Source organism: Bombina bombina, chromosome 6 (assembly GCF_027579735.1).
Source record: "Bombina bombina isolate aBomBom1 chromosome 6, aBomBom1.pri, whole genome shotgun sequence".
Lineage (NCBI taxonomy): Eukaryota > Metazoa > Chordata > Amphibia > Anura > Bombinatoridae > Bombina > Bombina bombina.
In genome coordinates, this window is record NC_069504.1 from 296,011,604 (window position 1) to 296,083,692 (window position 72,089).

A 72,089-nucleotide genomic window follows, 5' to 3' on the forward strand; every position below is an offset into this window, starting at 1 on the left:
AACAGTAAATCAGAGGAAAATCTCATAAAGCCCTTTTCCATTATAGCGGCTTTACACTGCCCTCATAAGTGACTTCCTGGAAAAATTAAAATATTGACTAGTATATATAACGTTGTTAAAGCTTGGCAGCAACTCTGTCTTCGACTTAAGATTAATTTTCATTTATCCACCTTTCTCCCAATTAGAGGTAACCCGGAGTTCCAGCCGGGACTTCAAAATGCAATATTCAGTGGGTGGGCCAGCAAGGGCCTAACTCTGATAGCACAGCTACAAGATGATGGCCTTGGGGTGCGCACCTTCGAGAGTATAGCCACGCAGTACAATCTCTCGAACAAATCCTTTTATGCCTATCTCCAGATATGTCACTTTATACAGGAAAAGTTACAATTGGGGCCCTGGCATGGGAAATATGATAGAGTTGGCGATTATATTAACCTATACAGTCAGGGGAATCATTCAATCATGCTACTTTATAAAATTTTGCTTGCAAAACAGGGCCAGTAACTCTGGATCTATGTTTAGTATATTGGATCAAATACTTTGATGGGATGGATGTTGAAACAATTAGTAGAAGTATTAAGTGGGTGAACAATGCTCTCCTTCCCTCCTCCTGGAAAGAATCTCACTTAAAACTTCTTAATAATGCGTATATTTCACCTAAAAGGCTTATATGCTGGTCTCCAGAAACGCAAGGCCAGTATTATAAATGCCATTTTCCTGCAGCAGACTTACTCCACTGTTTTTGGTATTGTCCGAAAATAAATCAATTATGGTGTAAGGTAAATCATTGGTTAAATAAAAATACAAAGGAGAATCTAGTGCTTGACCCAAGGATCATAGTGTTTTTAGTATCGGATGTAGCATCTCATAATTTAGCTAACACTGTTATTCTTATAGTTCGGAACTTAATACTGAAGAACTGGAAAAACAATAAACCCCCTCTCTTTAGTATATTTTTAAATGCGGTTAAAACTCAGATTATGTTTGAGCAATACAATATATGCAGTACATGTGATAAACAAATACAAAGCTTCTTTAACAAATGGCTAAAAATCATAAAGTCTTATCCTCTCTCCACACAATATATACTCACTAAATCATTCCATAAATCTACACACTTCGAAGGTTTAATCTTACGTGACATTTTTCCAGTAGCATGGTATTAATAAGGGGAGGGAGTGGAAGGAGATGGAGGAGTGGAGGGGACATCTTTATTTCCCCCCTTTCCTTGTTTCCCTTTTCCTTTTTTTATTTTTCCTTTTTTTTTTTTTTTTTCCTCCTTTAATTAGGATTTTGATAGAGAAATGATGTTAGTAATGTTTCTAAAAATCGAAAGATCTGTTCAGGCCCATTACTTCAGTTATTGTTAAGATATAACCAAGCATGCCTCAGTAATTTCACACATTGCTTGGAAACATACATCCTGTTTTCTTCATTTTTTTTTCGACCTTAAAGTAAGAGGTTTTATAATTTTGTTTAGTATTAGGGGTTAGTCTAGTTTGGAAATAGCTAAAATAAGAGAGTTTGGGTATTAATCAAGCGAGAAAAGACTTGATGTCTGAGTGGGTTAAGCATAGTCTGTAACTAATTGTACTACCATGGATTTCATTGATTGACAACTTAATACCTGCTGTGAAGATATTCCGTATCACTATATTGAATTCTGAATTATATGTATGTAACTGTTAATATGTTGTAAACCTGAACTCTCTGTAATAAAAATATATATAAAAAAAAAAAAAAAAAACTATTAAACAGTAAAGTTTTACTCCCAGAGTATTACAATCAAATAGAACCCTGTCCTGGTTCCTTGGTAATGGTCCAACCTGTCTAGCCCTGTTACCTGTTTCTTGTCAAGTTTCCATGATCAAGTGTTGTGCTTAAAGGGACAGTCTACACCAGAATTTTTATTGTTTAAAAATATAGATAATCCCATTCCCCAGTTTTGCATAACCAACACAGTTATATTAATATATGTTTTACCTCTGTTATTACCTTGTATCTAAGCCTCTGACAGACTGCCCCCTTATCTCAGTGCTTTTGACAGACTTGCAGTTTAGACAATCAGTGCTGACTCATAAATAACTCCACGGGAGTGAGCACGATGTTATCTATATGGGACACATGAACTAACACTGTCTAACTGTGAAAAACTTTCAAAATGCTCTGAGCTAAGAGGCGGTTTTCAACTGTTTAGAAATCAGTTTAAGACTACCCAGGTTTAGCTTTTTTTAAATACCACCAAGGGAACAAAGCAGATTTAATGATAAAAGTCAATTGGAAAGTTGTTTAAAATGTAATGCCCTATCTGAATCATGAAAGTTTAATTTTGACTAGACTGTCCCTTTAAAGGTATAACAAACCCAACATTTTTTTTTAATGATTTCTTTCTAGAATCTGCTAGAGCAGCAATTTAATCTACTAAATTATTTGATACTCAATTTTTCTTTGTTCTATTATTATGTTTATTTTACAAACCAATAATGTTAGCCTGGTCCCCGGATATTTTTTTTGTTTCAAAACCATGCATAGCTGCATAGCGCTTGCTTACATTCTTGATTTATAAAATAACAATAAGAAGACAACCAAACAAATGTTATGATAGGACTATAAATTTATAAAGCTGCTTTACATTTCATGCTTTTTCTAAATAGTGAAAGTCAAATATTTGGTTTATTATCCCTTGCATCACGATTTTCATCTAATGACTTTCAGCAGCATGATAATGATTCTGCCATCCATCCACTTGTTGAGACTATCAGCTAACCATTCTCAGCCAAATGTATGGCCCACTATTAACCTTTTCAATAAATTACATATATATGTATATATATATATAATAAAGTGCCCAGTTTTTAAAAATTTGATTAAAAACAGGGGCACTTTAATTCATCAAAATTTACATTTCACTCGTGTTGTGAAAAAATACTTACCTTTTAAACTTGACAGTCGCTCCAGCTTCCCCCGGTCGTCGCAAGCCTCTTCCGACCTCAGAAATGATGGATCGTCATCCTCCAATCACAGCTTCCCCCCCGGGGAATCAGTGTATGATTCAACGCCATGATTCCTCATTTTAGATCCAGGAAGAGGCTTTGCGACGGGCGGAGGAAGCTGGAGCAGCTGTCAAATTTAAAAAAATAAGTATTTTTTCACAACACGAGTGAAATTTAAATTTTGATGAATTAAAGTGCCCCTGTTTTTAATCAAAGTTTTAAAAACCGGGCACTTTATCATCAAACTTTTCATTCACTTTAAGTAAAATGATATAGTCCTTCAATCTCATAGGATGATATTTCATACGTATTCTTTTTGAGTGCTGTGTTAATCCTTGAAATAGAACTCATGTAAAAAAAAAATTGTCTAGATGAAAAATGAACCGGTATGATTGAAGGACAATATGCTTAACCTTTTTTTTTTTTACACAATTGTTTTTGCATTCAAACTAAATATTGATATCACCACACAAACTTATTATGTATAATTTAGTATACCTTGCCTTGGGCTGATTTTATACTATCTTTAACAGCAACTCGGATCCCACCAGTAGCAGCCTCTGGAAGTAGAGATTTGCCCACTACTCCTCCATGTAAGTTATGACAAACTGCAGATATAAACAAACAGGACACCCAATCATTAACTGTACATTTTATTGAAAAAAAGGCTTTACTATAGAAAACAACATCAGCTACAAATAATTTATTACGCAATATTACTAGAAAAAAATGGGAAATCAAATTTAAATTTTAATTAGATTTGACAGGCAGAACTAAAATATGCCCATCATGGATATTAAAATATATTTTAGAGAATAGTATATACCATTTTGTGGATAGTCTGTCACTGTTTTTCATAGATATAATGAAAGAAAACTTTTAGGGAGAGTCTTTCTCTGTCTGCACAACAAGTCCACAAATCCATTGGTGTGCATACAACCAAATCCGAACATTTGATTACTGTTTCATCTATTTCAGAACTACTAGACATGTCTGCAGGGATAAGCCATGACAGTGAACTTCATTCGCCAGTCATTTCTTTAGAGGGAAGTGATAATGGAGTAAATATTTATCAAACAAGCTTCTCACCATCAACAGTGGGCTTGTCCAACCATCTTGCATAGATTATGCCCCCAGTGTGGAGGAGCAGCATGGGCAGACACTGCAGAATCCACCGCCTCAACAGCAACCAGCAGACCAGCCAACAGAACAAGCAACACAAAATCGGTATAGCCGGACGGAGGAGTTACTTCTTGAAAATGTAATAGACCAAGAGGTTGACACAAGCTGTGGAAAATATGAGAAATTATTTACATAGACACATAGACAGTGCATTAGCCCGAGTCAACCAAGAACAACACCAGGCGATGGATCATATGCGTCAATCCATTTTGGAAGCTATTTATCGACAACGTCAACACAATGCTCCATCGCATGACACATAGATTGAACTTTAATATTAATAGTAATTTTATGTCTCCCTCCCACCCTCTATGTATCTCATGTTTGGAGAACAGTGCTATGAAAATTTGAAAATGCACTTACATTGTTTTTTGTGTTAAATGTTTGTCAGTTATTATATAATATATATATATATATATATATATATATAAAATTAATTTTTATATATATATATATATATATATATATACAGTATCTCACAAAAGTGAGTACACCCCTCACATTTTTGTAAATATTTTATTATAGCTTTTCATGTGATAACATTGAAGAAATTACACTTTGCTACAATGTAGTGAGTGTACAGCCTGTAAATTTGCTGTCCCTTCAAAATAACTCAACACACAGCCATTAATGTCTAAACTGTTACAAGGACTCAGGTGTGAATGGGGAGCAGGTGTGTTAAATTTGGTGTTATCGCTCTCAGACTCTCTCATACTGGTCACTGGAAGTTCAACATGGCACCGTATGGCAAAGAACTCTCTGAGGATCTTGAAAAAAAATTGTTGCTTTATTTAAAGATGGCCTAGGCTATAAGAAGATTGCCAAGACCTGAAACTGAGCTGCAGCATGGTGGGCAAGACCATATAGCAGTTTCGCAGGACAGGTTCCACTCAGAACAGGCCTTGCCACGGTTGACCAAAGAATTTGAGTGCACATGCTCAGCATCATATCCAGAGGTGAAATAGACATATGAGTGCTGCCAGCATTGCTGCAGAGGTTAAAGGGTTGGGGGGTCAGCCTGTCAGTGCTCAGACCATACGCTGCATACTGCATCAAATTGGTCTGCATGGCTGTCATCCCAGAAGTAATCCTCTTCTAAAGATGATGCACAAGAAAGCCTGCAAACAGTTTGCTGAAGACAAACAGACTAAGGACATGGATTACTGAAACCATGTCCTATGGTCCAATGAGACCAAGATAAACTCATTTGGTTCAGATGGTGTCAAACGTGTGTGGAGGCAACCAGGGAGGAGTACAAAGGCAAGTATGTCTTGCCTACAGACAAGCATGGTGATTGGAGTGTTATGGTCTGGGCCTGCATGTGTGCTGCCGGCAATGGGGAGCTACAGTTCATTGAGGGAACCATGAATGCCAACATGTACTGTAACATACTGAAGCAGAGCATTATCCCCTCCCTTTTCGTATTCCAACATGATAAAGATCCCAAACACACCTCCAAGACGACCACTGCCTTGCTAAAGAAGCTGAGGGTAAAGGTGATGGACTGGCAAAAAATGTCTCCAGACCCCTTTTTTGAGCATCTGTGGGGCATCCTCAAATGGAAGGTGCGGGAGCACAAGGTCTCTAACATCCACCAGCTCCATGATGTCATCATGGAGGAGTGGAAGAGGACTTCTGTGGCCACCTGTGAAGTTCTGGTGAACTCCATTCCCAAGTGGCTTAAGGCAGAGCTGGAAAATAATGGTGGCCACACAAAATATTGACACTTTGTGCCCAATTTGGACATTTCCACTTAGGGGTGTACTCACTTTTGTTGCCAATGATTTAGACATTAATGGCTGTGTGTTGAGTTATTCTGAGGGGACAGCAAATTTACACTGTTTTACAAGCTGTACACTCACTAGTTTACATTGTAGTAAAGTGTCATTTCTTCAGTGTTGTCACATGAAAAAATATAATAAAATATTTACAAAAATGTGAGGGGTGTACTTACTTTTGTGAGATACTGTATATACAATATACATAAATGTTATTTGGATTTGGCAGCCCTCTTTCTAATAGTTGTAATAAAACTGTACAATTTCTTGATACATGTGTCTAATTTAATTTTCACAATTTAAATGGCCACTTCAAATTCACTGCTATTTTTTATAGGGTACCAACCAGGAGTCTCCAACCGTCACAACATATGGGTGCATGCATAGCATACTACATGCTCTTTAGGGAACCTATGACTAAGGGCAATTGTAGCATATCATAATAGCAATTAGCATGAACAATAAAAGTACCTGTAACCATTCTGCCACATGAGGTTTACATATGGACTTACATATATATCTACACCTTTATTGGAAACCGTTGCTCAGTTAATAAGTTTTCAAGAGAGTTACTGACTGTCCACTCAGCCTACCTACTCCAAAGTTTAAATTCTGAATCTTCAAAATGTTTAAAACCTACTTAATTCTAATTGCTAATGATAACCCTTATACACATGGATCTACCATATGTATTATTGTGAATCTTCAGTTTATAATGAATTTGTAATTATCTAATGACGGTGAAATTACTACTACTTATTATTTTACTAAGGTTTCAATTTAAAGTTTAGACACATATGAGCTGTACCCCATGAGCTTTTGCTTTTTACAAATTACGTGTAAGTACACATGTATTGATACTACTTACCCGAGAACTCTTTGTAACATCCTCTTTTTGATGGTCTGTCTCCTTCTTCCTCAACATACAGTCTCCAGTGTTTCTTTAGTAATCTTTTTAAAAATAGAGAAATAAACAGAGAGAGAGAGTAATATATTAAGAAATGGAAATAAATGATGGAATGTGGATTAAGTGGTCAATTTACAAGGCACTCACTTGTTTCTGCTTCTAGGCAAATCATTTATATTCTTTTCTTTATTTCTTCTTTTAGGAGCAGACTTCCAGAATGACAACACTGTGTCCTAGAGATTAACTGTATGGTTTTGCGTATGGTAGCAACAGGCTGCTTGTTAAATCTATATTTGTAGCACTAATATTTTATCTCAGTGCCAAAAATTATTATTTATAATTGTAATTCTAAGATTTAGAATTAATAATTAAGACATTCAGTTTGGATAACAGTCTCTCATACTCCCACTAGCAAAACATTTTTTTAGTGTCTTACCTCTAACTGTACCTAATGTGTGACAATGCTTAACAACAGAAACTTTTCGTGTAACAGGTGTAAATATGTGTTTACAATTGTAAATTATGATTAAGGTGCACTTTTTAATTCTAAAAGATTGAAATAATAATTTGTATAACTAAATACAAATGCTTGAGCAAGCTTGTTTAGGATAAATCAACATATATAAAAAATATAAAAAAAAAATAATAATAAAGAAAGTCATTCAAAAGTGGAAATTATAATAACATAAACCATCACACCCTTGTGCCGTAAAATAGCTGTGAAATAGAAAGGACTTTTTTGGTGGTCATTCAATGACAAATCATAACATAAAATTTCAATGTTTGTTCTTAAATATTTAAGGTTGAAGGTCACATGACGTTACCTTCAAATTACAAATATAAATCAAAATAGTGGTATTTTTTAGCCTTAGATTTTATGTTTAAATTATTTCAAATTTGTTATAAATATTCGGCTACCCTGCTGTAGTAGGAATAATATATTATGTCTCAAAGAGTTACTTGATTGATGTCCTCTAGCTAACTACAAAATATCATCAAAATAAGAGATCTTTTGGTTTAGGAGCCATGACGATTTGTCATGTAATGACAATCAGCAACGCCGGATTGGCCTAACGGGATACCAGGAGATTTCTTGGTAAGCTGCAGCAGCTGGGGCTAGAAAAGCTACAATTTAAAGGGGTGATTAATGTATGTAATTGGGCTTTACAGTACATATAACAACAATCTGGAACTTTTTTTTAAAATACAAATAATATAATATAATTCTGAAACAAAATATTGGGGGAAGGAGTATCCCAGTAATCCCATTTGAGAAAAATTGAATGTGTGCATTATACTGAGTGAACAGAAAATAGGGCTGGTCTCCAAATGTTCCAGAGCTGCTTTTAATTCTCAGTCCAGTCCTGACAATCAGGCACACTGCGCAAGTGGGTGAGCAGGAGATTGTAATCTGCTCCATGAGCTGGGGGGACAACTGTGAATGATGAGGAGAAAGTGTATTTCCTGTGATTGAAAATACACGTGCACTGTGGACGGTGGTTGGGGGACAGGAAAGTAACTCCTGGGCTACCAGAGACAGGCCACAAAAACCTCTTTTCATCAAAAAATATAAAGGGATCTGTACTGGGGGGCAGGGGAGGTTGAGATAGGTAAAGCTTAACCATGTCTGCAGCATTGCTTTCTTTCATTGGGGGCTCTCTAATGTCTCCAACCAATCTGCCCAGTGCATCAGTCCAAAAGTAGCTGCTGTGGTGGGTCGAGCACGAGCAGCAGTGCTAGGGCTTTTGGTTTGAGGTGACAGAGTATCACTATCAGACTCTGGCATCCCTTCATCTGCCTCTACAGGTAAGGACATTTTTTTTTTCTATCATGCACCCTCTGGTCAAGCTATTTGTGTGGAGTGCTATGTTTCCAATTACTCTAGGATCGCAAAGTGTGGCTAGCATGAAGTGAGGGCTAATGTTGATGCACTCTTTTACGTGCCAAGTCAGTTGCTCCTTCAGCCTCTTTAGAAGGGTAGCAACATCAAAAAGTGGCCCAGTCATCCCTGCCCAGTGGTCTGTCAATGCCAATGGAATGTTTGTATGCCATTGTATAGATTGCCTTTTTACTGTTCTAATATACGCTCCAGCATATCTAATGTGGAGTTCCATCTAGTATTCACATTTTGTTTGAGACAGTGCTCTGCAAGGCCAACATTGCCCTCTTCCTGCCTAAGGAGATGGCTATCTTTTACACTATGATGGAAGTGGCCAGCTATTTTTCAGCAACACTCAAGAAGTGTTGCCAACCTTCCGGTGTCGTGATCGAGGGCAGCCTTAACAACCAGATGCAGTACATGCGCCGAACAATGTACACCCACAAACCCACCCTCCCGAAGTGCCTTTCCTTTAGCATATTGGCTGCCCCATTGGTGACCACAAAACCCATTTGTGCATTTGTCCCTGCCTGCTCTCTCAGCCACTGAGCCACCATATTATTTAGTGCATGTAGGATGTTCTGTGAGGTGTGCTGATGATCCATCACCTCAGGATGCAGGAGAAAGGAGCAGTACCCCTTGGCTATTGCACCAGCCACTGCGTCTGAGGTTTTTGCCCCTGAACTTTTTGGTGATATAACTGGTGACACATTTGGCAGTCACCAATGTGCTGTCAAAGACAGGAAGGCATGTTGGCCACTAGGAGCACTCCACAGGTCAGTGGTGAAGTGCACTGACTGTCCAACAGCCTTTCCCAGCTCCTCCTTCAAAACAACAATGCATGACCGGTAAAGTGAGGGAATTACAAATCTACTAAATTTGGTACGAGCTGGAACTTTATAATTGGGATGCGACAGCCTCCATAAGTTAGAAAATAAAAATAAAAACAAAAAGAGGGCGTCCCATAGTGTAAATCTGTATTGTAAGCTGATATCTGCTCTTATGATAAAGTGCTTACCAGATAGAGTGGCACTGTGCTGTGACCAGTGCAGATGAACAGACTAGCACTTAACAGTGGCTAGTACACTGGACCCCGATATCCTTATGGTAATCACCGTAGCCTCTAATGGATTGCGGGAGGTATTCAGTCTCTGGACAATTCACCGATACCGCTTGTTTATAGAAACAAACAATGATAAACTTCCGATCTTGTTAAAAAGTAGTACAATGCTTTATTGAATTAGAAGCATATTTAACGCTTGATAGGGTAACATGTTTCTCGACCAATTTGCTGGTCGTTTCCTAAACCCAAAATCAAAGCAAATACTAAACAATACATTTGGTAACATTATATACATAAAAAACATGTTAAAACGGAAGTTTGTCATTAATTGCATAGCCAATAGGGAACTGAGACTCCATTCAATTTACTAGGAGACTAATTAATTCAGGGAGTATAGGTGCATGGTTAAATTTTAACCCCTGATTGGCTTGTACGTTTAAAAATACTAGAAGATTTAATTTAAACAGAACAATATGTAAATAAATAAAAACATGATGAAATATGGAAAGATGTATATCTAATAATTGACTCTCTCTAATATCAGATATTATATAAAAACAATGTTAAACAAATACATAGATTTGTACTTTCGGCAAACATTGTGGCTGTGTATAAAAATGTGTCTAAACTATTTTCCGTTATTGTGGGAAAAAACATATAAAAAAAATTTATACTCTAAATAAACCTCTAATTTCCTTATGTGAAAGAGATATCTTTCCTGTGTATAACGAGGTAAAGGTTGGACCTAAAATTCATTTCCTAATAAACATCCTAAGGCCCATAGTTATCAAGGTCCGTCGGACCTGATCCGACAGTGCGGATCAGGTCCGACAGACCTCGCTCACAAGAGCTGCTGGTCCTACGCTGCACCCTGCAGACTCGTGGCCAATGGGCCGCCAGCAGGGAGGTGTCAATCAACCCGATCATACTCGATCGGGTTGATTTCCGGCGATGTCTGTCCGCCTGCTCAGAGCAGGCGGACAGGTTATGGAGCAGCGGTCTTTGTGACCGCTGCTTCATAACTGCTGTTTCTAGCGAGTCTGAAGACTCGCCAGAAACAGGGGCCATCAATCTCCATACGGAGCTTGTTAAATAGAGCCCTAAGCCTCTATCATTACGAAGCTATGAGCAACATATAATGAGAGTGTGCAGAAAATCCTTACTGATAGAAAGCCTGTGTTCAATTTAAATAATAACAGTGAACATATAGCTTTATTTCAAATGATAACTAACGGAGTTAAAATTGGTAAATAAATATAATCTGCTATAACTTGTTGCATTCTAACAATTTAGTTATAGCGAGTGGGTTATTATGATCGTATGTACATTCTTTAAAACTGAAATGACAAGAAAAATATATAGAGAATCAAATTTTATTAGAATTTGAAAATAGTTCACTGGGAGCTAGCTGTCTTTTTATAAAAAAAAATGCGAGATTAAAAAAATGATGAAGTGTCATTGCTTTTTTAAGACAAACTTGATGAAATATAATGATACAATAGAAGCTTTAGTCTGTAAATGTAAAATTAAAGAGAGACATCTCATTTAATTTTAAATTAATATGATGGAAAATAACAGACTTTCATCTTTTGATATGATATGATAAATTTGAAATGGTTAACTGGGAGCTAACTGTCTTTTTGTCTACAAGTGCAAGATCAGAAAATAAATAAAGTGTCATTGCTTTTTTTAAAAGGCAACCTTGATAAAATTTAGAATGATTCAATGAAAGCTAGCAGTACTCAGTCTGTGGTTATGTTTGTGATGTGATATGGTGTATGTTCCTAATTCTCCATATAATGTATATGATATTGTGACTGTCCTAAAAAATATATATTGAAAATATGTATGTGTATATAGTGTGTCTGAAATACCATAAATAAAATATGAGAATATTAAACTCAATATAATAAAGATTCATTGTTAATATATGATAGATATGTGGAGTATGTGCAATACAGAAAGAAGAAATATATGTAGGGTATCTTGTTGGAGACACATTGGATTGCATCAGTTGAAGGCCGCCAGATCCAAATTGGCATTAAGTCCAAAAGGATGTAGGGTCCTCAAACAATAAATCCAATATGTCTCTCATTGTCTCAGTCTGATAAGTCTATTGTAATCAGAGGACTTGGGAATAAAGTCAATAGGTGTGTATTTAAAAATATAAGGATTTCCATTATGTTTTAATAAACAGTGATTTGGTATGCTGTGTTTAATCTTGTTTTTCTTACAATTTTTGCAATTGCGGTAATGTTCCCCCCACCTAGTTCTGAGTTTTCTAGAGGTGCCGCCTATATATTGTAGGCCACACACACATTCTATGAGGTAGACCACAAATGATGACTCGCAGTTAAAGAAAGCCGGGATATGATGGCATTCTCTTGTGTAGATTTGAAATTTTTCTGACCTGATTTGATAATTTTACAATTGACACATCCTGTTTTCCCACATTTATAAATGCCATATAGGCCAAAGATACCCTTGTTCTTAATTGATGTAACTTTGTTGTGGTTGTTTTGTTGTATGTTTTTAACCTTCTTACTGGGAGCTAGCTGATTTCTTAAAAAGGGGGCTCTTCTGTAAACAATTTGGGGCTTGTCTTTGACCATATTTCTTAAAACGGGGTCTCTTTGTATTATGTACCAATGTTTGTATAATATTTTTTGTATTTTTAGAAAATCAGAATTATATTGTGTAACAAATAAAACATTTCTCATGTCTGAATTTAGATCGGAATCTTCGGTTTTCTTTTTTATGTTTTTTTGTAGAATATCGATTCTATTTAGATTTTTTGCTCTATTTAGAGATTTGTCTAGCAATGTTATGGGATAATCTTTTTCTAGGAATCTATTTTAAAGGATCTGACTTTGTTCCAAGAATATGTCATAATCAGTACAATTGCGTCTGATTCTCCTAAATTGGCAATATTGTATGTTGTGGACCCAGCTCTTGTAGTGGTTACTATTATAGTTTAAAAAACTATTACTATCCACATCTTTAAAAAAAGTTTTGGATGTAATGTTATTAGCATCTATACTTAATAAAAGGTCAAGGTATTCTATGCTATGTGTCTGAATGTTAGCTGTGAAAGTAAGGCCCATATCATTACAGTTAAGATGGTTGATGAAACAATCTGCTGATGACCTGTCACCTTCCCAAAGAAATATCAGATCGTCTATATAACCGCCATAGAAGACCAGGCTTGCCCCAAAGTCTGCCAAAAAGATGTATCTTTCTTCAAATAAACCCATAAAAAGATTATGGTCCCCATGGCCGTACCTTTAGTTTGTAGATAATATCTGTCTTGATAAATAAAATAATTATGTTGGAGAATAAAATATATACTCTGAAGAATAAACAGTCTTTGTAAGTTGGGAAGGTATATAATATATATATAATTGTTTTTCCATTCAATCCCTTCAAATATTCCAATGACATGTGTGGTGTCCTTCAGGTCGGCCCTTGTATTTTTCAAAATATTCTGTAAAAAATAATCAATATATTTGGAAACCTTGTCTGTGATGGAACAAATCCTAGAAACAATGGGCCTACCTGGAGGACACTCAACACTCTTGTGGATCTTTGGGAGGTGGTAAATTAAAACCTGCTGAAAAAGAGAAAGCAACATCTGGTAAGAGCAATTGGTTGAGCTTAAAAGAGGGCACCTATAGGTGTGGTAAACATAACAGTGAAATGTGCAAACATGTGAAGATAGAATCCAGTTTCACAAATAGTGATCAAACTCATAATTTTCAAATTCAGAGCCGTTGTACTTGTGATTTTACACATGTGGTGTACCTGTTAACGTGTGGGTGTGACCTAATGTATGTGGGTCGTACCAAAAGGAAGATCAGGAGGAGAATTTCAGAACACCTTAACAACATCAAAAATAAAATGGATAATCATAGTGTCCCCTTGCATTTCAGAGATGTACATGGTGGAGACTCCAGAACGCTAAGGGTTCAAGTTATTGATTGGATACCCCACAAAACACAAAACAGATTACTTGCTCTCCGTAAGCGTGAGACCTACTGGATACAGAAATTAAATTGTCTGTGTCCAGGGGGTCTCAATGTGGATTTAGATCTGGCTGCCTTTATGTGATGTGATCTGGTCATGTACAATAGAAAGTGGAGATAGGGATAACGTGTATAATTTAAGTATGTGGTCTTCTAAATGTATAATTTTTGTACAATTTTTAATATATTAAACATATCGTCCAAGAATTCAATTTGGGTTCCTTTGAATCATAGATAGTAGCATGAATTTGTATATATTTATTAAATAAATTTATTTTAATGAATTTTTTATTAATTCAATTTTCAATTTATTATATATTCATAGTTTAATTGTGTAATTTTTTGGACATAGGAATGAAATGGCTGTTCCCCTGAACACATCAGCCTTATCTGTTATTTTAAGGTGTAATGGAAATAGAAAATATCTTGTTTCAATATCATTTTTAGGGTATGCATATATTTATAAATATATTTGTAACATGCATCAAGTCTCACCTTCAGGTTTATGATGAGGGTTTCTTTTAAGTAAGGGTTTTATTAAATTAAATACAAATATGTATGTATTAAAGTTATACTTTTTTTAACAAACATGTATTTTAAAGTATCTCTTAAGCCATTTATAGATTGAGGCACAATGTTCAAACAAGATTAAAGACTGACAGGCAAAATCGTACCAATGGGAAGAGACTGATTGCTATATAGCTGCACCTATTGTGGACGAGGTATACACATCACCTCTTGAGAAAGACCGCACGCTGGTGGTTGAAACGCGTTGAGGCTAATTCTGAGCCTTCTGAGGACCCGTAGTGCTTCACATCAGAGTCATCGTCATCCGCCTTTCAGCCCTGCTATTGCAATCTGAGCTCCGGGTACGGAAGCTTGTAAGGGACCAACTAATCACGTAGTGAGTACTACACTGAGAGACTCACTTGGAGGAAAAGAAGTGACTTTATTATTATATGGACGGCTTTTTATTCACATTTTATTTTGGATGATGAGGATTTTTACAACGCCTAATAAAGTATTTTACATTGTAAGTGCAATACATCAGTGTGGCGTGTTTATGTTATTCATCTACACTTGAGTCTGTTTGCGCTTTTTTTCTACAGATTTCTGGATTCTATTGTACTCCGGGAGGCACGTAGGACACCACCGGTAAAGCAGCTGCATCAGGTCTCGTAATTATCATTTCTAATTTATTACTGTTTTTATTAAATCTGTTTTTATCAAATTTGTTTTTATAACATATGTTTTATAATATCTGTTAGTGTTTTCAGCATATAAAGTGCATGTTTCGTTATTGTGGCTCAAATCAAAGTGTTTCTATTTTGACATAGTGCCCATTTAGGTTCATTTATTTATTTGGGCTATAAGACTATAAGTGTATATATATATATATATATATATATATATATATATATATATATATATATTTATATTTATTCAATAGTAGGACTGTAGTTTAGCAAACAACAGAGATTGTGATGAACTCTTGCCCTGTTTGGAAGTTAGCGCTGTTTAATAAGTGTTAGTAAACTCACAGTGGGGTGCAGGATAGTTAAGTAATAAAATTATAATTTTCCATTGTTCTCTCTATGTATTGAGCTTTAGTTTTCTAGACAAATATAAGATAAGGAAGCAAGTGTGTGTACACAAAGTGATAACATAATGATATATGATATTACCTGCACGTTCAACCCATTGTAATAGGCTGTGGTTTAAAAGCACAAAACCAGCTACTTCATATATACAAATAAACCTGAAAATGCAATTCCTCATACATATGCAGTTGGTATAAGAAGTAATTGAAAATACATTAATATTAAAACAATTTTACAGTGTACTGTCCCTTTAAGTAAAAGCTGTTTATTTTAATTTTAAATTTAACAAGAAGTTCATCTGCCATAGGGTCTAATTGCTCACTGGCTGATAAGCAGATTTTTTCACTGCTTTACTAGTCAAAAGTGATGACCTAAGAAGAATAGAAACAGACTATCAATACAGGAAGATCACCACATTCATTCTATTACATCAGTGCAAATACAAGATGTTTAATTTCCAAGCTCTTTTATAAAGGATTACATTGGATTTAGTCTACAGCACCCTTAGGAGAATTAGAAAAACATAGATTTTGATGGCAGATATGAACCAAACGGCCCTCCAAGTCTTTACAGATTTATTTCAGAAACATAAGCTTAATTCATTCTCATGACAGCCATCGTTTCTGTAAAGCAGAGCTTCTACAAATTATTCCTGTACATTCTCCTCTCTAACCCCCCTTGTTCAGGTGTTGCTCTAAGCTACTTTAAATCCCTTTTTTATATTTCTATCATCATATCCCCTCTCTCACTCCCCTCCTCTAGGTTATACCTATTATTATAGTTCTTTGCAAGTTGTTTTTATTACGTACCATGCACCATTTTGCTAACCCACTTTTTAACTTTTTCTAGCTTTAAATTCTTCTGGAGATACATTCTTGAGAGATGTAAACAATATTAGCCCTAATTAAGGGTATAAGAACTTTTTCTGCTGCAAATACTTTTTCCTATTGAACCAAGCATACTACTTGCCAAACCCACTGTATTCCTAACACCTCTTCTTCCTTTATTACTGTCAGTATTCTAACATATTGGCCCATAGTTATTAAGGTCTGGCGGACCTGATCCGACACTGTGGATCAGGTCCACCAGACCTCGCTGAATACGGCGAGCAATAGGCTCGCCGTATTAAGCATTGCACCAGCAGCTCACAAGAGCTGCTGCTGCAACGCCGCCCCCTGCAGACTCGCGGCCGATCAGCAGGGGGGTGTCAATCAACCCGATCGTAATCGATCGGGCTGATTTCCGGCGATGTCTGTCCGCCTGCTCTGAGCAGGCGGACATGTTATGGAGCAGCGGCCTTTGTGACCGCTGCTTCATAACTGCTGTTTCTGGCGAGTCTGATGACTCGCCAGAAACACGGGGCATCAAGCTCCATTCGGATCTTGATACATATGCCCCTGAGTCTTTATTTAACATTAGCGTTTCTCCATCCTAATTTTCACATAAAAGGACTTGCTACCTATATGCTGCATCACTTGAGTGATATGCTGCATCACTATGATGAACCATATATATAAAAAAACTGACTACAAAATAAAACAGGAATATCTCTGTGTAAAAAGGGAAAAGCCAAAGCAGATATTTGTCCCAGTACTAGCAAAAGAGCATGCATCTGGCATGAGCAGACACATTTACTTTGTTTTCCACCTCAATTCATGGAAATCTTGTGAGATCATTGTGAAATCTTGTGGGATTATGGCTAAATTTAACGCAAGGTGTGAACCCCACTAATGATGCCAATTTGTTGTTTGTTTATGGTTTGGGGGGTTTGTTTGCTTGTTTATTTATTTTTACTAAGCAGAGAAAAGTATGAAGTATGGTAATCTGAAGACGTGATCTTAGTTTTAACTAAAGGAGAAAAAAACCTTGGATAGGAAAGCCAATAGGCCTTGTGCAAATCTTAATTATGAATTTTTTATCATTTATCATTTCATTATCACATGTCATATCTCACGCTAAATATTTTTAATATTTGGATTTGCATTATTTTTTTAAAGAAAATAGCATGCTACATTCTCCCTGAAGTACTGAGTTGATCCTAGTTTTAAAGAAATTAAAAAAACAGTTAATCATTTTTTTTTCACAGTTGCATTAGGGATAAAGAAGAATTTATTTTGATTAACATTTCCCTATAATTGATGAGACGTTGTAACTTAAACGGACATGAAACCCTACATTTTTCTTTCATGATTCAGATAGAACATACAGTTTTAACTAACTCTCCAATTTACTTCTATTATCTAATTTGCTTCATTCTTTTGGCATTGTTTATTAAAGAGTTGCAATGCACTACTAGGAACTAACTAAAAACACACCGGAAAGCCAATGATGGTATATATGTGCAGTCATCAAACAGCAGCAAGTTCCCACCTTCAGAGCCAATCTAGGTATGCTTTTCAACAAAGGATACCAAGAGAATGAAGCACATTAGATAATAGAAGTAAATTGTAAACTTGCTTAAAATGACATGCTCTATCTGAATCATGAAGACAATGTTTTGGGTTCCAGGTCCCTTTAAGTATGTCACAGGAATTTCCATTTCGAAGCCATATTGTGTCAAGGCTGACAAAATAAGGTTTAGTTATAAAGCTGGATCTGTAACTGAAATTTCACTATACTGTACTAACTTCTCATTTGCAAACCAATACATCAAGCAATAGTGTTTTAAATTATAAAACACAATAATACATACATGCTTGACTACTGATTGTTAATAACTATAATCTTGAAATCAAATACGATAAAGCATAAAACTAATATGTTATAAAATATTAAATTTGTAACAAATATAAAATACATTATGTAGCAATGCCCAATTGCATTGACATTTCTACATTTTATAACGCAGTTTTCTTTTTCTATGTATAAGGGTTTTATTGTCATAAACTTAAGATATATTAATAGGAAAATTCTCAAGTGTAGTTCTATGCGCCTCTTGTTTTGAACCTGTTCCAATAACTGTATAGACTTTGCCTGTGATACATAAACAATTGGTTCTGCAATGAGAACTGTAAACAAAGCTGACACTAAAGTATGAATATTTCATGAAAATGTGAACCCATCAGTATAACCTGCACAGATGTCAAGTTAAAACATACCTTGGTGCATTTTTCCAGTTAAACGAAGAGTTGCTATCCAGTACTAGCCAGCTAGTCTCAGATCTCAATCTTGAAAGTACTGGTATTTCTACAGGCAGTCCATACATTTCTATCTGTAAGACATATTGCAGTTTTTTCATGTGTGTATAACTTTATGTAATTTCACTGTAGGGTCATTTTTTCTACACCCCTTATGTGGGAAAGCCAATAACCTTGTACATATTTTGTTCAATGGCAAACAATGTTATTTATTTTAGATGTATGTATATAGCTTTAATATTTAGATTATATTACTTTTCATGGGAATTACATGGTACATGCCCAAGACAAGATGTCACATATATAAAAAGACATATAATGAACTCATCAAGCTAATTTATCAATCCTTCAAACTCTAATTTGAAAATCTATTTTCTAATGAAATATGTAAATTCTTAATTATATCCTCTGTATAAGAAGTATAAAATCGACAGAACACATCTATGAAACATACTGAAAATAGGTGGGTACAGATGGTTTTATTTTCTTAATAGTTATATTAGTGTTAGTTATATTAACTGACATAAAAATGTGTTTTTGTGCTTGTGAGCAGTAAAAATATAAATAAAATTGTAATCACCACAGGAAGAACTATTTGCCTAATAGGTTATTAAATACGTGGAATGGCCGTCCTGCTGAAATGGTTAGAAAAAAAAACTTTTAAAAATATATGTCTTATACTGTACAGCTCAAAGCAATTGTGAATATCAAACATCCTTAGGCTTTTCTGCAGATAAAAAATTTTGGTCCATATGTTCTGTCAAAATCTATATTTCTGTGTCTACCAAATAAGTTAAAACTTTTTCCATTTACAGGTGAAACTCGAAAAATTAGAATATCATGCAAAAGTTCATTTATTTCACTAATGCAACTTAAAGGGACAGTCTACCATAGAATTATTATTGTTTTAAAAGATAGATAATCCCTTTATTACCCATTCCCCAGTTTTGCATAACCAACACTGTTATATTAATATACTTTTTACCTCTGTGATGACCTTGTATCTAGGAACCTTCTTCCAGCCCCCTGATCACATGACTGTGACTGTTTATTATCTATTGACTTGCATTTAGTATTGTTTTGTGCTAAATCTTAAATAACCCCCTGTGCCTGAACACAGTGTTATCTATATGGCCCACATGTACTTTCTGTCTCTTTGTGTTGAAAAGAGATTTAAAAAGCCTGTGATAAGAGGCAGCCCTCAAAGGCTTAGAAATTAGCATATGAGCCTACCTATGTTTAGTTTAAACTAAGAATACCAAGAGAAAAAAGCAAATTTGATGATAAATGTAAATTGGAAAGTTGATTAAAATTAAAAGTCCTATCTGAATAATGAAAGTATAATTTATACTAGACTGTCCCTTTAAAAGGTGAAACTAATATATGAGATAGACTCATTACATGCAAAGCAAGATAGTTCAAGCCATGATTTGTCATAATTGTAATGATTATGGTTTACAGCTCATGAAAACCCTTAATCCACAATCTCAGAAGATTAGAATATTGTGAAAAGGTTCAATATGCTAGGCTCAAAGTGACCCACTCTAATCAGCTAATTAAGCCATAATACATGGAAAGGGTTCCCGAGCCTTTAAATGGTCTCTCAGTCTGGTTCAGTAGGAATCACAATCATGGGAAAGACTGCTGACCTGACAGTTGTGCAGAAAACCATCATTGACACCCTCCATAAGGAGGGAAAGCCTCAAAAGGTAATTGCAAAAGAAGTTGGATGTTCCAAAGTGCTGTATCAAAGCACATTAATAGAAAGTTATGTGGAAGGGAAAAGTGTGGAAGAAAAAGGTGCACAAGCAGCAGGGATGACCGCAGCCTGGAGAGGATTGTCAGGAAAAGGCCATTCAAAAGTGTTGGGGACTTTCACAAGGAGTGGACTGAGGCTGGAGTCAGTGCATCAAGAGCCACCACACACAGACAGATTCTGGACATGGGCTTCAAATGTCGTATTCCTCTTGTCAAGCCAGCCACTCCTGAACAACAAACAACATCAGAAGCGTCTTACTTGGGCTAAAGAAAAACAGACCTGGTCTGTTGCTCAGTGGTCCAAAGTCCTCTTTTCTGATGAGAGCAAATTTTGCCTCTCATTTGGAAACCAAGGACCCAGAGTATGGAGGAAGAATGGAGAGGCGCACACTGCAAGATACTTGAAGTCCAGTGTGAAGTTTCCACAGTCTGTGTTGATTTGGGGAGCCATGTCATCTGCTAGTGTTGGTCCACTGTGCTTCATTAAGTCCAGGATCAATGCAGCCATCTACCAGGAGATTTTGGAGCACTTCATGCTTCCTTCCGCAGATGAGCTCTATGGGGATGCTGACTTCATTTTCCAGCAGGACTTAGCACCTGCCCACACTGCCAAAAGCACCAAAACCTGGTTCAATGACCGTAGGATTACTGTGCTTGATTGGCCAGCAAACACTCCTGACTTGAACCCCATAGAGAATCTATGGGGCATTGCCAAAAGAAAGATGAGAGACATGAGACCGAACAATGCAGAAGAGCTGAAGGCCGCTATTGAAGCGTCCTGGTCTTCCATAACACCTCAGCAGTGCCACAGGCTGATAGCTTCCATGCTACGCCACATTGAGGCAGTAATTGCTGCAAAAGGGGCCCAAACCAAGTACTGAGTACATACAGTATGCATACTTATACTTTTCAGAGGTCTGATATTGTTCTACAGGTATGTACAATCCTTGTTTTATTGATTGCATGTAATATTCTAATTTTCTAAAATTGTGGATTTGGGGTTTTCATGAGCTGTAAGCCATAATCATCAAAATTATGACAAATCACAGCTTGAACTATCTTGCTTTGCATGTAATGAGTTTATCTCATATATTAATTTCACGTTTTAAGTTGCATTAGTGAAATAAATGAACTTTTGCACAATATTCTAATTTTTCGAGTTTCACCTGTATGTGAAGACTTCCAACCAGTTCCTTGCCAGTTAGTTTCAGATCTCAATCTTCCAGGAACTGGTATTTCTTTAGGCACAGCATATATTCCTATGTGCACAACATCCTGTATGAGAAGTATTTTATGTGACGTTCTATCCTCTACTTGGGTAAGAAAGCTGAAGAGTCTGAGATTTGTGTTCATTATTTAAATTACTCAAAAGCTTACACCAGGTTTTGTTACCATTTTGATGCATATTTCTTGTCCTTATTAAGCTCAACTGTCCTAGGTTTTTCTTATAAAAACTGCATAGCATACACTTAATGAAATTAACAAATATGATAGGCATTTGTTATTTTGTTTGTTTACACAGAACAAGGGAAAAATAAGTAGATAGGTAGTAATAGGTAAACAATTAGATCCCCTGTAGCCCCCTCATTTATAGTTGTTTGAAATCGGCTGTATCAGCAGCCACATAGGACCAAGAAATAGCTCAGCCAGGTTTATTCATAAATTAAGTCTATCAATACAATAGAGTTGCATAATCAACAAATGCATATTAAAAAGATAACACAATAGCATTTACTGTGAGATATAAATGAGCAGCAGATATTTTTATGACAAAGTTAAAATTTCCTTTCATTTCCCTGCCCCCTGTATAATCTGACAGCCATCAGCCAACCAAAGACTCATATATGTATACACTATACACTTGTCCATGCTCAGTAGGAACTTAAAGGGACACTGTACCCAAATTTTTTCTTTTGTAATTCAGAAAGAGCATGCAATTTTAAGCAACTTTCTAATTTACTCCTATTATCAATTTTTCTTCGTTCTCTTGCTATCATTATTTGAAAAAGAAGGCATCTAAGCTTTTTTTTGGTTTCAGTACTCTGGACAGCACTTTTTTATTGGTGGATGGATTTATACACCAATCAGCAAGGACAACCCAGGTTGTTCACAAATATGGGCCGGCATCTAAACTTACATTCTTGCATTTCAAATAAAGATACCAAGAGAATGAAGAACATTTGATAATAGGAGTAAATTAGAAAGTTGCTTAAAATTTCATGCTCAATCTGAATCACGGAAGAAACATTTTGGGTACAGTGTCCCTTTAAGCCTCAAAAAGTGTTCATATAAAATGACTTTACAAAATTTAATAATGGCAAAAAAAAAATGTTTTATTGCATTGACTTTACTCTTTATAATACATTTGCAAATCCATAATGAATATGAGGTGCATCTTCGCAAAATAAACTGTGTTTAGAATGAGCTGTACAGACACTTTAATTCATTAGGTGATTCATTCACTGTAGAGATGTACCTAGCTTCTGCAACTGAAGCAAAATAACTCTGGATTAATTACAGCACTATTAATTAAAAAAAAGTGACAATAAACTCAATATATACCATCTACATCAGGGTTCTTCAAACCACGGGTCGGGATGGGACCCATTACTGGGTTGCAACACCATGTTTACTGGGTTGCGACTTATGTGCATGCTGTGTGTTATATGAGTGTGTGTGTGTTGTATGAGAGTGCGTGGTGTGTGTGCTGTATGAGTGTGTTTGTTATATGAGTGTGTGTTATATGAGTGTGTGTGTGGTGTGTGTGTTGTATGAGAGTGCATGGTGTGTGTGCAGTATGAGTGTGTTTGTTATATGAGTGTGTGTATATGAGTGTGTGTGTGTTGTATGAGAGTGCGTGGTGTGTGTACTGTATGAGTGTGTTTGTTATATGAGTGTGTGTTATATGAGAGTGTGTGTGGTGTGTGTGTTGTATGAGAGTGCGTGGTGTGTGTGCTGTATGAGTGTGTTTGTTATATGAGTGTGTGTTATATGAGAGTGTGTGTGGTGTGTGTGTTGTATGAGAGTGTGTGGTGTGTGTGCTGTATGAGTGTGTTTCTTATATGAGTATGTGTTATATGAGAGTGTGTGTGTTGTATGAGAGTGCGTGGTGTGTGTGCTGTATGAGTGTGTTTGTTATATGAGTGTGTGTTATATGAGAGTGTGTGTGGTGTGTGTGTTGTATGAGAGTGCGTGGTGTGTGTACTGTATGAGTGTATTTGTTATATGAGTGTGTGTTATATGAGAGTGTGTGTGGTGTGTGTTTTGTATGGGAGTGTATAGGAGTGTGTCTGTTGTATGAGAGTGTGTGTGCTTTTACATTTTACAACACTTTCAAGTTTCACTATAATCAGGAATAAAGAACACACATATTTTAGTCATTTTGCCAAAAATTGCATCTATTGTGTATATTATTTTAAAGAAATTTTCAGACAAAACATAAAAATAGGGATTTGAAGGTATGTGGTATCATGGCACTGGGTCTTGGGGAAAAACGTTTGAAGAACCCTGATCTACATGAATGAGCAACATTTCAAAATGCCCAAAAAGTGATGTAAAACGTATTTAAATTCAAAATGAGAATAAAACCATAGGGATTGTATCATAAAGACATTACTGCCTCTTTAATCAGTTTCTCACTCAATATTACATATACGTAGACGAGAGGTTTGGAAGATCTTCATTATTATTTGATTTCAATGGTTTCAAATATTCAAATCTCGACAATCACTTATATATATAATATTATATATGTCAGCCGTTACTTTATCGTTTGGAACAAAATTGCAGCCACATTGCTCAATCAGATTCTATGCCATGTCTATGCACACATTATAGACAAGTATGCACTTTGAATCATGTTAGCGTGGACTTGTGGTTTTTAATATAACATTGCGTTTACTAAGTATTTGTTATGCATATGAACAAACATTACGAGGATACACTATATATGTTATATTTTACGCTTTAACACTTTCATATTACGATTTATTTGGGAAAAACAACATTTTCAACAAACACACAAAAAAATGCCCACTTTGAAAGCATTCGCGCCGCTCAGATACAATCAAGTGTATACAATCAGCAATCATTACGAACACGCTACCGTTGGAGATTTTGCACTAAAAATCACCCAAACACCATGGCCAATATGTCCCTTATGATCGACATTGTATCAGATCGCTTTTATGTGTTTGAATACCTTGTTACTCATTTCGTGTTTGCTCTGCTATTTGGCTTGTGCTGCTTGGCTCTGCAAATATGGACAACCCCCAGTTAGATTTTGCTGGTGCTGTTGGACAAGTTATGTACAACAGACTCAGGCATGCCTGGTGCCTCGAAGAGGAGCATGTGGAACGCCTGAGGATTAGGACTCCTCCTGTTCACAGGGTGAGGTTCACCTTGGATAACATGAGTGATTCCAAGGTTTTTGACAAGTATCGGCTCAATAGACAGCAGCTATTAAGCCTTTACGATGTACTAAAGCCTTATCTGGAGCCACACAGACGTATGCGCACTGCTATTCCTGGCAGATGCTTTGCTGCATACATGTTCTGTTGTCCGGAGGCTTTCAATCCACAGAGGGTTCCTTGTCCGATATGTCTCAAGGCACCATCTCTGTGGTTTTTGAAAGGTTTCTGAATGCCTTGAAAAAAAATTGTAGGCTTTTCGTAGGATTCTCTCAAAATGAGGACGACTGGAGACACCTGAAGAGGGAATTCTATCAAATAGCTGAAATGCCAAATGTTTTAGGAACAATAGATTACACTCATGTTGCTCTGCGGGCTCCAGCAGAAGAGTCCATAAAAATATATTGTCCACAGCACTTGTATAAATATAAAAAGTCTTTATTTGGCAAAAAGACTAGCAACGTTTCGTGAACAATATCACTTAATCATGCTATACACACAGTACATTGAAAAGCCTCTTTTTAAACTACTTAGCTTGGCGCCTTTCAAAAACCTACCTCTAGCGTCACCTTGTGTTTTTTTAAAACGTAATCATTACTATACAAAAATTAAATTCCTAATTATTTTAAACATTACCTCTTTAAATGTTATGTCATCTTTAATGAGAATCCAAAAGAATATATACAATGTTTTAATGCAAAACCACCAAACTGACCTATATCACAATTCACACATTTATGTAAACTTATTTAGTTTCCATTTTAATTTCAAGAAAAGATATTGGCCCTAAACCTTTTACCAGAATACTGACCAGTCAAACTCCCTATTTAATCCATTTGGGACCATTGTCCCTAACCTAAAGTGGTGTGATACCGGAGCCTCCCTGTCACCACATCTAATATTGGAATGGTGTTGGCTCATTCTGTCTTTGACTTTTCTCACCGTCTCTCCAAAATAGATGAGGGAACATGGACACTTTATTAGATAAACAGCAAATGTTGTCTCACATGTAAAGAGATTTCTAATAGCTAATTTTCATCCACTTCTGGGATGGAAAAACTCCTTTCCTTTGATTATTGAGCTACAGCTCATACATCCCAAACAGGGATAACAACCAAAATTTATTTTACCCAGAAATCTTTGTTCTTTCTGCTTTGTGGGGCCTATGTCAGACCTGGTAAAATGGTTTCTTAAATGTCTGACCCTCTTATATGCAATAATGGGTCTTTCTTGGAACTTTCTAACCTGACTGTTGCAGTTTTGGAGAATAGGCCAATGTTTATTTATTATTTTAGCTATTTGTTTGCCATGAGTACTATATTGTGATGAAAAAAAAAACATTCTATTCTTATTATCTACCTTTGAGATCACTTTCTCTAAATTATTGCTACATTTATCCAATACTGCCTGTGGGTATCCTCTGTCTAGAAAGTTCTTTTGCATTTCCTGAGATCTTTTGACCAAATTTTGTGGTTCAGGGACTATCCTCTGTACCCTCATCAATTGGCTTTTGGGGAGAGGCTCTACTAGATTACGTGAGTGAAGGCTATTATATTGTAGTAGTGTATTCCTATCGGTTTCTTTTGTATACAGGTCAAACTCCAGTTTAGTGCCTCTTTTATAAATCTTGGTGTCCAGGACCATTATACTTTCCTCACTGTAGCTTAATGCAAATTCCAAGCCTCTGATTGTCACATTTAACTCGGAAAAAATTTTTATCCAGCAGAAGAGGGTCCTTTCCGAAATCGCAAACACTTTCATAGTTTGAACGTGCAGCTCATTTGCAATGCACGGATGCAAATTATGAACATGTTTGGGAATTTTGGGGGGTGCCAGTCACGACGCCTGTATCCTCAGGCAGTCCTCACTCTGGCAACAGTTTGAGGACAAACAGTTTCCCCACGGGTGGCTCGTTGGTGAGTATTTGTGTACAGCATGGTTAAGAAGTTAGACAATTGCCACTGTTATGCTTGCAAACAGTTGTGTTTGTGTAATGTGCAAAATGTGCAGATATAAAATGTTGTTTAACCATTTACTTGTCTTTCAGCAAATGTCTAGGTTTAGCTCAAAACAGATAGGTAGCAGGTCATAGCTAAAATGTGCAGATATAGAATGAGGTGTGACCATTTACTTGTCTCTTTCAGCAAATGTCTAGGTTTATATACACAGATATGTAGCCTATCATAGCTAAAATGTGAAGATATAGAATGAGTTTTAACCATTTACTTGTCTCTTTCAGAATATGTCTAGGTTTTTATAAACAGATATGTATCCGGTCATAGCCTTGACAATACTTTTAAAGGGACGTTGTAGCTCTTTAAACATAACTGACATAGACAACAGTTTAGCAGTTTGAAAGACTCTGTAAAATCAGCAAATTCCCTAGCAGAGCAATTAAAGTTTATTACATATAGAAATTTTAGCTAGGTTATGTAAACGTTTAACCCTCATTTTAATTTCAATTATATTTTAATTTAATTATATTTATAATATTGACATTTCATAATGTTAATTATTTATAGGTGATTCGGGTTACATGAACCGGAATTGGCTCATTTCGCCTCTACATAACCCCACAGACAAGGCACAGGAGCGCTATAATCAGGCGCACAGGAGAACTAGGGCTGTAGTTGAATGGATGTTTGGGCTCCTCAAAATGTGCTTTCGATGTCTGAATAGGTCTGGAGGAGCCCTCCAATACAGCTCAAGGAAGGTGGCGAAGATCATCATAGCCTGCAGCGTCCTTCACAACATAGCTCAACATGCAGGGATGCTGTCCAGGTGCCCCTAGTCCTCCAAAGAGATGAGAAGGACGACAAAGTTATAGAGAGGCCATTCCGGGATGAGGGGGTCAATGTCAGAGACAACATCATTAACAACCACTTTAGAAGGTAAATACTATAAGTTATATAGGAGCATTGCGAAAATGTGACACTTTAAGTAAAATTAAAGTATAATCATGCAAACATGTTAGGATTGTTCCAGTTACTATATCAAAATCTAAAATATATTTTATAATCATAGGTAAATTATACATCATATGTCCCTGACATTGGCTTCTGTGATGACTTTGCCAACTGATTTTTAAAGACAACATTAGATGGTAAGTATACACAATGTATGGACCAAGACTAGGGGGGGGGGATTTTGGCCATTGATCCATCATATGGCCCACAATTAGTTTACATGCATTATTCATTTTAAACATCATTAGATTTTAGATAGTCTGAAATGGATAAATGTGATAAATAGCAGATAAAGGGATACTCTGAAGCATATCGAATTGATAAAGTCATACATCAGAGCTTCACACTTGATTGTTATAATAACATAACACAAAAGAGGCTACATACGCTTATTAAGCTATTGCTAAGAAAAATTTAGGAAATAGTTAGTGTTAGGGGGAGGGATGCAGAACTTTAGGGGGTAATAACTTTATTTAGGTGGCGGCGGTGTAGGGGGGGCAGATTAGGGGTGTTTAGACTCGGGGTACATGTTAGGGTGTTAGGTGCAGACATCTCCCATAGAAATCAATGGGATATCGGGCAGCAGCGAACATGAGCTTTCACTGCTGTCAGACTCCCATTGATTTCTATTTCAGGGCGGCGGATTGAAAACCAGGTACGCTGGGCCGGAATAGTGCCGAGCGTACCCGCTAGTTATTTGATAACTAGCAAAAGTAGTCAGATTGTGCCAAACTTGCGTTCGGCACATCTGTAGTGACGTAAGAATCGATCTGTGTCGGACTGAGACCGGAGGATCATAGCTTACGTCACTAGATTCTACTTTTGTCGGTCTCTAGCCTTTGATAACTATGGCGAATCTGCCTTGCCACAAATACGCTGTGGAATTCCAGCGTATTTGCGGTTGACGGCTTGATAACTAGAGGCCTGTATCTGAATCACAAAAGAAAACATGTTCAGTGTCCCTTTATTAGAAAAGGTACTGTCTACTGTGTAAATGTTTTGAATAGTAAATGATTGATCCATCAGTGTTTAAATAAATTGTATTTAACCTTACCAAGCCAATCATCTTAATATATTTTGTCATCAGTTACTACCTTGTTTCAAAGCACATGTAGAGTGCACATTAATAATTGTTCATATGACTCACTTCCATATTATCCAATTAGTGGACTCTCATAAGTCAATCTACGGGCATGTGTCTAAAAGTACTCTATGTTGTGCACATTAAATAATGCACTCTACATGTGATCCAATGTACATCACATAAGATACGGACCTCTATGGCTTTTCAATATCAAATGCATCCATGTGTACTGTTATATATAATCAAAAAGAGAAATGTAATGTTGTAAATTCATAAAGATGAACACATAATATGGACTTTGCAACATATGCTTATTAATGTATGGATCAAACGTTCAAGAAAAAGTACCAGTGAGCAAACATTAGAGTTTCAAGGATAAATTTAAACAGATTCGAAATTATACTTTCTTCAAATCAATTAAGACTTTTAAACATAGTCATTATTGTTACCTTGTCAAATTTTGGAGAAAATAAAAATAATTACATATTTCAAACGATGAAGATATTTAATTTAAAATGTAAATAATATATTTCTATATAAAATATGTATTTTAATAATTGTATTATATATTTCAGATGGACCATCCACTTCTGGGCATAACCTGCCCCACCTTCCCCTCCTCCCCACCCTGCCCACCCTCGCTGCTCTTCATGTTATTTCTGTCCTGCCCCTTACAAAGCTGTCCCACCTGTCTTTCGCCACTCTCCCTGTCATACCCAACCTCAGTCACCTGCTCATGTCCGTCCTTCACCTCATGCCCCTGCCCCACCTATCCAGGCCCCACCTTCCTCAGCTGGCCCTGCCCCACCTTGCCCCATCCATCCTCCCCGTCAACCCCTTTTCCATGCTCCTCCCCTTCCTCTGCCTGTGTATCTTGTTCTCCTTCCCAGCCACAGATGTAAGTATCATTCAAAATAAACATTAGACATTATACTGATCTAATTATACCGAAATGTAAATTTAATTGAAATATTTATTTTGAAAACTTTATTTCTGATATGAATGTAAATGTTTCATATTTACATTCTTGAAAATTATCATCATGTTTTTTTTTCAAAAATATGATATTGGATATATTTTGAATATGAATTATGTAAATATGCATTTTTTTGCTTTTTATTTGATCACAGCCCCTTTCCCTGTGTGTCATAAACTGAAGAAATAATGATTTGTCTATATAGTTAGTATTTTAGATGGTTTATCTAGGAAGAACATATTTAATGTGTAATTCTTCTTCTATATTATATATTTCTTCTAAACATGATTTGTATTAAAATTATTACAATGTCCCTTTGCTTATTTTTACTTCTGTTCTGTCATTTATATTAAAGGGACACCGAACCCAAATTTTTGCTTTTGTGATTCAGATAGAGCATTACATTTTAAGGATCTTTCTAATTTACTCCTATTATCAAATTTTCTTCATTCTCTTGGTATCTTTATTTGAAATGTAAGAATGTAAGTTTAGATGCCGGCCCATTTTTGGTGAACAACCTGGGTTGTCCTTGCTGATTGGTGGATAAATTCACCCACCAATAAAAAAGTGCTGTCGAGAGTTCTGAACCTAAAAAAAAGTTTAGATGCCTTCTTTTTCAAATAAAGATTGCAAGAGAACAAAGAAAAATTGATAATAGGAGTAAATTAGAAAGGTGCTTAAACTTGGATGCTCTATCTGAATCACAAAAGAAAAAAATTTGGGTTCCGTGTCCCTTTAAATGTAAATGTAATATTTTGTTTTAGGTTGTGACTCAGTATGGTTGACTCTAGAGGCTTTAGCCAGATTGGAGAGCACCATGCTGAGTTGCCATCAGCGGCTGGGAATGATGCAGGATTCCATATTTCTGCAGCTGCTGTTTAATGAGATCATGCTTAATTACATGAGCAGTATTGAGGCAAGGCTGCAAGTTGCAACTGCAGAACCTCAGGCAGAGGAACGTGAGGAGGATGCCCCAGAAAGTGGAGAGTTTGGAGATGTCCCAAGGTAACAGGAATAACTCCTCCATCCAAATTGTTTTTTATGTTGTATTTATTGCCTGTTGGCTATGTTTATATATTGTTATATGTTTAATTTGTTCAGTTTTGTGCACCTTTGCACTATGTCACCTTGTCATATGGCTCCAAAGGGGCTGTGTTGGCCTTTCTTTGCCCTTGCCAACTCCCTCCAAGGACTGTGATGCACTATGTCACCTTGTCAGATGCTCCAAAGGGGACTGTGTTATCATTCCCATTTGTCCCATTATATTATTTAATTATGTTTTATGACCTTCATAAATCATATTTATCATAATAAAAAGAATATTTTAATTAAAATATTATATTTATTTTTTATTTATTAATGTCATTTCTATAAAAGGGATTCTATGTTAATAATTCTTAAGTGATGCTAACAACATTAATTTCTTTATGGATATGCATTTATAAGGTACTTTTTAATATCTAATTTTGTTTTACTCAACTTACACATATAATATATTTGAAGCAGACTATTACCTGAATGTTGACAGCACATATATTCATGATGTATATAGTAGCATTATTTCTTAAACCTTGATGCTTCCTAAATATTTCCTAATCTTACTATTTTAATGAAATATATATTTATTAACAACAATGGATTATATTTCACATATCACATTTTCACATTATTATGTAATGTAGCGTTACATTATGTGGAAATGTGCATTGCATAGAACAAACACGCTTGCTATTTAACAATATAGCACATGCTAATTTTTTAAATAGAAATACAATTGTTATTGACATGCAAAGGTGTAAATTCTGTAATTTGATTGCATCACGTTTTTCCACGATATTGGATGTGCCATGTTGCATAAGACGTCACATGCAAAGGTGTAAATTCCATAATTTGATTGGATCACGTTGTTCCGCAATAATGGATGCGCCATGTAGCATAATACGTCATATGCAAAGGTGTAAATTCTGTAATTTGATTGCATGACGTTGTTCCACGATATTGGATGCACCATGTTGCATAAGACGTCACATGCAAATGTGTAAATTCCGTAATTTGATTGGATCACGTTGTTCTGCGATATTGGATGCGCCATGTTGGCGAATGAGAACACAAGTTCAAAACCATGATTTTATAGATTGTGTCAATCTTTTACATTGTTTAAACATAGATGAAATAAAGATCTAAAATATTTCTAATGATGGCTGTCTCGTGGAAGAAACTAATGAAGTCAATGTGTTGTTGATCCCGAATATATTTTAAGGCAAGTGATAATCCATGAATGTTCTGCAATGAATATACTCCATCTTGTTTAACATGTTTGTCAACAATATTTTCCCATTAACAAATTTCCGAAACATGCGCATCTGTATTTGAAGTTATTTTTCAATATGCATTCACCTATATCATATGATATATAATGTATATTTTAATTATGTAACATATAATTAATCATGTATACCTTTTAGAGATATGTCCTAATATTTATTATTTCTTTAAAGGGACAGTCAACACCAGAATTTCTGTTGTTTTAAAAGATAGATAATCCCTTAATTACCAATTCCCCAGTTTTGCATAACCAACACAGTTATAATTATATACGTTTTACCTCTGTAATTACCTTGTATCTAAGCCTCAGTAGACTCCCCGCTTATTTCAGTTCTTTTGACAGACTTGCATTTTAGTTAATCAGAGCTGTCTCCATGGTAAATTCATGTGCATGAGCTCAATGTTTTCTATATGAAACACGTGAACTAATGCCCTCTAGTGGTGAAAAACGATCAAAATGCATTTAGATTAGAGACGGCCTTCAAGGTCTAAGTGTCAGGGTGCCAGGAATCAGACTGAGACGAGAAGTGCAAAAATAATCACACCTTTATTAATAGCAAAAAATAATAAAAAGTCCACAAGTCAAATAACAAGCCAGGAGACAAAACCAGAGCTGGTAGTCAGACGAGCCAAGTCAGGAGCCAAAGCGAATAGTCAGACGAGCCGGAATCAGGAACAAGGAAAACAGCAGAGTCAGGAACAAGCCAGGGATCAGGAACCAGGAGGGACGTCAGGCAGCCAGGTAAAACACAGGAGCTCTCACAAACAGGTCTGAGACAACGCAAGGGCAAAGCATACTGAACAGAGGCCCTTTAAATAATAAGTGATGACATCACAATTCTGAGACCGCATCCTGTCTCACATGGATGATGCACAACAGTCTGGCCATAAAAGGAAGTGCAGGCAATGAGCAGCATCCCCCACAATGCACCAAGACAGGAAGAGAGGTGAGTAAAATGGCTGCCAGCAGCACATGGCAAACACAACAGGAAAAAAGAAATTAGCATATGAACCTCCTAGGTTTAGCTTTCAACTAAGAATACCAAGAGAACAAAGCAAAATTGGTGATAAAAGTAAATTGGAGAGTTGTTTAAAATGACATGCCCCTGGGGACTTCCGGTGGGTGGGGCAACCGGTTAGCAGGGAGAACACAGAGCTCTGTGTAGGTAAAGAACATTCCTGCTAATTTAAAGACAACAAGTACTCATTCTTGCCGGGCAGCGGTTTGGGAGACTAACTCACTGTGCCACAGCTGATAACCAGAGCTAGAAGAGTCTCAAACACTGACTCTTGTCCATGGAAATTGAGAACTCCTGCAGCAAAAAGGAACAGATCAAAGAAGCGGCATAGATACTGGTACCGAAACGGTCAGAGACCGTAACAGTGATGGCTCCGATAACACCCTGACGACTCAGACATTTAGCCAGACAGGGTAAAGAACACAGGCCTGGACCACGTGGGCCTTAAGGTATATGGAAGGAGCCGGGGGTAGGAGTATATAGGCCACCACAGTGCAGCACGGCCCTTGGCAGCAACCAAACACAACCCAAGACCCCATAGGGTGAATGATACACATATACTGGGGGCAGCTGTTAATCAGATTCTGAAGGAGAAGTGAAGTTGGGATCCCACCACAAACCTATTGAGAAAACTGTGGCAACAACTGAAAAGTGAAACATAATCTGCTGGGGGTGTGGTAGTTTTGGGCCTCAGCCTCAATTTCAGCACCGCAATAAATGACATCCTAGGCCTGTCCTGAATAAAAGGCTAGATATATCCATTACAGCACAGATAGTGGCATTGGAACAAACAGCTGAGAGACTGTATCATTGCTTGGGGAAGCGGCTATACATTAAAAATAAAGCAAAAGGAAAAGTACTTCAAAATCACATATCGGGGGCACGCAGTGAATTAAAGCAGCTCATAAACGACAATGAGACCAAGTCAGAGAAGCACCTATAAGAATGGATAAATACTTTCTGAGCTTAGCATCAACCTCCAAGGAGGAAATGGCATCCAAGGCAAAGCAAGGGGACAGGCGCCAGAAGCATGCTGCAGACATCTACCCAGAGCCTAGAGCCCCTCAAACACCAGACAACAGCCCTACTGAGGACACCCACCCTATAGTAAAGCAGTTAACAACATTCTTCCTTCCAAAGATAGAACAGCTGCAGTCTGGGGTTGATACTCTAGCGGCAGATGTTAGACAATACGCAAACAGATTGACCCATGCTGAACAGCGCATCTCCGAAGTGGAGGACAGGCACAGTGAAACACACAGCACAGTCCTTATTCTGAGGAGACAGGTAGCCACATTACAAGACCGTATGGAAGACCTTGAAAACTGCTCCAGACGCAACAACTTGAGAGTGGTGGGTCTGCCAGAGGAAGTGCAACAGAGAGACTTACTAGATTTCATGCAGATACAGTTGCCAAAACTCCTTAAAATGCCAGACTCACTTCTCCCGGTGGTGGTGGAAAGAATTCATAGGGTGGGCGCTGAGAGATCAGCCTTGGAAAGGAAAGGTCCAAGACAGGTTATGGCCAAGCTTTGAAACTACCAGACAAAGATTGCCATGCTCCAGGCTTTCCGCCAAACACCAGAATTGATTTACCAAGGCGCAAAGATACTCATATTTCAGGACTTCTCCACTGATGTGGCGAAAAGAAGAAACAAATTTGCACCATACTGCTTAAGGCTGCACAAAGAAGGCAGAAGAGTGGCTCTTTTGTATCCGGCAAAACTTAGGCTTCAGACCCATTCAGGCCCGAAATTCTTCACAACCACTAAGGACTTAGAGCAATTCTTGGATCAGGAGGAGAGTCCGCCATGACCCAGAAAAGGGCTGAGGGGGCATCTAAGGGAAAAAGTTGCCTCATGCAAGTTCAACAATGGATCTCCAGGAAATAGAAATGTCGGCCACTGGAAAGGGCCGGTGTAATACTAAACTTTCCTTTTTTATTACAGACTTTGCTAATGTTGATGTGGTTTGTTGTTGCAAATGTGTTGTTTTACTTGTTTGTTTAGCCCTTGTTTGCCTAGGTCAGACCGTAGGGTCCTACTCCCTGCAGCCACTTACCTGGCCAGGACTCTATGGACACACAGGCCGAGCTCTTCCCAACAATAGTTCAGCAGGACTGGAAGAGTTAATGGCAAGGCTGGACTTAATACCTTTGAAATTGTCTTGGGACCGCGGGTGGGCAAGTATAAGTTTAAGTGCATTGTTCAATGTGAAAGTTGTAGAATTAATGTTTGAGTACCCGGACCTGATATTGAATAATGACTACTGTGAGGGGCCTCTCCCCTTAGGTAACTATGAGATATGCTGGGCCAACAGGGAAAAGAACCATGCAGACACCAGAGACCTAGAGACTCTATGACACCGGCAGCTAAACTAATAACATGGAATGTGGGAGGGATCACAACTCGGGCTAAGAGATCTATGATATTGACTAGACTACTTAGGATGAAAGCTGACATTGTTCTATTGCAAAAGACGCATCTGACGGTGGAGGGACATGCCAAATTTAAGAGGGTAGGAAAAGAGGGGTGGAAATTTTGTTTCACAAGGGATTGCCCATACAAATACAGCAACGTATTATAGATGAGGGAGGTAGGCTCATTATCATAAGACGCAAACGACAAATAGAAGATATTAATACTACTATGTATATATTAATAATATTAATAATACTATGTAACTCCACTAGGCAACCAAACTAAACCAATAAAACCTAGAAAAATTGGTGATAGATAGATAATGGGAACAATAGAGAAAGTGTGGTTGTGCCTATTTCTATTGACCTTGTTAGTAAGTAAATAGAAAAGTCTGAAAGTGGAATATACTGTTCTAAACTATAGTCAAACAATGATATATGATAATATTAAAAATAAATAAATTTATAAAGTATATCAGTGTATATATAATATTAATACTTCATAAATAACCATTCATAGATATGGTTAAATAAATATAGTTTTATTCAATAAAATACCCCTCAATTGTATTATAATCTGAAATCAAAATAAGAAAAAATATATATAAATAAGTGAATCACTCAAAGACTGGCCAGTCTAACAGAAAAAAACTAAGTAAACAAATATATCTTATTTTAAAATGAATTGGTATATTGCATCAGTAACCTTCAGGGAACCATTTGAGCAATATACAACAATAAATTAAAAATATATATATTTATGAAAACATGAATAGTGAAAACTTGTCTAAAATTGATACAATAAAAAGTATGTGTATAAAATCCAAAGCGAAAACTAAAAGAGCAGGCTGTTATATGTGACTTCTATTTTTAACACAAAGGATATCTTAATCCCTCATGCAATAGTCATATAGTGAATAAACAAATCCGTAAAACTTTGAAACAGAGGAAGGCAAGGAATTTTTCCAATCATTCAATTTATCCAATGTGCAAGTCTCACAAACTTTTTTTCAGCAAATAAGTAAGTGCTACTGTAAAATCACTTTATCAGAACAGAGTCAGTGTTATAATAGTTATCTCAACGGAGTCTTACTTATTTTGTTTGCTTAGGGAAAAAACAAAACTCCTGGATTCACATAGGCTCCAATAGCTCCACTGTTTTGATCTGTAGCGTATTTATCACGCTGGCGGAAGTGAGCTCCGGCTGCACACAGGTCAGTCCCGTGTAATCTTCAGTCATCTACGATGTATCAGTGACTCGATATCTGGACAGATGGTTTCCCCAGGCTCTGTCGTCAAGCTGGATTGGAAAAAACAAAGTTTTAAACGCTACCCGTTTCAGCTGCTACTGCAGCCTTTTTCAAGCGATATGGAATGCCTTCTCTTTTGGTTTAATTTATTCAAAGCAAAATGTCTCTGATTGGATAGTTCACTGATTGCTTAATTAATCCCATCATAGTGGTTTTCACAACAGACGCTCATTCTGTCTCAGCCAATGTTGAAAAAATTATACATCAAATTTTTAAGATATACACAAAGAATTGTTCTTATGAAAAAAGAATAACGTATACATTTAAAAATATCCATTTTCTACAGAGGACAATTATAACCTTTCTATAAAGTGGTTTATATTAGGTAATAAGAAACAGTGTCTTAATTTAGTCTATTTTATCCTAGGGAAAGAAATATATTTTATCCTGTCTATAAAATAAAGCAATTTATAAAACATCTTAAGATACGATATATAATTATAAATATTAAAATATTAAATATATACTAATGACAAAAAAGAAAAAAGAAAAAGTCATATAACCACGCTTTCTCTATTGTTCCCATCATTATCATAAGACTCCTATTATGTGACAGCGAATATCTGCTCTGTAATGTATATGGCCCCAATGCTAACAAGAAAAGCTTCTGGCTTGACTTTCAGACCCAACTAATGACGGTAGCAGACGCACCTTTAATCATGGGGGGGATTTTAATATTGCCCAACATATACCCTTAGACAGATTTGCAAGACCCGACTAAGAACCTCTGACCACTGAAGCCACACTCCTCAGCAAAATCAGACTCCAAGACGATACACTCCCTAATGCAAACTTTTAACTTGATAGATGGATGGAGACTGAGACACCCAGAGGAGAGAGACTTCTCCTGCCTATCAAAGATGCACAACACTCTGTCCCGCATCGACTATTTTCTTATTTCCCCCTTAGTTAACTGTAGGGTCAAGGACATAGGAATTTCACAGGTTGTAATCTCAGACCATGCTCCGGTATGGATGATACTAGATAAAGGGAGGGATGGGCCGTATCCCACCAATTGGAGGTTTCCGATTTTCCTGATCCACAATGCAGCATTTAAACAACATATCCAGGTTTAATAGAGAGATGACTTTTGCAGCAGCACATAGCCGGACAAAGCATAGGCTCTCAGAGCAGCTGGCACATAAAGTACACAAAGTGTATAGTGAGTGACTACCTGATGCACCCATCTAGACAAAATAGGGAGATATATTACTCTAGCAAGAGACAGAGAGATTCCTACTTAGCTATAATTGACAAGAAACAAAGAGTGGCTGGGCAGGGGAAATTTTATAGATTCGGAAATAAAACCGGGAAGATGTTGGCTAATATGACTAAACTGTGCACCCCCAAACCCTATATCACATCCCTTAAAGTAGGCAGGGAGAAAAAACCTAGCACCAAGGATATCATAACTGGATTTAGAAGTTATTACCAAACTCTGTATCATAGTCAACCCCCTGATCTGGAGAGGCAGGGCTGAGTTCTGGGGTGGGGTGGCCCTCCACAAAATCACACAAGACCAAAGAGAGCGCTTGAATGCTCATATTACTGAATTGGAGGTACTAAAAGCCATAACAAAGTTGCCAACGGGCAAGGTGGCAGGGTCAGATGGCTTGCCCGCTGAGTACTATAGGACCTATATTGCTCTTAAACAGCAATTATAAATTGCTAGCCAAAATTTTAGCGACAGATTGGCGGGGCTGCTTCCAGCTATTGTTCATGAGGACCAGATATTTCATTAAGAATAGAACTTCAGTAAAGAACATAAGGAAGGCACTGTTAGCAATCTCATGCTACTAGCAAAAAAAGGGGAGCGGGAATTGGGAGAATCTATCAGACGCCTGTCTCTTAGCGCTGGACGTGGAGAAGGTGTCCGACCGGATAGAGTGGCCGCACCTTCTCCACACCGTTGACTTGTTTGGCTTGCAGGGCGACTTCCCTAAATTAATAAGGAAACTATATCATAAACCAATGGCCTCCCTTTTTATAAATGGGCAGAAATCTGAGGCATTCCCCCTAGCTAGAGGTACCAGGCAGGGCTGCTCATTGTCACCCCTGCTATTTGATCTGGCGATCGAACCCCTAGCCCAATATCTGAGAGCAATAGTGAAAGGGATAATTATTGAAGGGAAAGAACTTAAATTGTCACTGTATGCGGACGACCTCTTGCTGTTTATTACCCAGGAACAACCTTAACCCCCATCATGGAAGCTATAGAAAACTTTGGCAGTTTTACTGGGCTGAAAGTGAACATGGACAAGTCAGAACTGCTCTGGCTCAAGGGTAGTGACCCGCAAATGCAGAGCAGATGGTCTTTTAGGGAAGTGACCACCTCTTTCACTTACTTAGGAATTAATATTGCAGCTAACCCTAATACTTGGTACCAATTTAACATTACTCCCGCTGTTGTGCAATTGGAGAAATTAGATGCAACTGCCTATAACACTTACTGGCAGGATAGGGCGAATCAAAATGTCAATATTCCCGAAGATTCTATATGTAATGCAGGTCCTCCCTCTCCTGATAACTAAGAAAGATATACAAAGGATCACTCGGCTTTTGCCTCCTTTCTCTGGAAGGGAAAGAAGTGTAGAATAGGTCTGGCCAAACTCTTTTGCCCCTCTCAGAAGGGTGGATTTGGCTTGTCGAATATACAGTGGTATTACTGGGAGACTATGGCAAAGATAGCCTTAGACTGGGTAACGGGTTCTAATCATTTTGTACTAGCGGAGGTGGAGGAGGCTTGGGTCAGCCCAATCACACTGTCAGTCTTGCCCATGATAACATATAGTAGGTTACCTGAGGCAATTAGACTTAACTTAATGTTTAAGGGACCGATCATAGCCTGGCAGAGAATAGCTAAATACTGTGAAGCACAGGGATCATCTGTCAGACTACTACCGTGGTGTTGTAACCCAGACTTTGTCAGTAGTCTCACGACAAGACCTTTCCGAGTGTGGGGAGAGAGGGGGTTGCGGGTGGTAGGGCAGTTGTTGGACACTTATCTAAAATGTATCCTGTCCTTCGAGCAAGTTAAGACTTACTATGAAATCCCAAATTCTCACCACTTTGCATATCTGCAGGCTCACCACTACTTAAACCAATTAATACAGCAAGACTATTTCAGCTGGAGCTCCTCACACTGGGACTACCTTACATCTCTCTATAGACAGGGCTTGAGATCAATATCATTGATATACCAGTTGTTAGCTGAAGCTAGGGCTGACGCACAATTCTCTATGTTAACTGATAGATGGACAGGAGGAGAATGCCCCGAGCTTACCACAGACATGATTAGACAGAGCTTTGTTAGGGTACGGAGTGCAACGCTGTCAGCAGATTTGAGAGAAACACATTTTAAATTGATTCATAGAGCCTACATCACACCAGACAGGATGGCTAAATGGGCTCCTTCACCCCAGTTAAAGTGTAGGAAATGTAGTGCCCCTTGCCCCTCACTGAAACATCTGATGTGGGATTGCCTTATGATTAGACGGTTTTGGAACATGACAACATACTGGTTGAGCAGGGTGGGCAGATTTAAACTAACACTAACATGGCCAAAGGTACTAGTATTATTTGCGGAAGGTGAGTCTAATGGCCAGGCAAAGCTTATTAATAATGTTATAGTGATAGCCAGACATTTGATACTCTCACACTGCCCCCCCTAAACAGACTGAAGCAAAGGTTGCAGCATCAACTGAGAATAGAGCAAGCAGATGTACAGGGGGATATCGAATTACACATAAAGCTGTTCTTTAATAAGTGGGAACTTTATATTCTGACGCTCCCTGTTTACAACCAACGACAGACCATAGCACCATTCATGGACTCAATTTTCATTTTAGAGGAAAGACTTAAGGTGAGGGGGAAGGAAAGGGGAGGAACAGTTTGGGCCTGTGAGTAAGAGGGGGACAGCCCCTGGTCTAGAGCAGGGTCCTGTCACCCGCAGGTATGCGGGGGAAGAATGGAGAACAGGGCTCAATAGATAAAAGTTAAATAAGCTTGGATAAGGTCAGATTGATATTGATGTTTTATGTTTTGAGTTTTATAAAGAAAATGGAAAAAGATGGCAGATGGTACATCGCATGTGCAGAGCAGGCATAGGATATGAATGGATACAATGGAACATGTTAGTATTGTTCATCAGTCAGACTGCTCTGAAACTAAGCACTTCTGTATTTTGATGTAACTATGACGTGATGTCATTTGCCTTGGAATAAATAAAAGAGTTAAAAAAAAAATGACATGCCCTATTTGAAACATAAAAGTTTTTTTGGACTTGACTGTCCCTTTAAATGTTCAATATTGTGTCCATTCAAGAATATCCATTCAACATTGTTGTTATCCAAATAATATAGCACTGTGAGCATGAAATTCAAATGTAACTCTTAAATGGACATCAAACTCTAAATGTATCTTTCATTAGTTATGTAGAACATACAGTTTTTTAAAAAAAACTTTCCAATTTACTTCTATTATACAATTTGCTTCATTTTCTTGGTATAATTTGTTGAAGGATCATCAATACACTACTGGTTCCTAAGTGAACACATGGGTGAGGCAATGACAATCTGTAGCCACCAATCAGCAGATAGAAGCTAGGTTCTTTGCTGCTCCTGATATATCATGATATGATATAAGTAAATGTGAAACTTGTTTCAAATGTTATGCTCTGTCAAAATCATGAAAAAAAATGTTCTGCTTTCATGCACCTTAAAATGAAATCCTTTTCCAAAATAAGTAAAACACTTTAAGCTAGCTTTCCAAAAATACACTTTATTTAACATATTCAATGTTGTGAACACATCGAAAGAAATATGGCATACAGTCTTTTTTTTAAAATACAATATTTGCTTTATTTAACAAGCACATGTAGATATACCAATAAGCAATACGGATTGGTATAATTTAGCATATATTCTTGTTAAAGCTATGTTGTTTGCACCAACACAGTGATATGCCATCATGTATAATTGTAATGGTCGTTGGTTTATATTAGGAGAACACGTTTGGACATCACATCACAAAAACAAATCAATCTAATCAACAAGGACAGCATATGATGATGTTGTCTCAACACACTTGTAAAACATACTCTGCAAACAATCTGCCTCCATGGACCCGGTCCCATAGAAGCCTATTAAATACAGAGTGTGCTCCACAAGTGTAAGAAAACAACATCATCACATACTTATCCTTTACACATTAACTTTAAATTAAAAACAATAATATATAAACATAATTGCTTTTTCGTCCTTCCCTTCTTCCCACGACAGTGAGGCTCTGGAGTGGTCTAATGCCTCCTCAGATGTGTCCTCATTAGAGATGGTTGGGGAAGAGGGGGAGAAGGACTACTGTGAGTGATTGGGAATTGACCAGGCAGCGTAGGGGATTGTGAGGCACAGGAGATGATGGTCCAGGAGATGATGGTCCAGGCTCTTGTGGTCTTCCCATTTCTGGATATGGTCTGGAGGACCTGAAATATGTTATTTGGAACATTTACAATATTTGTTTGTCCTTCTATCAAGGTGTTCACTGCGTTGGTCATAAACTGTGTGTGTGTGCCTGTTGTGCCCTCTGGGAGCCTTGCATTTCCTTTAGGAAGACCATCATCAGCTCTACTTTGGGCATTGTAGGGGGATGTTTTCATCAGGGGGAGCTACTGCACAGGGGGCTGCTGTACGGGTGGCTGCTGCTGCTGCACGGGTATCTTCTGCAGGGGTATTTTCTGCAGGGGTAGCCTCCTGTTCTCTCCGAGGTGGCGTTTCACCTTCTGCACCACTCTCATGCCTGGGTGAAGGAGGAGCATATTTTAAAATTAAAGAAATAAGAGATATTAGCACAGTTCCAAATAAAGCTGTAAATATTATATTTGAAAGTGTATTAATGAAGCTGCCTTAGTAATTCAATTGTATCCAAAAAAAATCAATACAATTTACGTATTTGAAAACCCATCTTTCAGATATCTAGATGGTCAATATTGATGTATTTTTGTGTGCATCTTAAATATGTTAAAATGCACACATAATCTGGAGGTTAGATACTAATGTGATAGCTTTTCTTCAAATACAACTTTAAAATTAGATTCCTAAAAGCTCAAAAACAATAGATATGAATGAAAAGAGGGAGCACCAAAAGGGCAAAAGTACCTACATATGCTATAATATCAAGGTCAAAAATATAATTAAAAAATACATTTATTACAAATTTGCATATGATAGGGTACCCTGTACACAATCCAGAATAGCAAATATAAACAATTAAAAACAATTGGTTAGGAGTAAGTAATTCCTCAAGATTGGTATCCTCAAATTGGTGAGGAAATAATAAATAATAACTGTGACATTAAATGAGTGTCCAAAATAGATATATATATGTCCAAAAGATATATATATATATATATATATATATATATATATATATATATATAATGGTCAAAGTGGATAATAGTGTCCTCTATAAGTGTCCTCTGTGAATATCCAATGTATCCAAATGAGGAATCCTAATGGGGTGAATCCTAATCAGATGATATCCAGTGATCCCAATAATAAAAATATAAAAAATGGATAAAAAAAGGAGTGAAAAATACAAAAAAAGTGAACCAGAAATTGGTGAACCAAAAATCCAATATGATCGATACTGATAAAATAATATAAAAACTATTAGGAATAGGCTTACCCTATTTGCAGACTCGAGCAGTGACTGGCTATATCAACACGTTTTGGCCCCACCCTGGGCCTTTTCTTGAGAAAAGACTTGCTAGTCTTCAACAATGTGGCTTGGTCCACCCACCCTGACCACTCCCCCTTCCTCTCCCCTTTCCTATCTAATTCCTCTCCCCCTTCTCCCCCTTCTCCTCCCACTCTCCTCCCTTATCTCCTCCCTAATCTCCTCAATCTCCTGCCTCATCTCGTCCCTATTGTGCTGCCTAATCTCCTTCCTAATCTCTTCCCTACTCCTCCTTCCCACCATACCTTTTCAGAAGGTGAAAGTGCACAAATGAAAGGGGGTCAAAATAATGAAATAAAAGTAAAAGTGCTCAATGTGTGAATGGGTTTTAGAAAATAGGGGAAGGGGAAGTAAGAAACAAACGTATAAAAAAAGGACTAAATGAGAGTGTGTAAACAATAAGTTACTCTAAAAAGAAAAAAATATAATTATGAGATGAGTATAGGTTTAATGGGAATGGGGTATGGAGTGTATGTATGTAGTGTTACTGCTATGTGTATGTATGTATTGAATGTGTTTGCGTGTAAATGAAAGTAAATATGTTCAGCTATGTGTAAGGAATGAAAAACAAAGCAGCACTCGCACACTCATCCAGACAGATTTGTACACAAGCTCTCTCTCACTATCTCTCTCTCTCACTATTACTCTCTCACTATCTCTCTCTCTCACTATTTCTCTCTCACTATCTCTCTCTCACTATCTCTCTCTCACTATCTCTCTCTCTCACTATTTCTCTCTCACTATCTCTCTCTCACTATCTCTCTCTCACTATCTCTCTCTCACGATCTCTAACCTCCAACGCCTAGACCTGTACCTGTCTCAAAAAAGCAATACAGTCAAGGTAGCCATGTTCAGAGCATGCTTGTATACCCTATGTAAATGCTTAATGATGTACCGGTTTGAAAAGTAAACAAGGTCCAGGTGTGCTGTCCAGGTGTGCTATGTGCAATGTGGAGTAGTTGTTTGAATATGCGCATGCTCAGATTGAGTTTCTAAATCCACATTTTTTAAGGAATGTGTATAATGCAATGATGTCATAGTGATTGCAGAACATTATCATAATTTAGTATCGCCAAATCCCTATAATAATTTTTGACCCTATCGTATTTGTTAACTGTTCTAAATAATTATTTTTGTGAAATCTTTCCTAATTGCCAATGCGAATGTTTCGTTTGTGTATAAGTGTGTAATGTATTGTTCTTGTTCTTTTCTTCCATGATGTAGATCCAAACATATTTTTTTTTAATCCTCGTTTTGTGAAAATGTTATGTAGTATTTGTTGTGAATAATTGTGATTGTTGAATGTGAATCTGCTATGTTGTGTGAGCGATTGTTGTTTGTACATTTGACATGATTATTATTTGTATCCATAAAGTTGTATGTGTAATGTGACAGAGCTATGTGTAGTTCTCGGGATACCGAGTGTTAGATGAAAAATCAGTTTATTTTTCAGTTTCCATTCATCTCTATGGGGGAATCCATTACGCGGCTGTGAATATGAAAGTGAAATAAAGGCAGTATTCATGTTAACGCGGTGTGTAACTAAATTTTTTTCAGACTTGTAATACCTACGTTACGGAGTGCGCAATAAACATTACGCATGCGCTATTTGCGCACAGCCATAACGCAAAATTAGGAATCTAGCCGTATGAAAAACAAGTACAGGTTCTAGAGCAGAAATTCACAGAAAGAGCAAAAGAACAGGTAGATGAAATAGATAGAAATAGTATTTTTTTTATAAAAATATAAAAACAAGACTATTAATAATAGAGAATAAGATTTGATAAATGCCCACGTGGTAACAGATTTCAACAGTGATAACCATCTTCTGAAGAAACATTGGCGTCTGATCCAAACTGACCCCATAATAGGAAAAAAAATGCATTATACCCTAGGATAGTCTATAGAAGGGTTAGGCATCTTAAAAGTATATTGGGCCAAAGCAAATTTAGACAAGAAAAAAAGAATACTAAAGAGAAGAATATACAAGGGAAGTACCTATGTGTTTTGGCTGCGGAGCCTGTAAGTATGGCAATAAGCACAAAGTCATCCAATCAAGTCAGAATAACTATACATTTCCATTAAAAGACATTCAGGTACATTACGAGTTTTACGTTATGAATGAAAAAGCAGCGTTATGCTTCCTAACGCTGCTTTTTCCCTAACGCTGCTATTACAAGTCTTGTAGGTATAGGTGTACCGCACACCTTTTTGGCCGTCACGCAACGCCAATACGGCACCTTTTAAAAAGTCCTTTTTCAATGGGACTCCCATAGCGCTGGTATTACAAGTTTGCCTGGGAGGCCAAAAAGTAATCAGTACACCCTGTAACGACAAGATCTGTACCGCCATCTAAAGTCAGTAGTTACAAAGCTGTACCATAAAACTCATAACTAAAGTGTTAAAAAGTACACAAACACTTATAAACTACCTATTAACACCTAAACCAAGACCCTCCCGCATCACAAACACTATAATACATTTATTAACCCCTAATCTGCCACTCCGGACCTCACCACCACTATTAAAATTGATTAACCCCTATTCCGCTGCTCCCCAACATCGCCGCCACTATACCTAACCTATTAACCCCTAAACCGCCGCCCTCCCGCATCTCAAACACTATTTAAATATTATTAACCCCTAATCTGCCGTCCGCCCACACCGCCGCTTTAATAAACCTATTAACCACTAAACCGCAAGCCCCCCACAACGAAATATACTAAAATAAATTATTAACTCCTAAACCTCTGACCTCCCATATCACTAACTCTACATAAATATATTAACCCCTAATTCTAACCCTAAGATAACCCTAAGTCTAACCCTAACGTAACCCTAAGCCTAACACCCCCTAACTTAAATATAATTAAAATAAATCTAAATAAACCTTACAATTATTAACTAAATAATTACTATTTAAAACTAAATACAAACTTACCTGTAAAGATAAAACTTAAGGTAGCTACAATATAACTAATAGTTATATTGTAGCTATCTTAGGTTTTATTTTTATTTCACAGGTAAGTTTGTATTTATTTTAACTAGGTAGACTAGTTAGTAAATAGTTATTAAATATTTACTAACTACCTAGTTAAAATAAATACAAAGTTACCTGTTACATAAAACCTAACCTGCCTTACACTAAAACCTAACATTACAATAAAATGAAATAAATTAAATTAATAAAATACAATTTACTAACTTACAAAAAAAAAAACACTAAATTACAAAAAATAAAAAACTAAATTATCAAAAATAAAAACGAATTCCTCCTAATCAAATAGCCTGCCCAAAATAAAAAAACTCCCTAGCCTACACTAAACTGCCAATGGCCCTTAAAAGAGCCTTTTGTGGGGCATTGCCCCAAAGAAATCAGCTCTTTTACATTGCAATAAAAAATACAAACAACCCCCCAACAGTAAAACCCCCCAAATAAAAGCCTATTTAAATAAACCTAAGCTAAACATTGCCCTGAAAGGGGCATTTGGATGGGCATTGTTCTAATCAGCCAATAGAATGAGAGCTCAATCCTATTGGCTGATTGGATCAGCCAATAGAATGAAAGCTCAATCCTATTGGCTGATTGCAACCCCTTTAATTCCTATTGGCTGATACAAATCTTTCAGCAAATAGGAATGTAAAGGACGCCATCTTGGATGATGTCACTTAAAGGGAACCTTCAGTTTACGCCGATGACCGTAAGAAGAGGATGCTCCTCCTGGTATGTCATTTTATTACCTTATGTTATTCTTCTTTCCTATGTCTGTTTTCCATTTGTGGTAAGAAGATTCCATTTCCATTGTATGCTTTGGCCTTGTGTTATTCCTACTCTAATTTATGATATCTGCTAATTATGACCATGTGACTGCTATTACCCATAAACTGGATACTTCTAGCTTTTCAGAGTATCGTTTGGCAGGGCATTTGTAGTTTCCAGCATGTATGTATTTGTTTAAGAGTGGAGTTTTTGTGTGTTCTAGGAGTTATACATGGAGTTAGATAATGGAGAGGGCAATTTTTAAACATGTATTTTATTTATGTTATTTATAATCTTCCTATATTTCCTTGTCCTTAAAGTCCCAGCTCCTAATTTCGCAAGCAGCACTCAGACACATGAACTCCTAGTTCTATCTCAAATCAAACAGCCAACCATGCTCCACTGAACTAAGCTTAGGCACTCACATAAGACACAATCTCATCTTCCTTCTCTTACCATCTTTCTTTTCCTTGCAGTTGGGGATGCCTCACCTAACCCAGGTCCCCCATCTGCTTCTTTCTACTCACTACCATGACTGACACTGCCAAAACTTTGCCCATGTAACCCTCTCAATCTTATTAACTGCTCTTTTGTTAATACCCTGCAATTCTCTTGTGCCCTTTGGAACGCACACGCTCTGTATGCCACAAGCTTACTTCTATACACAACCTATTCATTTCACAATCACTTAACCTGTTAGCCCTCACACAACTTCTGTGGCCTCTCTGACCTATGTTGGCCTGCACTTCAGTCACACCCTCAGGCCTGGAGACAGACAAGGAGGGTATGTAGGCATATGTATGCCTCCATACTGTACCTTCCACTGCATTCCTTCACCCCTCCCTTTCTTTTTCATCTTTTGAATTTCACACTATCCGCCTCTTCTTTCCTTATAGCACTCCTATACGGAAGGCCCAGCATCACAATTTTTAGACCACTTTGAAGCCAGGCTCCCATACCACCTCTCTTGTAATGTACCTTCTCTCATCTTAGGTGACTTCAACATACCCATTGAAAATACTAACATTCCTGCTGCCTCTAAATTTATAACCCTTTTGGCCTGTCTTTGTGGACATTCTCTCCAACCCACTGTGAGGCCAACTCGATTTACCTGATCTTCATCAATCTCTGTGCTTTTTCCAAATTCTCTAACTTCCCATTTCCTCTCTCAGACCACCATCTACTAACTTTATCATTTTCTCTAAATGCAGCCTCTACACTAGCCGCAAAAAAACATCTACCTTACAGGAATTTAGAATACTTGGATATCACAGACTTTTCTACATAACTGAAACCTCTCTTTTTGAACATTTCATCCCTCTCTTGCTCAGACCTTTTGGCCTTACAGTGTAATTCAGCACTAAAATCTATACTTGACAAAGCTGCATCCTCCAATGTTCACCGTGCATCATGCACGGAATGACAACAGTGGCACACCAAACAGAGCCGCTATCTTTAGGCAATGTTCACAGGCTATTGAATGTCTGTGGAGAAAATCAAGTACCCTTTCTCATTTCCTGCATTATAAACTCATCCTCAGATCATAAAACTCTGCCTTTAGCCTGGCCAAATAACTCTATTTCTCCTCCCACTTGTCAACTAACGCATCCAACCCCAGAAAGCTGTTTTAAACCTTTAACTCCCTTCTATGTCTGCCTGAACCTTTGCCCACTACCAAACTCACTGCTCAGATTATTGCTTATCACTTCAAAAATAAAATTGACACAATTAAAAAAATATCTCTAACACCCCTTACTTTTCTCCTGGAACAGAGGAAGAAGTCTTTATACTCCTATCCTCTGCTCATCTCCCAACTTGTCAACTTTACCCTATGCCTTCAAAACTTCTTCCCTCCCTCTCTCTCCCTCTGCTTCTTTAACCCCGCCCTAACTTATCTCTTTAACCAGTCTTTCACCACTGGCATATTTCCTGATACATTCAAGCATGGTTCAATCACATCAAACCTAAAAAAGCCCTTGTTTGAACCCTCCCCCTTCTAACTGTCATCCAGTCTCCTTACTTCTCTTTGTCTCCAAATTCTTAGAATGACTAATCTATAATCACATAACTCAATTTCTCTCAACTAACACCTTACTGGATCCCTGATAAACTGGCTGCTGCCCTAAACACTCAACAGACTTTAGGCTTTTTACTCAAAGTTTTATTAACATTGTATCGTATATAATATCGTACAACATAGTAAGACAACTGTCAAATACGTTAAGTTGTTTAACCTTTTTATGTGCCTGTTCATTTCTGCTTTTAGGCTTGTTCCTTATATGTAGATCGTAAGAGTTAATGAGGGGTTAAATCTTACCATTATCTCTAATCCTTGAATCAATTAGTCTCCTATAGAAACGAAATCTCAATTTTTCATTGGTCTTGTAATTAATGACAAACTTCCGTTTTTTTAAATGTTTGTATGTATATATTGTTAACGAATGTATTGCTCAGTATCCGCTTTGTTTTTGGTCTGAGGAAATGACCAGTAAATTGGTTGAGAAATGCGTTACCTGTCAAGCGTTGCTGATGCTCTGAATAAAATAAAGCATTTTAATTATTTTTACACAAATTGGAAGTTTGTCGTTGTTTGTATACACTAACAAACACTAGTGATGTCGCGAAAAGTTCGCTGGCGAATAGTTCCCGGCGAACATAGCTTGTTCGTGTTCGCCGCGGCGGGCAAACATATGCGATGTTCGATTCGCCCCCTATTCGTCATCATTGAGTAAACTTTGACCCTGTATCTCACAGTCTGCAGACACATTTCAGCCAATCAGCAGCAGACACTCCCTCCCAGACCCTCCCAGCTCCTGGACAGCAGCCATTTTAGATTCATTCTGATCCTGCATTCTTAGTGAGAGGAGGGATAGTGAAGCTGCTGCTGATTTTATAGGGAAATTGATAGCTAGGCTAGTGTATTCAGTGTCCACTACAGTCCTGAAGGATTCATCTGATCTCTGCTGTAAGGACAGCACCCCAAAAAGCCCTTTTTAGGGCTAGAACATCTTTTTTTTTTTTTGCCTGTGTAATTTTGACTGTGAAACATCAGTCTGCTAGTGTAATCTAATTGCAGTTTCCTGCCTGCAGTGCCACCACTCATATCTGTTGTAACAGTAGTGTAAATTTTGTACAAAAAAACTTTTTTGACTGTGAAACATCAGTCTGCTACTGTAATCTAATTGCAGTTGCCTGCCTGCCAGCGTGTGTGACAGGACCACTTGCCAACTAGTGCCACCACTCATATCTGTTGTAACAGTAGTGTAAATTTTATAAAAAAAAACTTTTTTGACTGTGAAACATCAGTCTGCTAGTGTAATCTAATTGCAGTTGCCAGCCTGCCAGTGTGTGTGCCAGGCCCACTTGCTAAGTGCCACCACTCATATCTGTTGTAACAGTAGTGTAAATTTTGTAAAAAAAAAACTTTTTTGACTGTGAAACATCAGTCTGCTAGTGTAATATAATTGCAGTTGCCTGCCTGCCAGCGTGTGTGCCAGGCCCACTTGCCAACTAGTGCCACCACTCATATCTGTTGTAACAGTAGTGTAAATTTAAAAAAATAAAAACTTTTTTTAACTGTGAAACATCAGTCTGCTAGTGTAATCTAATTGCAGTTGCCTGCCTGCCTGCCAGCGTGTGTGCCAGGCCCACTTGCCAACTAGTGCCACCACTCATATCTGTTGTAACAGTAGTGTAAAAAAATTTTTTAAAAAAACTTTTTTGACTGTGAAACATCAGTCTGCTAGTGTAATCTAATTGCAGTTGCCTGCCTGCCTGCCAGCGTGTGTGCCAGGCCCACTTGCCAACTAGTGCCACCACTCATATCTGTTGTAACAGTAGTGTAAATTTAAAAAAAAAACTTTTTTGACTGTGAAACATCAGTCTGCTAGTGTAATCTAATAGCAGTTGCCTGCCTGCCAGCGTGTGTGCCAGGCCCACTTGCCAACTAGTGCCACCACTCATATCTGTTGTAACAGTAGTGTAAATTTTATAAAAAAAAACTTTTTTGACTGTGAAACATCAGTCTGCTAGTGTAATCTAATTGCAGTTGCCTGCCTGCCAGTGTGTGTGCCAGGCCCACTTGCTAAGTGCCACCACTCATATCTGTTGTAACAGTAGTGTAAATTTTTTAAAAAAAAAAACTTTTTTGACTGTGAAACATCAGTCTGCTAGTGTAATCTAATAGCAGTTGCCTGCCTGCCAGCGTGTGTGCCAGGCCCACTTGCCAACTAGTGCCACCACTCATATCTGTTGTAACAGTAGTGTAAATTTTATAAAAAAAACTTTTTTGACTGAGAAACAGCAGTCTGTTAGTGTAATCTAATTGCAGTTGCTTGCCTGCCAGCGTGTGTGCAAGGCCCACTTGCCAACTAGTGCCACCACTCATATCTGTTGTAACAGTAGTGTAAATTTAAAAAAAAAAAACTTTTTTGACTGTGAAACATCAGTCTGCTAGTGTAATCTAATTCTAGTTGCCTGCCTGCCAGCGTGTGTGCCAGGCCCACTTGCCAACTAGTGCCACCACTCATATCTGTTGTAACAGTAGTGTAAATTTAAAAAAAAAAACTTTTTTGACTGTGAAACATCAGTCTGCTAGTGTAATCTAATAGCAGTTGCCTGCCTGCCAGCGTGTGTGCCAGGCCCACTTGCCAACTAGTGCCACCACTCATATCTGTTGTAACAGTAGTGTCAATTTTTAAAAAAAAACTTTTTTGACTGAGAAACAGCAGTCTGTTAGTGTAATCTAATTGCAGTTGCTTGCCTGCCAGCGTGTGTGCAAGGCCCACTTGCCAACTAGTGCCACCACTCATATCTGTTGTAACAGTAGTGTAAATTTAAAAAAAAAAAACTTTTTTGACTGTGAAACATCAGTCTGCTAGTGTAATCTAATTCTAGTTGCCTGCCTGCCAGCGTGTGTGCCAGGCCCACTTGCCAACTAGTGCCACCACTCATATCTGTTGTAACAGTAGTGTAAATTTAAAAAAAAAAACTTTTTTGACTGTGAAACATCAGTCTGCTAGTGTAATCTAATAGCAGTTGCCTGCCTGCCAGCGTGTGTGCCAGGCCCACTTGCCAACTAGTGCCACCACTCATATCTGTTGTAACAGTAGTGTAAATTTTATAAAAAAAACTTTTTTGACTGAGAAACAGCAGTCTGTTAGTGTAATCTAATTGCAGTTGCTTGCCTGCCAGCGTGTGTGCAAGGCCCACTTGCCAACTAGTGCCACCACTCATATCTGTTGTAACAGTAGTGTAAATTTAAAAAAAAAAAACTTTTTTGACTGTGAAACATCAGTCTGCTAGTGTAATCTAATTCTAGTTGCCTGCCTGCCAGCGTGTGTGCCAGGCCCACTTGCCAACTAGTGCCACCACTCATATCTGTTGTAACAGTAGTGTAAATTTAAAAAAAAAAACTTTTTTGACTGTGAAACATCAGTCTGCTAGTGTAATCTAATAGCAGTTGCCTGCCTGCCAGCGTGTGTGCCAGGCCCACTTGCCAACTAGTGCCACCACTCATATCTGTTGTAACAGTAGTGTCAATTTTTAAAAAAAAACTTTTTTGACTGAGAAACAGCAGTCTGTTAGTGTAATCTAATTGCAGTTGCTTGCCTGCCAGCGTGTGTGCAAGGCCCACTTGCCAACTAGTGCCACCACTCATATCTGTTGTAACAGTAGTGTAAATTTAAAAAAAAAAAACTTTTTTGACTGTGAAACATTAGTCTGCTAGTGTAATCTAATTCTAGTTGCCTGCCTGCCAGCGTGTGTGCCAGGCCCACTTGCCAACTAGTGCCACCACTCATATCTGTTGTAACAGTAGTGTAAATTTAAAAAAAAAAACTTTTTTGACTGTGAAACATCAGTCTGCTAGTGTAATCTAATAGCAGTTGCCTGCCTGCCAGCGTGTGTGCCAGGCCCACTTGCCAACTAGTGCCACCACTCATATCTGTTGTAACAGTAGTGTCAATTTTTTAAAAAAAACTTTTTTGACTGTGAAACATCAGTCTGCTAGTGTAATCTAATTGCAGTTGCCTGCCTGCCTGCCAGCGTGTGTGCCAGGCCCACTTGCTAAGTGCCACCACTCATATCTGTTGTAACAGTAGTGTAAATTTAAAAAAAAAAACTTTTTTGACTGTGAAACATCAGTCTGCTAGTGTAATCTAATTGCAGTTGCCTGTCTGCCAGCATGTGTGCCAGGCCCACTTGCCAACTAGTGCCACCACTCATATCTGTTGTAACAGTAGTGTAAATTTAAAAAAAAAATTTGACTGTGAAACATCAGTCTGCTAGTGTAATCTAATTGCAGTTGCCTGCCTGCCAGCGTGTGTGCCAGGCCCACTTGCCAACTAGTGCCACCACTCATATCTGTTGTAACAGTAGTGTAAATTTTGTAAAAAAACCTTTTTTGACTGTGAAACATCAGTCTGCTAGTGTAATCTAATTGCAGTTGCCTGCCTGCCAGCCTGTGTGCCAGCCCCACTTGCTAAGTGCCACCACTCATATCTGTTGTAACAGTAGTGTAAATTTAAAAAAAAAAAAACTTTTTTTAACTGTGAAACATCAGTCTGCTAGAGTAATCTAATTGCAGTTGCCTGCCTGCCAGCATGTGAGCCAGGCCCACTTGCCAACTACTGCCACCACTCATATCTGTTGTAACAGTAGTGTAATTTTTTTTTAAAAAAAACGTTTTTGACTGTGAAACATCAGTCTGCTACTGTAATCTAATTCTAGTTGCCTGCCTGCCAGCGTGTGTGCCAGGCCCACTTGCCAACTAGTGCCACCACTCATATCTGTTGTAACAGTAGTGTAAATTTAAAAAAAAAAACTTTTTTGTGAAACATCAGTCTGCTAGTGTAATCTAATTGCAGTTGCCTGCCTGCTAGTGTGTGTGCCAGGCCGACTTGCCCAGTGCCACCACTCATATCTGGTGTAACAGTAGTGTAAATAATTTTAATAGAAAAACTTTTTTGACTGTGAAACATCAGTCTGCTAGTGTATTCTAATTGCAGTTGCCTGCCTGCCAGTGTGTGTGCCAGGCTCACAGCGTATACTGTGCCCACTTGCCCAGTGGCACCACTCATATCTTGTTTAATAGTAGTGTAAGTGTACATTTAAAAAAAAAAAAACTTTTTCGACTGTGAAACATCAGTCTGCTTTTTTGTGTCAGGCTTTCCGCGTATACTGTGCCCACTTGCCCAGTGCCACCACTCATATCTTGTTTAATAGTAGTGTAAGTGTACATTTAAAAAAAAAATGACAGGCAGAGGCAGGCCACCCCGCAGGTGCCGTCATGGTCATGGTGCTGTGATTCCCTTTGGCCGTAGAATAATACCCAGTGTTCAGAGGCCACGTCCCATGAACTGTTCTGAGGAGGACATAGTTGACTTTTTAACACAGGACACCCAATCTTCTATAGCTCCCCCTCTGAACCTTGACACACCATCCTCCTCCAGCTTATCTTCGGGCACCTCTCAAGTTACCCCCACTCGCCCACCTGCCGCCACCACACACACTAGCACCACAGCTGCTTCACTTGATGTCTCAGAGGAGTTTTTTACACATCAGTTGGAAGAAATGAGTGATGCGCAACCATCATTGACAGAGGATGTAGATAACAGTAATATGTCTCAGTCAGGCAGCATTACAGACATGGACGTACAGTGTAATGATGATGATGTTGTACCCGCTGCTGCTTCCTTTGTTGATTTGTCAGATACAAGTGAAGCGGTTGATGATGACGATGCGTCCGTGGATGTCACGTGGGTGCCCGCTAGAAGAGAAGAAGAACAGGGGGGAAAGTTCAGATGGGGAGACAGAGAGGAGGAGGAGGAGACGAGTTGGAAGCAGGGGGAGGTTGTCGCAATGAGCTAGTGGCACAGTCAGACAGCATGCATCAGCACCCGGGGTCAGCCAGACAGTACGCCAATCAACGCATGCTGTTGCCACCACCAGAATGCCGTCATCGCAGAGCTCAGCAGTGTGGCATTTTTTTTGTGTGTCTGCCTCTGACAACAGCAATGCCATTTGCAACCTGTGCCAAAAGAAACTGAGTCGTGGGAAGTGCAACACCCACCTAGGTACAACTGCTTTGCGAAGGAACATAATTGCACATCACAAACGCCTATGGGATCAACACATGAGTAGAAGCAGCACACAAACTCAAAGCCGCCATCCTCCTCCTGGTCCAGCATCATCAGCCACGTCAACCACTGCTGTCCTCCTTGCCCCGTCTCAACCATCCGCCACTCCGTCTCTCTTCCGGAGCAGTTCCTGCTCATCTGTCTGTCAAGGACATGTTTGAGCATAAGAAGCCAATGTCACAAAGCCACCCCCTTGCCCGGCGTCTGACAGCTAGCTTGTCTGAATTCTTAGCCCGCCAGCTTTTACCATACAAGCTTGTGGAGTCTGAGGCATTCAAAAAAATGTGTAGCTATTGGGACACCGCAGTGGAAGGTACCCGGCCGAAATTTCTTTTCACAAAAGGCAATCCCCAACCTGTACTTGATTGTGCAAAAGGAAGTAATGGCATGTCTGGCACACAGTGTTGGGGCAAGGGTCCATATGACCATTGATAGCTGGTCTGCAAAGCATGGCCAGGGCAGGTATATCACCTACACTGCGCATTGGGTAAACCTGCTGACGGCTGCCAAGCATGGAATGCGTGGCTCTGCAGAGGAGGAGTTGGTGACACCACCACAACTTGCAGGCGGGCCTGCTGCCACCTCCTCTACTCCTCCTACTCCAACCTCTTCCATAACCTCCTCAGCTGAGTCCTCTTCTGCTGCGTCTTGCTCCACTTCAACGGCACCCCCCCAGCTCCGCAGGTACTATTCGATATCCCGGATACGGCAGTGTCACGCCGTCTTGGGGTTGACTTGCCTGAAAGCAGAGAGTCACACCGCACCAGCACTCCTGACCACCCTGAATGCACAGGTGGATCAGTGGCTCACTACGCACCAACTGGAGATTGGCAAAGTGGTTTCTGACAACGGAAGTAATTTGGTGGCGGCATTGAAATTGGGCAAGTTGACACATGTGCCGTGCATGGCACATGTGTGTAATCTGATCGTACAACGCAACGCTTTGTGCATAAGTACCCAGGCTTACAGGACATCCTGAAGCAGGCCAGGAAGGTGTGTGGCCATTTGAGGCATTCCTACACGGCCATGGCGCACTTTTCCGATATCCAGCGGCGAAACAACATGCCAGTGAGACGCTTGATTTGTGACAGCCCGACACGTTGGAATTCAACACTCCTAATGTTCGACCGCCTGCTCCAACAAGAAAAAGCCATTAACGAGTATTTGTATGACCGGGTGCTAGGACAGCCTCTGCGGAGCTGATAATTTTTTGCCACGTTACTGGACGCTCATGCGCAATGCCTGTAGGCTCATGCGTCTTTTTGAGAAGGTGACAAACCTAGTCAGTCGCACCGAAGGCACCATCAGCGACATCATACCATTTGTTTTCTTCCTGGAGCGTGCCCTGCGAAGAGTGCTGGATCAAGCCATAGATGAGCGTGAAGAGGAAGAGGAAGAGTTGTGGTCACCATCACCACCAGAAATAGCCTTATCAGCATCGCTTGCTGGACCTGCGGCAACGCTGGAAGAGGATTGTGAGGAAGAGGAGTCAGAGGAGGAATGTGGCTTTGAGGAGGAGGAGGAAGACCAACCACAACAGGCATCCCAGGGTGCTCGTTGTCACCTATCTGGTACCCGTGGTGTTGTATGTGGCTGGGGGGAAGAAGATACCTTCAGTGACATCACTGAGGACGAGGAATGGACATGAGTAGCTCGGCATCCAACCTTGTGCAAATGGGGTCTTTCATGCTGTCGTGCCTGTTGAGGGACCCTCGTATAAAAAAGCTGAAGGAGAACGACCTGTACTGGGTGTCCACGCTACTAGACCCCAGGTATAAACATAAAGTGCCAGAAATGTTACCGAATAATAACAAGTCAGAAAGGATGCAGCATTTCCAAAATAAATTAAAAAGTATGCTTTACACAGCGTATAAGGGTGATGTCTAAGCACAACATGAATCTAACAGGGGAAGAGCTGAAAGTAATCCTCCGACTCCCACGACCACGCCGGCAAGGACAGGACGCTTTACAGACGTGTTGTTGATGGAGGACATGTGGAGCTTTTTAACTCCTATGCATCGCCACAGCCCTTCGGGGTCCACCCTCAGAGAACGACTCGACCGACAGGTAGCAGACTACCTCGCCTTAACTGCAGATCTCGACACTCTGAGAAGCGATGAACCCCTTGACTACTGGGTGTGCAGGCTTGACCTGTGGCCTGAGCTATCCCAATTTGCAATAGAACTTCTGGCCTGCCCCGCTTCAAGTGTCCTGTCAGAAAGGACCTTTAGTGCAGCAGGAGGTATTGTAATTGAGAAGAGAAGTCGCCTAGGTCAAAAAAGTCTAGATTACCTCACCTTTATTAAGATGAATGAGGGATGGATCCCGAAGGGACTGACATTGGGCGATACATTCAAGTAAAAAAGGCCTGATGACATGAGCTGTCTTGGGCTAAAAATGGTCCACACACTGCTGTATTTTATCTTCAAATGCCGGATGACTTGCGTGACTTATCCACCACCAACTAGGGTTCAAGCCGCAATGTTTTAGGGCACTTTCTGCCTGGGAAACAAACATCAATTTTTCTGGCCGCTGCTACAGCTGCAACAATACCTAATTTTTCAGGCATATGTACATGCCAAATTTTTCTGGCCTCTGGTGCTGCACTGTGGCTTCAAAAACAAAAAACAAAAAAAAGACACTTAACAGGATTAAACTGATAGGAATAGTACTACTTAACACACCACTCCTATCTGGTGGCACATTAGATTGCACGCGCAGTGCCCCAAATTTGAAGTAGGAGGACCAACCAAGCATCTTTTTCCATCTTCCGGTTCCTAAAATCCATGCCATATACACATCCCCTGATAGGGGACACAGCAGTGGAAGGTACCCGGCCGAAATTTCTTTGCACAAAAGGCAATCCCCAACCTGTACTCGATTGTGCAAAAGGAAGTAACCTTACCATGGGTCCCAGACCGCACGTCTTGTAATTCTCTGTCTGGGAAATTATATATCTATCAAATCTATCTATTTATCTATCAAATCTATCTAACTATCAATCGTATCTATCAAATGTATATTGCATCTATTGATCTATGTATCTATCTATCAAATCTATCTCGTGGCCGGATGGTTTTGTGACAGCGACTTTTGTTTCGGCCAAATGTCCGTCGGCCAAGTGTCCATTGGCTAAAAGACTGGCCACGATTGCACGCACAGTGCCCCAAATTTGAAGTAGGAGGACCGACCAAGCATCTTTTCCATCTCCCGGTTCCTAAAATCCATGCCATATACACGTCCCCTGGCGCCGCAACTGCCTCTGGGAATCTCACCATGGGTCCCAGACCGCACGTCTTGTAATTCTCTGTCTGGGAAATTATATATCTATCAAATCTATCTATTTATCTATCAAATCTATCTAACTATCAATCGTATCTACCAAATGTATATTGCATCTATTGATCTTTGTAATCTATGTATCTATCTATCAAATCTATCTATCTCGTGGCCGGACTGTTTTGTGACAGCCACTTGTGTTTCGGCCAAATGTCCGTCGGACAAAAGTCCATCGGCCAAATGGCCGTCGGCTAAAAGTCCGGCCACGATTGCACGAGCAGTGCCCCAAATTTGAAGTAGGAGGACCGACCAAGCATCTTTTCCATCTCCCAGTTCCTAAAATCCATGCCATATACACCTCCCCCGATAGGGGGAGTAACAGGTATTAAACTGATCAGAATAGTACTACTTAACACACCACTCATATCTGATGCCACAGTAGATTGCACGCGCAGTGCCCCAAATTTGAAGTAGGAGGACCGACCAAGCATCTTTTTCCATCTCCCGGTTCCTAAAATCCATGCCATATACACCTCCCCCGATAGGGGGAGTAACAGGTATTAAACTGATCAGAATAGTACTACTTAACACACAACTCATATCTGGTGCCACAGTAGATTGCACGCGCAGTGCCCCAAATTTGAAGTAGGAGGACCGACCAAACATCTTTTTCCATCTCCCGGTTCCTAAAATCCATGCCATATACACGTCCCCTGGCTTACCATTAGGTCCCAGACCGCAAGTCTTTTAATTCACTGTCTGGGAAATTATATATCTATCAAATCTATCTATTTATCTATCAAATCTATCTAACTATCAATCGTATCTATCAAATGTATATTGCATCTATTGATCTATGTAATCTATGTATCTATCCATCAAATCTATCTATCTCGTGGCCAGACTGTTTTGTGACAGCCACTTGTGTTTCGGCCAAATGTCCGTCAGCTAAAAGTCCGGCCATGATTGCACGTGCAGTGCCCCAAATTTGAAGTAGGAGGACCGACCAAGCATCTTTTTCCATCTCCCGGTTCCTAAAATCCATGCCATATACACGTCCCCTGGCACCGCAACTGCCTCTGGGAACCTTACCATGGATCCCAGACCGCACGTCTTGTAATTCTCTGTCTGGGAAATTATATATCTATCAAATCTATCTATTTATCTATCAAATCTATCTAACTATCAATCGTATCTATCAAATGTATATTGCATCTATTGATCTATGTAATCTATGTATCTATCTATATCAAATCTATCTATCTCGTGGCCGGACTGTTTTGTGACAGCCACTTGTGTTTCGGCCAAATGTCCATCGGACAAATGTCCGTCGGCCAAATGGCCGTTGGCTAAAAGTCCGGCCACGATTGCACGCGCATTGCCCCAAATTTGAAGTAGGAGGACCGACTAAGCATCTTTTTCCATCTCCCGGTTCCTAAAATCCATGCCATATACACCTCCCCCGATAGGGGGAGTAACAGGTATTAAACTGATCAGAATAGTACTACTTAACACACCACTCATATCTTGTGCCACAGTAGATTGCACGCGCAGTGCCCCAAATTTGAAGTAGGAGGACCGACTAAACATCTTTTTCCATCTCCAGGTTCCTAAAATCCATGCCAGATACACCTCCCCCGATAGGGGGAGTAACAGGTATTAAACTGATCAGAATAGTACTACTTAACACACCACTCATATCTGGTGCCACAGTAGATTGCACGCGCAGTGCCCCAAATTTGAAGTAGGAGGACCGACCAAGCATCTTTTTCCATCTCCCAGTTCCTAAAATCCATGCCATATACACGTCCCCTGGCGCCGCAACTGCCTCTGGGAACCTTACCATAGATCCCAGCCGCACGTCTTGTAATTTTCTGTCTGGGAAATTATATATCTATCAAATCTATCTATTTATCTATCAAATCTATCTAACTATCAATCGTATCTATCAAATGTGTATTGCATCTATTGATCTATGTAATCTATGTATCTATCTATCAAATCTATCTATCTCGTGGCCGGACTGTTTTGTGACAGCCACTTGTGTTTCGGCCAAATGTCCGTCGGACAAATGTCCATCGGCCAAATGTCCGTCGGCTAAAAGTCCGGCCATGATTGCACGCGCAGTGCCCCAAATTTGAAGTAGGAGGACCGACCAAGCATCTTTTACCATCTCCCGGTTCCTAAAATCCATGCCATATACACGTCCCCTGGCGCTGCAACTGCCTCTGGGAACCTTACCATGGGTCGCAGACTGCATGTCTTGCAATTTTCTTTCTGGGAAATTATATATCTATCAAATCTATCTATTTATCTATCAAATCTATCTAACTATCAATCTTATCTATCAAATGTATATTGCATCTATTGATCTATGTAATCTATGTATCTATCAAATCTATCTATCTCGTGGCGGACAGTTTTGTGACAGCTACTTGTGTTTCGGCCAAATGTCCGTTGGCTAAAAGTCCGGCCACGATTGTACGCGCAGTGCCCCAAATTTGAAGTAGGAGGACCGACCAAGCATCTTTTTCCATCTCCCGGCTCCTAAAATCCATGCCATATACACGTCCCCTGGCGCCGCGACTGCATCTGGGAACCTTACCATGGGTCTTAGACCGCACGTCTTGTAATTCTCTGTCTGGGAAATTATATATCTATCAAATCTATCTATGTATCTATCAAATCTATCTAACTATCAATCGTATCTATCAAATGTATATTGCATCTATTGATCTATGTAATCTATGTATCTATCTATCAAATCTATCTCGTGGCCGGACTGTTTTGTGACAGCCACTTGTGTTTCGGCCAAATGTCCGTTGGACAAACGGCTAAAAGTCCGGCCACGATTGCAACGCGCAGTGCCCCAAATTTGAAGTAGGAGGACTGACCAAGCATCTTTTTCCATCTCCCGGTTCCTAAAATCCATGCCATATACACCTCCCCTGACAGGGGGAGTAACAGGTATTAAACTGATCAGAATAGTACTACTTAACACACCACTCATATCTGGTGCCACAGTAGATTGCACGCGCAGTGCCCCAAATTTGAAGTAGGAGGACAGACCAAGCATCTTTTTCCATCTACCGGTTCCTAAAATCCATGCCATATACACGTCCCCTGGCGCCGCAACTGCCTCTGGGAACCTTACCATGGGTCCCAAACCGCACGTCTTGTAATTCACTGTCTGGGAAATTATATATCTATCAAATTTATCTATTTATCTATCAAATCTATCTAACTGTCGTATCTATCAAATGTATTTTGCATCTATTGATCTATCTAATCTATGTATCTATCATACCTGATGTTTTAAAGCACATTATTCCAAACAATTTAGGAATGTTAGGTGATTTATGCCCTTTATGGATTAAAACCAGACTCTGCATCAACTATGTAATTTTCCGTGGGAGTTTTGCCATGGATCCCCCTCCGGCATGCCACAGTCCAGGTGTTAGTACCCTTGAAACAACTTTTCCATCACTATTGTGGCCAGAAAGAGTCCCTGTGGGTTTTAAAATTTGCCTGCCTATTGAAGTCAATGGTGGTTCGCCCGTTCGCGAACAGTTGCGGAAGTTCGAGTCCGCCGTTCGCGAACGGAAAATTTTAAGTTTGCGACATCACTAACAAACACCTGTGGCGCAAAGTTCTGAGACAGAACACCCTCTACATCATAGGAGAAGCTGCAGTGATTATCACAGGGATACCAAGGCTTCAGTGTACTAGCCACTGTTGAGTGCTTGTCCGCTCATCTGCACTGGTCACAGCACAGTGCCACTTCATCTGGTAAGTGCTATATTAAAAGGAATTACCATCTGCTAATACAGTTTGACACTATGAGGCGCCCTCTTTTCATTTTTATATTTTAATTTTTATGACTCAACAGAAACTACTCTTACTAAAGTAACAAATAATCTGCTATCAGCTAAAGCAAAGGGACACAAATCCTTACCAATTCTTCTGGATCTATCTGCTGCTTTTGACACTCTTGCAAATTCTACATTTTGTTGGTATCCAAATCTAATCTCTCACCTAATTTGCTTCCTATCTCTCAAATCATTTGTTTACAGTTTTCTTTAAAATCATATCATCTGATCCTTTGCCTCTCTCAGTTGGATCACTACACGGCTCTGTCTTGGGCCCTTTGCTTTTTTCTTTCTATAAATCCTCCCTTGGAAAATGTATTTAATCTTTAACTTCCAGTACCATTTATTTGCTGAGGATTCTAACATCTATCTTTCCTCTCCTGATATCTCTCCCTCTTTACTCAACCAGATTACCAACGGTCTTTATGCCATTTCCTCTTGGATGAACTCGCACTACTCAATCTGTCAAAAACTGAGATGCTTCTTATTTCCCCCTCTCCGAGACATCCAACACCTGACATTTATCTTACAGATCGAGACTCTATTCTCAACATCTCACCCCAGGTCCACTGCCTTGGGATTACACTTTACACTTAACTTACATCCACTCCATATATTGAAGCTCTTACCAAATCCTGCAGTACAAAACTACAAAAATACTAAATAATTCTCTCATTTTGTCACTCATTAACTACTGCAATCTATTTCTTTATGGCCTCTCCCCCTCCAATTTATCATGAATGCTTCAACTAGACCCATCAGTCACTGATCTACATAAACTGCTCCACTCTGCCAGTCTCTACACTAGCTCCCCATACACTCTAGAATAAAATTTTAAGTATTAACCATAAATTATAAAGTACTCAACAGCCTCACTCCCAACTGTATTTCCTCTCTCATCTTCAAATAATTTCCGGGCCGTCCTTTTTTGATCATCTTCTGACTTTCATCTCTCCACTCCTATTATCTCTACGTCCTTCTTACACCTCCAAGACTTCTCCCATGATGTTCCTGTGGTCTAGAATTTTCTACCCTGCTCCATCAGATTATCTCTAGTATTAGGGTATATGAAGTGTTTAATTATTCTTTTAATTATTCCTTCTTTATTAAGTAGCAAAACTAATAGCATGAATTTAGCACAGCACAAAAGGTTGCTAGTCCCTGCTTTAAAATATTAATCTCTTTCAAATTGCTGTATTCTCCAAAATAAAAGATCTGCCATTTATTTACATGCTATTATAACTGATGTCGCTTTTATTTTCAATGAATCTTAGACTGCCTCATAATTGTTAATTTCAGCACTTTTTTTTGGTAGACAATGGACTGAAACAATATACTAAAGTTTTGGCCACATTACAATTCATACTTCTATCAATCTAATAGACATCAATGGAGAATTTATCAACACATCCAATCTTTTAAAACCTCCTTTGTTTATGAAGAGCTCCAAAAGGGCTTATCAGAAATACAATGCAAACCAAAATAAATTATTTTCATATCACATCATAATAAACAGATTCACTTTTCATTTGCTTTAAATCCCGAAACCTACAAGAGACATATTTAAATTTTAATATATACTTTCAATTATTTTTTTTACCAAAAATGTATAAAAGTAGTTTTCTTGTGCTTAGTGTCCGTTTTGATAAAGAAAATGTTACATATTTTAGAATGGTACACACCTGATGTATCAATGTCCGCTAACACAGCTGAAAATTAGAGTGAAATGTGGGCTATGCAGGGTTAAACAATGTATCAGAGTTATTTTGTATTGATTTATGATGATGTGCTACTAATTTTTTTAGTAGTACCTTGCAATTAGTAGTACCTTGCAATTAGTAGTACCTTGCCAAAAAAAATACAGCAAGAACGTCATTATGAATCCCTTACAATGATTTTTTTTTTTTTTAATCAGCAGTAGGATTTTCTTTATATTTAGCAATACAGTCTGGTACATAGTGATTAGAATATTAGTTTAAATGATAAAAAATTTTTGCAGAGTTGCTAAATAATGAATGGGTTAAAGTGAAGGTCAATTCAGATGAATCGGTGCCCGGTTTTTAATAATCCTATTAAAAACAAGGGCACTTTAATGCATCAAAATTTACAATTCACTTGTTTTCTTCTGATACCTTTTAATATTCACAGCCGCTGCATCGCTTCCAATGCCCATCGCAAGCCCTCTTTGCGGGTCCAAAATGACGAATCCGGTTTCCTCCAATCACGGCGTTGCCTCAGGCCAAGATTCCCCTGGGGGCGAAGCCGTGATTGGAGGAATCCGGATTTGTCATTTCTGAAGTATGTAGAGGCTTCCGATGGCCGGGGGAATCGCTGGAGCGGCTGTGAAGATTAAAAGGTAAGTATTTAAATAAAACGAGTGAAATGTCAATTTTTATTAATTAAAGTGCCCTTGTTTTAATAGGATTATTAAAAACCGGGCACCGATTCATCAGAATTGACCTTCACTTTAAGGAATAATGTTGTATACCATATTTTGTATAGTGTGTGGATTATTTTACAGTCCAGTGATATGTCCTTTAAATGCCTCTTGACTATTGCTTGTCTTATCTCCTTTGTTATTGAACAGATAAATGAGGCACCTGCATTGGTTAAACAATCACTGTGTGGAATGTTGAATGGTCCTGCAGGAAGCAAACCAGCTTTTCTTGTGGTAGTGGACAATTAAACATTTTTTAGCGAGTTAGAAAGGTAAACTATTTGAGATTGCAAAATAAAATGCTTAATGTTACACTGCAAAAATAAACCTTTTCAATCTGCTTTCCTTGTTTATTTTGCCTCCTTTTCCTATAATTGAAGTCTGACAATGAAGAATTTTACCATTCTAATAACCTTTATTGCATATAACAGGCTTCACAAGTTAAATACTGCTACATCCTGCTACACATATATTTCCCTAACTGGATTCAGCAGAGGTGATAACTGCAGAATAAAGAAGAATTTCCTTTAAAAACAACCATAGCTAGTTATGTTTACTCCAATAATAAGTTATGATTTGTTGCTCCGAATAGAGCAAGTGAAGGGTGGAGTTTGAATATATTGAAAATGATTGCAGCCAGGGAAGGACACACCCATATATGTATGTATGTTTATATACACATGCTGTAGACAGACAGAAAGATACACATTTTGGCCAGATTACAAGTGGAGCGATATATAACTCTCCTGCTTGAGCGTTACCTACACTAGAAGTAAGCTTTTTGCGTGCGTCAGATTGCACTCGTATTATGAGGTTAAAGTAAACTGGTTTTGCTTGCGTGGTAACAAAGCGTAAAAAGCCGAACTTAGAATATCACACAAACAATAGCGTATGCCCCCATAGTAGTCAATGGAGCAAAAAAAATGGGGGGAAAAACCTAATGCCCTATTCACACGCAAATCCGATCCCATTTTCAAGTGCTCTAACCACACATGAACATACTGTATATGATTGCAGCCAGGGAAGGACACACCATATATGTATGTATGTTTATATACACATGCTGTAGACAGACAGAAAGATACACATTTTGGGTCACAAGTGGAAAGATATATAACTCTCCTGCTCAAGCGTTAACTATGCTAGAAGTAAGCTTTTTGCGTGCGTCAGGTTCCACTCGTATTATGAGGTGAAAGTAAACTGGTTTTACTTGCACGCTAAAAAGTGTTACAAGCCGAACTTAGAATATCACGCAAACTATATCATATTCCCACATAGAAGTCAATGTAGCAAAAAAATTGGGGGGAAAACCTAACACCCTACTCACCCGCAAATCCAATCCCATTTTCTCAAGTGTGCTAACCACACATGAACACATGAATATTTCACATTTCTATTTATTAATAAATACATATTTCTGCATATATCTGATAGTATTTTGGTACAATGTATATATATATATATATATATATATATATATATATACATACCTATATATGATTATATATAGCTATAAATATATACAGATATATATATAGGAATATCTATTTAAAAATATCTAGGGGGCGGAGCTAATCGCTGAACGGAGCAGTCACACATTGTAAGAGCTCTGTGGAAAACTTTGTATATCGAGGGGTTTAAAAGCACAATCTAGCCTTGAACCGGACCCTAACCATTCTACCTACCATTGAGGATACTGTACGGACCAAAGTGCAGGAAAATCCCAACTCTCTGAGAGCCGACCCGGACTTTTAGCGTTGCCGCAATTGCAGCCTACTGCAATAGGCGCCACTCCACCACAGCGCCAATTTGAATGCACTTTCAAAGATCAGAGGTAAGTATATTGCTTAATCTGCAGGGGACCTGAGGAGTAGAACGAGGGTAAGGTCTTTATACCCCGGACACATGGTAAAAAAAATTCATCAACCCACTTGGGGCTGAAAACCGCTATAATAACAGTCAAAAGGCAAAACATACCCCACTCATTTAATCTCCCTACTATAGACGCTAGATAAAGCTCTTGACATAAACTGGAACTAACAACTACGCTAATAAAGTTTGCTGGATGTAGCGGTTAGAAGGGGGAAAGGAATACTTATATAGCAACAAGGCCACAAAGATGGACAAACGATGAGGCTTTGATAACTGAGTGTGCAGCAACAGCTACCATTCAATGCTTTGGTTTGTAAAGCACTTTTATTGCTCTTGAGAAAGACAGCTGGGACCGTTGAAACGCGTTGAGCCAAATAAAGACACACTTTTTTACTGAATCTGTGATATTGTCTTTTCATATTAAGAAGGAGCCGGTAACCTGCAATATACACTGTGAGTAGATATTCACCTTTGTATGGTGTATTGCCTGATATTTCAGCACCACTATTTTGCACCTAGAGTTATACAACCGAGGAAAGAAAGAAAGACACCAACGACTGATACAAGTTTGCACTAAGCTGAACCAGCGCCTCCAGCTAGCACACCTGATCTATTCACACAGACCTTGGGAGAGACTGTGGGACGGCTGCGGTTCACCAGAAGGGGAAAGTATTAACACATATAATACTCCTGTTTGCATGCATTCTCATGAACCTACAGGCAACTGCGTCACACCCTCTATTTAGCTGAAGGATTGACACATCAACCAAGCAGCTTATCCTGAAGCAAGTTATATAAAACGTACCTCAAAATATTACAACATTAAAAAGCCAACAAAATGAAGAACAAGACACAAACAGTCAAAGACTGTTTATCTCGATCCCAGCTAAAACACAAAGCGCAAGAGCCATCATCTTCAACAGGAGGTAATACATCAGCAATATCAGATAAATCAGCAGACACACAACCTGCAGAGTCCACAAATCAGGACTTACTCATACAAATAAAAGCCCAGTTTCAGGAGGAATTTAAAACTGCTTTGTCAGAAATAAAGCAGGATATTCAAGAAATAGCGGGTCGCACAGCAGACATTGAAGAAAGGCTAGAGGAAGTAGTGGAAGAACTACCTAATCTACAAAATGCTATCCAAGAACAGGCCATTCAAATTAGAAAACTAGAAGATCAATTAAAAGACCTAGAGAATAGGTCCAGAAGATCTAACCTTCGAATTTGCAACTTACCAGAGACTTACACTAACCTTACAGAAGCTGTCACACAACTATTTAAACAACTTCTACCTGGAACAGACACATCTCTGTTTCTAATGGACAGAGTACACCAAGCACTTACCAGACTACTACAAGCATCTCAACATAGGGATATAATAGTGAAACGTCATTATTATCATATTAAGGACCGATTACTACAGGAGACTAGATCAATTAATACAATCCGATTTGAAGGTCATCTACTTCAAGTATATTCTGATTTGGCACCCATAACCCTTCATAAAAGGAGAGAGTTAAAACCACTTCTGGCAACATTAACCTCAGCACAAATCAAATACAGATGGCACTTTCCATTTAGGCTAATCTTCACCTACCAAAATACCTCCTATTCCTGCTCCACACAATAAGAAGGAGAAGCCATACTGAGAAGGATACACCTATTAAAAGAGACACACACACCCATGGACATGTCCAAGCCACAAAGGAAACCACTTCAGAAAGAATGGATCTCTGTGGGGAAGTCAAAAAGACCAAGAAGAGAAAGATAAGGATCTAAAAGCCCAGAATATTTAGAACGACCAATGATTGAAGAAGCCTTACAAACTTGACTTGAGTATTAAATCTAGTCATTATTTACTCCTTACAAAATTGTTTGTAGTAGTTACAATCTACTACTCAGAGACTACTAACAAAATGATCATCTGATAGGTGAAGTTGTAATTTTATGTTATGTCAATATCCAGCTCATTTTTCATCCTTACCTCTCCCACTTACCTTTCCCCCCCCCCTCCTTACCCTCCCTCAATGTTTCAGGTTATATGAATAATATTCACCACAATACCTCCCCTTCTTTTTCCCCTTTCTCTACCCCCTTGCCCTTTCCCACCCTCTCTTTTCCCATACACAGGTTCATATATTACTGTTTTAAATAATTGCTGCAACCCAGTTGTTATATAAGGTTACTATCGTTATAGGAAAATGTTTTTTATGTTTGTCCTGCATGTACTGTTCTTCAATTTTATTGGTCATAATGTCAATAGGTGGATACTTTACACAAGGTCATATATATACCCAATAATATACAATAGAAAAAGAGGAAATCACCCCATTATTAAAGGAGGTTATGGAAAAGCCCAACACAAACTCACACCCAATCACATTCAGTTGCAAAACAAACCATTGCTACACCCACCTAAACCAGTCATCTACTATACAAATTACCTCGAAACTACCAATCACGACTACCCATGGCAACCATTAAAATAATATCCCACAACATTAGGGGATTACACTCTAACGGCAAAAGGTAAAAAGCAGTATCAGACTACAAATCCCACAATGCACATATATTGCTTTTACAATAAACCCACTTCACCAAGACTTACACACCCAAATATTCTGATAAAACTCTTCCCACTACAATACCATACAACCAGCAGTCATAAAAAACATTGCAGGGTCTCCATCCTATTTCATTCCTCACTTAACTTTAAAGAAGAAGAGGTCATAGCAGATAAAGAGGGCAGATATTTAATAGTAAGAGGCCTATTACACAACACTTCAGTTCTAATAGCCAATATATACGCCCCAAATGACAGACAAGCTGCCTTTTTTTAAAAAAATCAGCCATATACTGACTCACTGGAAGAAATATAGAATGATTGTGGGGGATATTTCAATCTCACTCCAGATGACACTATAGATAGAACAGGAGGAATTAAACAAAGAGGACAAAGACAAAACCCAACCTACTCACTACTAAAAGATTTTACCGCAGACCATAACTTAATTGACGGATGCAGAACATTGCACCAAGGGGAAAAAGACTTCACCTACCACTCATTAGTACATAACTTCTTCTCCAGAATTGATTATGTCTTGTTGAATCAAATATTAACACCCCTTATAACAAAAGCACAAATTATAAACTGTCCTTGGTCTGATCACGCATATGTAGCAGTCAACATGGTAGGGGTTGTTAATCCTAAACTAACAGGATCTTGGAATTTAAACCCGAACGTGTTTAAAGACATCTTATTTACAAAGAAATTTAAAACTGACATAATAGAGTTCTTACAACTAAACGAGGGATCTACCACTAATCCTATATATACGTGGGGTGCATTAAAAGCCTATATAAGAGGAGTCCAATAACTGAATTGAACAAGCAAACTAGACACAAGAAACATAGAATAGAGACACTTTGAAATGATATTGTGACCCTAAAACGACAAGCAATAGCCCTAACCCAACGTAGTGTTACCAAACAACTAAAACAAAAAAGTTATGAACTAAATAAATTGCTAACAAAGGATGTACACAGATCTATTAAATTATTAGACACCCAATACTTTGTTCAAGCTAACAAACCAGACAGGATGCTAGCAAACAAATTAAAAGACATGACAAGAGCCACATCTTGTAACTTGTAACATAACTATCAAAAACTATACAATCTCTTAACAGATCAAACTACGACCACTAAAGAGGTTGACCTCCTTAACTTTCTTAAGGATAGCCCACTACCCAGGATCTCCTCAAAAGAGGCAGATCATTTAAACACCCCTATAATGATCCAATAAGTTTTATTAGCTATAAAAGATCTTAAAATAAACAAAGCCTTAATACCTGATGGCTATTCAGGAATATTTTATAAAATCTTCTCTGACATATTAGCTCCACAACTAGTAAAAATCTTTAACGTGTTTATGAAAGGCAATACAATCCCACAAGAAATGCTGCTGGCTAGGATATCGGTAATCCCCAAGCCAGGGAAGAGTAAACAATACTGCCAAAATTACAGGCCCATATCACTAATAAACTAAGACATCAAATTATTTACTAAAATATTGGCAAATAGATTAAATCATTCCTTAATTAAACTTATAAATTTGGACTAAGTTGGATTTGTAAAATCTCGTGAAGCCCCAAATAACATACAAAAAATTACAGACTTAATTAATTTCGTCTCTGTTAATAAAGTGCCTTCTCTCTTCCTGTCAGGATGCAGAGAAAGCATTTGACAGGGTAAACTGGGACTATATGCACACGGTTTTAGATAAGGTGGTAATAAGTGGAGCATTCCAAAAAGCACTTTACTCTCTGTAATCCTCACCAGTGGCAATCATCAAACTAGCAGGTTACCACTCTAAAACTGTTCCAATTAGAAATGGTACTAGACAAGGGTGGCCACTATCACCATTATTATTTGCTCTCTGTATAGAGCCTTTAGCCATCAAAATAAGAGACAATCCAGATATTTTAGGTATCCAGATAGCGGATAAACACTATAAAGTAGCTCTTTTTGCGGGTGATGTCATACTGACACTGACAAAACCCCTTAAATCCCTACCACCTTTATATCAACTACTACAACAATTTAGCCTCTTTTCAGGCTCAGTGTTCCCCCTAATACCAGTTTTGTGTGCGACCCAGCAGTTGAACAGTTAACAAGAGAACCATACCTTAAAGTCTGCATTGTGGAGTGTTTGCTAATTGCAGGGTGCGGTTACCTAATTAACTATTTCATTGCTGGGCTGCAAAGAAAACTGTCCTTAGAGGGACCACTGTTCAGGATACAAGATAAATGAGGAAAAATGTGAGGCAATCTGTACACATCTACTCCCGACAACCAAAAATTATTAGTACTGATCTTCTCCTTTAGGTGGGCAAAAACATCTATCAAATATTTAGGCATTAATCTATCCCCAGACGTTTATTCCCTTTACCGTTACAACTAACAACCTATGTTTGCATAGACAACTCATGATAAAATGGGACAAATATAAAATCTCCTAGCAAGGCAGATTGGTGGCAGTCAAAATGACAATCCTTCCAAAACTTCTTTACCTTTTCAGATCCCTACCCGTTTCCATACCTACACAAGAGCTAGATAAACTACAGAAAGGCATACTTCATTTTGTATGGAATCACAAAAGGGCAAGA